Source organism: Hyperoodon ampullatus, assembly GCF_949752795.1.
Source record: "Hyperoodon ampullatus genome assembly, chromosome: 14".
Lineage (NCBI taxonomy): Eukaryota > Metazoa > Chordata > Mammalia > Artiodactyla > Ziphiidae > Hyperoodon > Hyperoodon ampullatus.
Genome location: NC_136927.1, coordinates 53,086,677 through 53,147,624, shown reverse-complemented (window position 1 = coordinate 53,147,624; position 60,948 = coordinate 53,086,677). Strand labels below are relative to the sequence as shown.

General features: G+C 53.7%; 4 protein-coding genes and 1 pseudogene across 8 annotated transcripts; 3 read left to right on the top strand and 2 right to left on the bottom strand.

Moving 5' to 3' along the window:
* Positions 1 to 232: 232 nt before the first annotated feature.
* Positions 233 to 12,360, bottom strand: ACTL6B (actin like 6B; the record flags this gene model as incomplete). 2 transcript variants are annotated; one of them, XM_079718555.1, is made up of 14 exons in its annotated part: positions 233 to 313; positions 3,384 to 3,470; positions 3,680 to 3,775; positions 3,871 to 3,951; positions 4,049 to 4,163; positions 4,282 to 4,343; positions 4,496 to 4,585; positions 5,275 to 5,381; positions 5,447 to 5,541; positions 6,205 to 6,302; positions 11,048 to 11,148; positions 11,453 to 11,618; positions 11,812 to 11,888; positions 12,336 to 12,360. In XM_079718555.1, the coding sequence occupies 14 exons, from the start codon at positions 12,358 to 12,360 to the stop codon at positions 233 to 235; spliced, it is 1,281 nt and encodes a 426-aa protein (XP_079574681.1). The 2 variants fall into 2 exon arrangements, with proteins under 2 accessions (XP_079574681.1, XP_079574680.1); XM_079718554.1 differs by lacking the exon at positions 12,336 to 12,360 and having other exon boundaries at positions 11,453 to 11,650.
* A 7,941-nt stretch (positions 12,361 to 20,301) lies between these two features.
* On the top strand, positions 20,302 to 25,519 carry GNB2 (G protein subunit beta 2). Of its 2 annotated transcripts, XM_079718390.1 has the most exons (10): positions 20,302 to 20,439; positions 22,699 to 22,844; positions 23,059 to 23,097; positions 23,214 to 23,320; positions 23,631 to 23,694; positions 23,778 to 23,940; positions 24,035 to 24,101; positions 24,442 to 24,643; positions 24,746 to 24,962; positions 25,041 to 25,519. In XM_079718390.1, the coding sequence occupies exons 2-10, from the start codon at positions 22,788 to 22,790 to the stop codon at positions 25,145 to 25,147; spliced, it is 1,023 nt and encodes a 340-aa protein (XP_079574516.1). In that variant the 5' UTR covers positions 20,302 to 20,439; positions 22,699 to 22,787; the 3' UTR covers positions 25,148 to 25,519. The 2 variants fall into 2 exon arrangements, with proteins under 2 accessions (XP_079574516.1, XP_079574517.1); XM_079718391.1 differs by lacking the exon at positions 20,302 to 20,439 and having other exon boundaries at positions 22,688 to 22,844.
* Positions 25,520 to 28,117: 2,598 nt separating this feature from the next.
* Positions 28,118 to 34,729, bottom strand: GIGYF1 (GRB10 interacting GYF protein 1; the record flags this gene model as incomplete). Of its 2 annotated transcripts, none has more annotated exons than XM_079719636.1 (24): positions 28,118 to 28,170; positions 28,260 to 28,389; positions 28,477 to 28,640; positions 28,726 to 28,886; positions 28,983 to 29,167; positions 29,410 to 29,637; positions 29,717 to 29,869; positions 29,963 to 30,045; positions 30,176 to 30,276; positions 30,410 to 30,526; positions 30,611 to 30,711; positions 30,830 to 30,996; positions 31,115 to 31,286; positions 31,502 to 31,602; positions 31,687 to 31,824; positions 32,291 to 32,399; positions 32,529 to 32,782; positions 33,016 to 33,186; positions 33,404 to 33,444; positions 33,802 to 33,910; positions 34,023 to 34,134; positions 34,276 to 34,371; positions 34,472 to 34,601; positions 34,695 to 34,729. In XM_079719636.1, 24 exons carry the CDS (start codon positions 34,727 to 34,729, stop codon positions 28,118 to 28,120), a joined length of 3,111 nt encoding a protein of 1,036 aa, XP_079575762.1. The 2 variants fall into 2 exon arrangements, with proteins under 2 accessions (XP_079575762.1, XP_079575763.1); XM_079719637.1 differs by having other exon boundaries at positions 28,983 to 29,164.
* A 6,384-nt stretch (positions 34,730 to 41,113) lies between these two features.
* On the top strand, positions 41,114 to 46,860 carry LOC307063693 (small ribosomal subunit protein uS2-like; annotated as a pseudogene). The gene is made up of 2 exons (XR_013811546.1): positions 41,114 to 41,650; positions 45,918 to 46,860. The product of XR_013811546.1 is annotated as a small ribosomal subunit protein uS2-like (transcript).
* A 3,653-nt stretch (positions 46,861 to 50,513) lies between these two features.
* Positions 50,514 to 51,555, top strand: POP7 (POP7 homolog, ribonuclease P/MRP subunit). Its single transcript, XM_079719398.1, has 2 exons — positions 50,514 to 50,649; positions 50,904 to 51,555. Exon 2 carries the CDS (start codon positions 50,914 to 50,916, stop codon positions 51,334 to 51,336), a length of 423 nt encoding a protein of 140 aa, XP_079575524.1. The 5' UTR covers positions 50,514 to 50,649; positions 50,904 to 50,913; the 3' UTR covers positions 51,337 to 51,555.
* Positions 51,556 to 60,948: the final 9,393 nt, after the last annotated feature.

Sequence of the window (60,948 nt, the reverse complement as noted above, 5' to 3'; positions counted from 1 at the left end):
CCCACTGCCCACCCCCAAAGAGGCCAACTTTTTTTTTTTTTCTTAAAACATTTTTACTCCTTTCAACCCAGAAACATCGAGGACGAGTGGGGGAGGGAAGAAAAGCGGGCGCTGGGAGCGTTGGGGGCTTCGATCTGCGCTGGCGGAGCAGAGGTGGGGGAAACCATCTCCTTGCTTTCGCGTTCCCTCCCCCACCGCTGCAGGCGGGCCTGTGGACGGGGAGCGGGCGCCCTCAGGGGCACTTCCGCTCCACACACTGCTTCCCGCCCTCCTCATATTCCTGCTTGGAGATCCACATTTGCTGGAAAGTGCCCTGGGTCGGGGTGGGGCGACATCGGCGGTCAGGGAGGCCCTGGAGAGAGGAAGAAGCGCCTCCCCACACGCCTCCCGCGCAGGCTCGACCCCTCGGAACCTCCTCCTCTCAAGCCCACAGCCCTCCCGCAGCCACCAACTTGCCCCATCTTCCTGTCCCCTCCTTCGTATTCAGAGGGCGAATACCCGCTTCATATCGTTCAATCCACGATTCATTCATTCAACAAGTATTTATTGAGCACCAGTCTGCCCGGGGCCCAGCGCTGTTCTCGAGCTGGGAGGTGGAGCTTACAGCCCCAGGCCAGCCAACCGGCGCCCCAACACTCCACATCCCTTCTCCACCAGATACCCTATCACTCCGTCAGGCCTTCCAAACACGCCAAGTCGCCCTCCTTCCCCCCCAAAATCTTTCCTCCTCCCTCCCCACCATTCCGACACCACCTAACATCAGGATATTAGGATGTCGTCACTTTGGCGCCCCACCTCCACCCTCCCGCTGAAACAAGCGCCTTGAGGGTCTCCAGCCCTGGCATTTCAGACTGCACCCTCTCTGTAGTTGTCCTGCCTCTGCCTGAAAGTTAGTATGTGTGTCCCTGCTTCTGTCCCTTGGCGTGTCCAGGAAGAACACACCTTCCTGGACCAGGTCATTCCCCTCCCTTCTGCTCACGTGCCAAAGCCCCACCCTTCCCACCATCTCTGGTTTCCAGTGCAGATCTCCGCGCTGAGTTCCAGACCCAAATACAGTAAGCCCCCTACATACCAACGAGTTTCCTTCTGAGAGCATGTTCTTAAGTCCAATTTGTTCCTAAGTCTAACAAAGTTAGCCTAGGTACCCAACTAACACAATCGGCTATGTAGTACTGTACTTTAATAGGTTTATAATACTTTTCCCACAAGTATATTATGTCTGCTGAAATAAATATAGGTACTAGGGATCCAAAGAAATCATAAAGACCACACACAATACTGAACGCAGTTTTAACAAATGTGGTCACAGTGAGGTAACTGGATTAAAAAAGATGATATCTGATTTTTATCTATCATTCTAATATCTATAATATCTAATGTACATTCCCATTCAAAATTCTTCAGAGTGAAATTATTTTATGGGCTTGAAATATAATTTTTAAATAAATGTTTTATTCTAAGGTTGCATATTCTAAGAAGTTCTGCACTGGTACCAATGAAATGAACACTTCTATTTTTTACTAGTACTGTACTACTGTACTCTATACAGTACTGTAAACTGCACAAAAGCAAATCACTTGTGGAGGATGCACGCATGTGACAATGTACGCCAGACACGTGAACTAACTATGTGATTGGACATGCGAACATTCGCATCTTTGAAAGTTCGAAACCCGAAGGTTCGTAAGTAGGGGACTTACTGTACTCAGCTGTCTTTGGACACCTCCTCCTCAGTGTCCCCTGGGACCTCACCCTCAACATGTCCACAACTGTGTTCACTATCTTCGCCCACACCTGCCCCAAACTTGCTTCTCTGGTCTTTCTCACCTTCTACAGTTGCCCTGTCCAAATCCAGTGGCCATTCGCTACATGGAACACTTGAAATGGAGCTATTGAGCACTTGAAATGTGGCTAGCCCGAAATAAGATATGCTCCACATGTCGAATATATACCGGATACTGAAGACTAAATCCAGAGAAAAGAATGTAAAACATCTTAACTTTTATATTGATGACATATGAAATGATAATACTTTGGATATATTGGATTAAATACGATATATTCTTAAAACTTAATTTCACGTGTTTCTTTGGACTCTTTTTAAATATGGCTACTAAAAATTTTTAAATGACATATGTGGCTCACATTACATTCCTCTTGGACAGCACTGCCAGGAGCTAGCATCCTGGGCCTCGTCCTTGAACCGGTTCCCTCTTACCTTGCGTATCCAAACAGTGTCCACATTCTGTCAGTCAGACCTCTGATAAGCTTTCAATTCCACCCCCTGATATCTGCTCCGCCATCAAACGCAGGTCACAGTGGAGACCACAGCAGCCCTCTCCAATCCACTCTCTGCTCTGCAGCCCAAGTGAGCTCACTCAACTCAGATCTCACAGCATCTGCCCACTGCCTTTGGCCTTGCCTGGCTCCCCCCAGGAGCCAAGCACCCTCTCTCCCACTTTGCCTCATATGTCCTTACTCACTCTTTCATCTCAGCTTGAGTGCCCCTTAGAGGCCCTTCATGACCCCTGAACGAGATCAAGTCTTCCTTTGAAGGAACACCCCACACTTTGTGATGACCTCCTGTTTAATCGTCTCGGCTTCCGCACTGTTCCCATGCACAGAGGCGGGGTCTAGGTCAGGCTGTCTGTCCACTTCAGATGCACTGGAGGGCCTCAACAACTGTGTGACTGACACACTCTCAGCCCTGAGCTAACTTCAGGGGTTCAGTCTCCTGTCACTCTGACCATTGTTTCTGTCTCCTTGGGGGCACCCACTCTAGTGGATATCCTCCTTGTCCTGTCATGGCCCTGCTGTCCCCCTCTGTGTGGCTGACACCTGCCCCCCCCCCAGATGCAGTTTGCGTCTTCACCTCTCGCTCAGCGTCTTGCCTCTACCCCAGCAGCTGGTCCAGACTGAACTCCCCACCTACCGCCCCAGAACCAACCTGCCAGCCTCCTTCTGTTTGCCCCTTGCTCACCACCCCATCCCCACCGCTACCCATTCCACGACTCCAGGACAATAGGAAGAACCTCCTGGCAAGGTCCCCTCACATCCAGCTCATACCCTGATCCCCAAAGACTCATGTCTGACATAACCTTCCCAAGCGTGCCTGTGGCCATCACATCACCTTGCCCCAAACCTTCAGGGTCTCACCCTGGCACACAGGACCACCACAATCTCATCCCAGCCAACCTCTCCGGCTTCCTGTCCTCCGCTCCCTGATTTGTGTCCTGATGTAGGATCCACCTTTCTGGGAGCACTGACTGCCGTTTCATAAATGTTTGTTGAATGAATGAATGAGGAGGCAGGCAAGGCGATGGGGGCTGTCTGGATCTGCCCTTCCCCACATTCAGCGCTAGGCCAGGCCCCTCCCCTCTCACCAGTGAGGCCAGGATGGAGCCCCCGATCCAGGGGCTGAACTTGCGCTCCATGGTGCTGTTGCTGGCGATGAGCTTCAGTCTCATGCTCTGGGGAGAAAGAGGGGCTGCGGGAAGCAGACACCTGGCTTCTGGGAAGGGGCAGGGCTGGGGGTAGGGAAGACTGGGAAGCCACAGCAGGAAGGGGCCACTCTGGCGGCCAGAATGTTTGCTTGATGTGTGGGAAGGAGGAAGGACTTGGTCCTGAAGGGCTGAGCCAGGACTGGAGTCCAGGGCCCTGGCCAGGGGTGGGTTCCTACCGGTGGAGTCTTCTGGGAAAGCTCTCGATTGAGCCTGTCAGTGAAGCCCTGGAGCAGCGTGTTCCCACCAGTGACAATGACACTGCCGTACAGGCCCTGAGAGCAGGGAGGAGGCGTGAGCAGTCACGGGACAGTGCCCCCCCACCAGCTTCTCCTGGGCCCCTCTGCCAAGACTCAGGCTTGGGCCTCACCGGGCGAATGTCAATGTCGCACATGCCGATGCTGGTGGTCACCACGTGGCCCACACCTAACATGGTGTTCCCCGAAAGGCCCTGCAGAGAAAGGTGACTGGTCCCCTCTCCCAGACCTTTGTGATCCTTCCCAGCTTCTCCCACACCCCAGGATCCAGGGCCCTCCACCCAGCCCCACCTTGACATTGGAAGGATCAAACAGGCCCTCAGGGATGCGGAGTCGCTCCGCACCATAGTCTGTGTTGTAGCCATTGGGCATCTCGTAGTGCACTGTGGGCATCTGCGCAGCCACCCTGCCCAGGAAGGAGCAAGACTCTGCTTGGGGGTGCTCCCAAAAGACCAGAGGTCCCCCCTGAGCTCCAGGCCTGCCCCCTTTCCCCACCCCCACCCCCAGCCATGAGCTGCACTTACTGCTCATCGTAGGGAGAGTCTGAGACCTGCAGCACGGAGGCCTGGAAGTCCTGGATCACCTCCTGAGAACCCAGGGAGGTGGTGAGGGCTGGGTTCCCACCTCAGGCCCCACCCCACCCTGCCTGCAGGGCCTCTGTCCCTCCCCGCGGCTCATGGCAGGGGACTAGGAGGTGGGGGGGTGCGGGGGTTTTGCGGGATTTCTCCAGCGCCTCACATTGCACATGTAGTTATGCCAGGACTTGGAAACCTGGGGTAACTTCTCCTTCTTCTTCCAGTTTGGGGGGGCGCCCTCCCGTACGGGCTCCTGTGGAGACACAGCCTGTGAGCACCCTACCCCATCCCACACTGGCCCAGCCCACCCTGACCACACCTGCCAGCTCTGCAGCTAATGGGGCACTGGGTTCTCTGCTCTGTTGCCCAGAAAAGGTGTTTCTCCCCCTTCCCTGTTAGAGGAGAGAGAACGGGGAGAGCCCATCCCCACAGATGCCATGTGTGCAGCGGGTACAGCTGATCTGAAAGGCTTTGGTCAGAGAACATTGAGGGCCCGGGGAATCCAGTAGGCGGCCAGACCTTAAGGAAACAGCCTTTTACGGATCCATGTTCCACGTGGGGGTCCCTTGCATGCAGTGTCTCATTTAACACTCACGGCAGCCCTACGTGCTGTTATTCCATTTTACAGGGGAGGAAACTGAGGCTTGGGAGCTTCAGTCTCATGCTCTAGGTCACACAGCTCTTCTGTGGCAGAAGCAGACCTTGAACCTGGGTCTACTGGACACCAGAACCCACCACACTGACCCTCACATACACATTCTGCTGGCAGTTGGCTGTGGGACCTCGGCCATATCCCTCAGCCTGTTCAGATCTCTGATGCCTCAATTGCAAACTGAGGGCTGAGGGTCTTTCTGGGGCCTGGCTGCTCCCCATCCTGATATCTGATGGGTCAGTGGGTCGACAGTCATAGGGTCAGTGCCCAGGACATCCCAGAGGCTCCACCTTGGCTGCGATCATGTAAGGCGGGATGATGTCAATTGCCATTTCCTGGAAGAGCTCTCGGCACTGCATGGAGATGAAGTCCCCTGCCAGGGGCGACTTGACAATGCCTGGAAAGGAGGGGGTGTCAGGGCCTGGTCCCTCAAGGCACCCCCGACCCCTGCCGAGGCCCCACCTTGCTGCAGGACGTAGCCATCGTGCACTGGAATGGCCGTGGTGTGGGTGGCCCCACTGTCCAGCACCAGACCTGTGGAGCGTCCATTTGCAAAGCTGGTGTGGGATGGGTAGGTCAAAGAGACAGCAGCAGCAAGAGGGGGCTAGGACCCGAGTCTGGCCTAGTCACTCTATTCTTTCCTGGATCCAGCCCATTCCCAGTCTGCAAATCTCTCCTTCTAGTTTGTGACCCATCTGCTAGAGAAAGGCAGCTGAGACCCTTGTCACTTTTTTCTTGTCTGAATCACACTCTCTTCCTCTATTCCTTCGTTTTGAGCTCCCAGCCTCTCTTTAGGTCTAGTTCTATGTCCCATGGGCTCTCTGAAATTAGGGGCTATATCGCCCCACTGCCTAGCATAGGGTTCAATGCAAGGCAGATCCTTAAATAAAATAAATGCTGATTGGCTGCTTGGGAAGGGAATAAACACCTCAGTGTCATATACCCTTCCCTCCTCCCTCCAGCCCCAGCCCCTGCTGTCTACTTGTCCCTACTCTCAATGCTCAGCCTGATCCAAGGAATGGGAAAGGGCCGCTGAGCTGGCCACCCCAAGGTCCAAGGCACTTAGCCCCCAGGGGCCCTCTGCACTAATGGGGCTCAGGGGGCTGTCTGCCCATCCAGGATATTACTCTCCATAGAATTAGGCCCAGCCTCCAGCTCAGAACGCCACACACCCCACCCTGACCCTCCACTCTGGCAGAGTAGCTTAACCCAGTGGATACGCAGTAAGCACAGCTGTCTTGCACAAGAAGAAGGCAGGAATGTTGTACTGCTCGAACATCAGCTCTGTCAGCTTCTCCCGCTTGGCCCGTGTGTTCCACTGAGGAGAAAGTGCAAGAGGGGAAGATTCAGGAAGGGAAAAGCACCGATCCATGTACATACCCGCCACCCCAACACGTATCTTGCGCTGAGGACAGAGGTCAGGTCCCCTGACCCTCATAGGTCTTCAGAATGTGAGAACTATAAAGAACTTTAAAGATCACAATTCAAACTCAACTGAAGAAAACAAAACTCAGAGAGGGAAACTGGCCAAGATCACACAGAAAGCTCTTGGTAGAGCTGGGTCTAGAGTCACAGTCTCTTGACTCGTAGCCCAGTGCTCTTCATTGTGCAATACACACTTCAGCACCCCCACCCCCAGCCGCCAGTACATCCCTCTTCCTCACTCTAATCATCTCAGAGGCAAGAAAGCTGAGGAAGAAGATTTCTGGGTAAAAATGTTGGATTGAATACAAACATCTGCTTTTATTCCCTCCCAAGATCCCAGCAAAACTATAATAGAGGGGGAATTAATTTAAAAAACAGCAACAAAAAACCCCCAAACTCACAAAAGCCAACAGGCACATAAAAAGATGCTCAGGGCTTCCCTGGTGGCGCAGTGGTTGAGAGTCCGCCTGCCGATGCAGGGGACACGGGTTTGTGCCCCGGTTCGGGAAGATCCCACATGCCGCGGAGCGGCTAGGCCCGTGAGCCATGGACACTAAGCCTGCACATCTGGAGCCTGTGCTCCGCAACAGGAGAGGCCACAACAGTGAGAGGCCCGCGTACCGCAAAAAAAAAATAATAATAAAAATTTAAAAGATGGTCAATATTTTTGGCCATTAGGGAAATGCAAATCAAAAGTACAATGAGATTCCACTTCACACCCACTAGGGTGGTGATAATAATTTAAAAACAAGACAAAACTACAAAACAGAAAATAACAAGTGTTGGAAAGGATGTGGAGAAATCAGAACCCTTGTCCATTGCTGTTGGGAAGGTTATATGGCTCAGCTGTAGAAAATGATTGGCAGTTCCTCAAAAAATTAACACAGAATTATCACATGCCCCAGCAATTTCACTCCTAGTTATATACCCAATGGAATTGCAAACAGGTACTCAAACAAATCCCTGTACACAGCTGCCCACAGCAGCACTATTCACAACAGCCAAGGTGGAAATAACTCAAATGTCCATCAGCAGATGAACGGAAAAACAAATTGTGGTATATCCATACAATGGATTATCACTCAGTCAGCTACAACATAAATTAACCTCGAAAGCATTATGCTAAGTGAAATAATACAGACATAAAAAGTCACATACTGTATGATTCCATTTATATGAATGATCCAGAATAGATCTATCCATAGAGACAGAAAGCCAACTGATGGTTGCCAAGGGCTGGTGGCAGGGGGAGTGGAGAGAAACTGCTAAATGAAAATGGGTTTTCTTTGGGGGTGATGAAAATGTTTTGAAACTAGATAGAGGTGATGGTTGCAGAATATTGTGAATGTATTAAATGCCACTGAATTTTTAACTTAAAAAAGGTTAATTTTATGTCATGTGAATTTTACCTGAGAGAGAGACAGAGAGGCATAAACCCTTAAAGCTTGAGAAGAATAAGAAATGAGAAAACAGCAACAAATTTTTGAAGGTTGGAAATCAGTTAGGTGAGCAGTAACTGACTTAACAGATTCAAGAATGCTGACTCCTAAACTGGTAGTGGAAAAAGCCAACAACAGCCTGTGTTAAATGGCAGAATCCTCACAGGGATTGGGAATTGGTAGTTTCAGGTACCTCTGGAAGTGGAAGGAAAGGGGAAATAAAATAAGATTGCTTAAAGCTATTCAAGTAACAGATCCCTAAACTCTCATCCTAATTCCATGTCACTAGGCTATTGCCCACTCCAACCTCAGCAGAAGAGTGGAAGTTTATTCTCTGGAGAGAGTAGAACTGAGGGTCTCTGAACTGGTGGGACACTTGTCACTGTTGGGAGTGAGGACACTATACTTAAAAGAGGGGAATTAAGTGATGTCATGCATATTGAATGCTGATAACATCAGCCCTATTTGCTCACTTGGCTTCCAAAAAGGGGTTGGGCAGTCCTGTCTTCAGGTTGGAAGTCTTCCCTGTGAGTTACATCAAAGATCTAAAGATGCAACATCCCAGTCAGACCATCCTATAATAAAGACGGCAGTCAGCAAGTCCCCCTGCCCAATCAGCTTTTTAGTCCCCCATTCCTAAACATATGCAGACAAGCAAGGATTTGTGGAAATCTGAGAAAAACCTAGGAAATGAGATAAAGACTCCCAAGAAAGGGCAGGGAAAAAAAGCAACTTGGAAGAATAAGTATACAAGGAGATGAAAACTTCCAAAGACAAAACTAATAATATCCCTATGAGATAACAAGTAATATTGTACCCATGAAATAAGAATAGGATGCTCTAAAAAGTAACATTCATGGAATAATAAAGACCTCCCGGGAAATAAAAATACAGGAGCAGGAATGAATTAAAAACTGAACAGAAGAGGTGAAAAACAAATGAGGGAATATCTTGGAAATTACAGGAAAAAGATAAAGAGATGGGAAATATAACAGAAAAGATGAGAACATTAGGAGACCAGTTCAGGAGGCACAAAATCCAAATAACAGGATTTCTCAAAAGAGAGAACAGAGAAAATTGAAAGAAATAAATCATCAAATAAGTAATTAAAATTTTTTCACTGAGTTGAAAGACATAGGTTTCCAAAATGAAGCGACACATTGGGTGTCCAGAGCCACAGACAAAAATAAACCCATATAATATTGTGAAATTGTAAAACACTGAGGACAAAGTGAAAATTTTATAAACTCTAAGAAACAAAAATAAGTTATACCAAAGGATCAGGAAATAAATGTTTTTGGCCTTCTTGATGGTAACAGTAGATGCTAGAAGACACTGGAGAAGTGCCTTCAAGATTACAAAGAAAAATGATTTCCAACCTGGAGTGTTATACCTAGCTAAACTATCAATCCAAGGTTAGACATGCAAGGTCTCAAAAATGTTACTTCTTATGACCTTTCTAAGGCAGTTAGTGGAAGATGTACCCCATGAAAACAAGGAAGAAAATCAAGAAAAGGAGTCATGTGATACAGGAAACAGGACTTCTAATACAGGAGAGGGGCAAAGTGTTTCCTTAAGATGATGGTGAAGGGAGATGTCAGGATGATAGCTACATCTTAGGATGATAGCTACATCTTCTGCGTAGAAGGTAACTAGTCCAAAGCAGAGCAGGTCAGTGGGCTCCTGAAGAGATTTCTTGATGATGAAATTGATAGAACACCTTAAGGAATTAATGTCTTGAGAAAAGATACAAATAACTGATGAATAATCTAGGGCCACATTATTAAGTAGATAGAAAAACTAAGGAAAACAGAACCAAGACAATTTTCAGTGCTAGAGAAAACAAAAAGTTGCACAGGAAAGGAAAATAAACCACAGTTTATTGCCTGGTTCAGGTCTGATTAGCATACATAATAATAAGAGTGTAAATACTGAATATTGATCTTTTAAAAAACCCCAAACCCTAAACTACAACTGTACTTTAGGTAAGAAATAAGAAATGTGTGTGGTGTGGGCTGGGGAGGAAAGAGAGCCAAATGCTCATTTTCTATAGTGGGAAATCCACAGATAGTGTTTAAAGCTTAAAAATTCACAATCAGCCATTTAAGTGTGATATTTAGAGATATGAAAGGTAATGGTGGGACTTCCTGGTGGTCCAGTGGTAAAGAATCTGCCTTACAATGCAGGGCACATGGGGTCGATCCCTGGTCTTGGAACGAAGATCCCACATGCTGCAGGGCAACCAAGCACACGCACCTCAACTAGAGAGCCCATGCGCCCTGGAGCCTGCATGCCACAACGAAAGAGAAAAAATACGCACACCACAACTAGAGAGAACCTGTGGGCCACAACGAAGAGCCCGTGCCGCAATGAAAGATCCAGCATGCCGCAACTAAGATCTGACGCAGCCAAAAAAATAAATAAATAAAATAAACAGGGGCTTCCCTGATGGCACAGTGGTTAAGAATCCGCCTGCCAATGCAGGGGACACAGGTTCAAGCCCTGGTCCGGGAAGATCCCACATGCCACGGAGCAACTAAGCCCGTGCGCCACAGCTACTGAGCCTGCACTCTAGAGCCCACGAGCCACAACTACTGAGCCCACGCACCTAGAGCCTACACTCTGCAACAAGAAAAGTCACCGCCAGAAGCCTGAGCACAGCAACAGAGAGTAGCCCTCATTCACTGCAACTAGAGAAAGCCTGCGTGCAGCAACAAAGACCCAACGCAGCCATAAATAAATAAGTAAATAAATTTATTAAGAAATAATAATAAATAAATATTTTTTAAAAAGGTAATAGCAAAAAAAAAAAAAAAAGCTAAAAGAGAGAAGAGCAATTGCCTCTGGAAAAGGGGCAATAGAAGGAGGAGGTTATGAATGGCATTTTTTTCTTAACATACTTTATAAAACAAATTGATTCTTTACATGTATGTATAATATTGACAAAGAATGTAAGTAAAAGGTCATAAAAGGACTTGGGGTGGTGGGGCAGTGTATAAGGTTGACTGGGGGAAGGGCAAGTGGATAGAGCTGGAGGAAAGAGGGAGGCATGGAGACTAAACCAGGGAGGAAGGAAAGTGGTTGAAGATGATGGAGTTGGAAGGAAAGTTTGAAAAGCAAAGTGGAGTGAGTGATGGCTTGAGGAGAGAGGTGAATGGTGGGCCCCAGGGCTTGACTAGCAGCTGGATGAGGCACTTACCGGGGCCTCGGACATGAGCACTGGGTGCAGATTTGGCTCAGACTTGACGTGTTTGCTGTAGGTGTGATCCAGGATCGCACGGAAGCACTCCCAGTCCTCGACTGGGGCCAGGAGACCAGTGGAGAGATGAGGGTGGGCAGGCAGGAGTCCAGGGACAGGAAGGAAGGGAAGGAGGGAAGGAAAATCCGGGGGAGGGGAAATAAGACAAGCTCCAGCGGAAGTCCCCCCTTCCCAGGAATCTGGTGGCCCCTGGTTAGGAACCAGGCAGCTGTGGGAAGAAGTGAGGGCATCCCTGGGACTTGGGCCGCTGCAAGGAAGACTCTATGGATGTGGGGTGCTGTGCCCCAGGTTGTTGGGTGTGGGCTCTGAGTCTGTGTCAGGAGGCAGTGGGTGGGGGCCCCGTACTCATGCCATTCTTGAGGGGTGACATGACCTCCGCTCCATCCCGAGGCACGTGGAGGGCATTGGTGTCGATGTGAAAGATCTTCCCTTTCTTCTCCTTCTCCCCCTCCAACTCCAGCCCGCCCCCCTCCTCCGCGGCCAGCAGCCCCACTGTGGTGGGGAAGTCAGCCTGGAGGGGGGCATGGGTGGAGAGAAATCAATCTCTTGCCCCGTTCCAGGCCCATGACAGGGCCCTCAGCCCACCCCTGGGTTTACTCCCTCATTCCCACTCAGCAAAGCTTCTCTCTGGGCTCCGAGAGCCCTGGGTCACTGAGAACCCTGGAGGGGAGCCCTAGGTTTTGGGGAGGGGCTGGAAGGCTCACCTTGGGGCAGTCCTCCCCAGCGTACCCAGCGCGGACTGAGAAGGAGCCAATGTCAAAGACCAGCGCCCCCACCTCATCTGTGCGGGGAGACAGACTTGTGAGGGGATCTCTCCCAAACTCTCTCCTCTTGGATTGTTCCGAAAGGAGGTCAGGGCAGAGCCACCTTCAACGCCGGATGGTGCGGGTGGGAGCTCGGCCAACAGTTTAGGGTCCTGGGAGTGGGGGTCGAGACTCCAAAGTCCCTTTCTGCTCAGTGGCCGTTTTCAGGCCACTCTCCTTGCTGGGCTGGGGGCCGGGCGGTGGTGGGTTGAATGGTAGAGAGGTTGGGCCCGGTGCGCGCGAACGTCCGGGGGCGGGGATCGAAGGTGGGAGTGGCGCAGGACACAAACCAGGGGCTAGACCTGCTCGAGCGCCGAGGTGCCAGGCCCCAGGGTGCCCAGAGCTTGGGTCTCGCGGGTTCGGGGCGCTGGGATTCGGGCGAGGCCGCGCCAGGCTGGAGAGCCCGAAGCCCGAGGCTCGCTCACCTCCGCCGTAGACGCCCCCGCTCATAGTGCCCTCTCAGCTGTGCTCGCGGCCCGTGGGCGGCGGCGGGATCAGCACCGAGGCTGCCGGACAGCTCCCGGGACCCCGGGAGGGGCGGGCCGCGGGGCGGCCAATCGGGAGGCCAGGTTCCCCGCCCCCAACGGCGCCGCCGATAGGCTGAGAAGCCAGACAATAACCCGTCAGGGGGCCGCTGCTTTAAAGGGGCAGACACCTCAACCTTAGGCGCCGGGGAGGGGATTAGCAAGGACCTCGAGGCCGGCCCTAAGGGATAGGCTGGCAGAGAGCAGGAGTACGCAAGAGATGGAGACCTTGTCCATTCGGAGACTGTAGGGTGACTGACGGGGCCCCTGCTCCCTTACTTTTTAAAATGGGGTCTAGAAAAGGGCGCCATCGTCTCCGAGACGCGTCCATTCTCAGGCTCCTGAGCAAGGTTCTGCCATACCCAGGACTGCATGAAATCACTGGGAGAGGAAGGGAAGGGAAGGAGAGGGAGAGGTATGGGAAGGGGTTGTCTCCATTTTCTCCCTGTTTCTTGCCACCCTTGTCTTTCTGATGGTCCCTCTTTTCCTCACTGGTCCTCTGGTGCCTGGGCCTTATACATACACACGTTTATGCACATGTACACACGTTCACACATGGCACTCAGCTAACCCAGCTTTAGTTTCCTTTCCCTCTCCCTCTCTTTTCATCTGTTCTTCTCAGGAGTTATTTATCAAGCAAGTAGATTTTCCCCTCATAGGCTCCTAGGTCCTTCTTGGCTCCTGGCATGAGGCCATCTCCACAGCAGTTTTGAAAGAGAAGGTGAAGGAGTGCCTCTGACAGCCTGGCTCAGCTGAGAGACTCTTATGTGAGCATATGGGTAGGTGTGTGCCTGTACGTATGTGAGTGTGTCAGCATTCGTGTGCATATGCTTATGTGCATGTGTTGGGGGCACTCCCACCTACTTGTTTAGGGGTGGGGGGCAATAAGACCAGAGATAGCATTGGAAGAGGGTTCTGTGTGATGGCGGGCCGAATGTCCCTGAAGGTTCTCAGCTCATCAGATACTCATTCTGTAAGGGACTCCACCCTTCCTTAGCCAAAGGACAGATGGTTTGAACTGGCTCATCCGTTACCCACTGGCGACAGTGGCATTTCACATGCCCAGGGTTGGTTCTGAGCCCAGGCCTGGCTCCCCAGACTGGAGGCTTCAGTGGGAGGGGTGAGCTGATTCAGGAGTTGGGAAACAGAAGTATCCCAGAGTGAGCCTAGGTCAGTCATTGTCCTCTATAAATTGAGGCCTGGATGAATTGGAACAGCCCCTTAACCTCTCAGCGCCTCATTTCTTCATCTTTCAAAATGCTGAGGTGAGAATTAAAGGAGAACACTGGAGGGGAAAGTGATTCTGTTCACGGTCTGCACCTCTCCTTTTTGTTGACATTGAATAATGTTGCTTCACTTCCCTTGTAAATTCACCTCGCCAATTCCCACTATCCCCTCCCCCATCCCAGTCAGGATCTCAGATTCAGAAACTACCCCAGTCAGGGGAAACCTTACTGATCACAGACACAACTCCTAGATTTTATAGGGGTTTCCCCAGATAGAGGCAGGGCCCTGTCTTGGGTCACACAGCCCACTGGGGCAGAGCCAGGACTAGAACTCACATCTCTCATCAGCCAGTTGACAGATGACCTTGTTTCATAACACCTCTGTGTCCCTCTGCAAGCTTCACTGTCCCCATTTGTAGGACAGCTGGTGGTGAGGACTCAATCTGATGCCAGAATCAAGTTCCTGGCTAAGAGCTGGGCACACAGGGCTATTCAGCAAACACTGGGTCTTAAGAAAATCCCTAGGGCATTTTTGAGGCTTTAATATTATTATCCATTTATTCATAGAAATCTGTAGTCTATCTGATAAAATGACTTTTCCACTCATGGTTGGTAGAAAAGCTAAAGTCAGCGAACTACCAACTAGACCTGATTTACCGCCCAGTCAACTGTGGCCAATTTCCATTTGTCATAGGATCTGACATGATATTCTATTGCATGATGGAAGTGGTTAAGGTAAAGTTTATTAATATATTTCATTCATCCATTCATTGATTCAACAAACATCTTTTATGCCTACGGTGTGCCAGGCATTGTACAAGGTATGGGAATACTAAGGTGCATAAGATATATCCCTGCTCTCAAGGAGTCTTGGTGCAGTGGGGAGCTCAGACATGCATGAAAGTGGGGTGAAATGGAGGCCCAGAGGAGGAAGGGGCTACCTGTCTCTGAGAGTCCAGGGAGGCTTCTAAAAGTGAAGTTTGAATTGTGAAGGATAAATAGGGGTCACTGGTGAACAAGGTGGGAAAGGTCTTCCACCCAGGGAACAGTGTGAGCAAAGGTCCATACGTGGAAATAGGAGAGTTGGAGATGAGCTGGTGGCAGAGACCAGCGTCAGAGGAAGATGAAACTAGAAAAATAGTCAAAGACTGACTTGTTGGGCTTCCCTGGTGGTGCAGTGGTTGAGAGTCTGCCTGCCGATGCAGGGGACACAGGTTGGTGCCCCCGTCCGGGAAGATCCCACATGCCGCGGAGCGGCTGGGCCCGTGAGCCATGGCCGCTGAGCCTGCGCGTCCGGAGCCTGTGCTCCGCAATGGGAGAGGCCACAACAGTGAGAGGCCCGCGTACCGCAAAAAAAAAAAAAAAAAAAGACTGACTCATTTATGCCTGAACGCTGTTTTTACTTAGCAAACATTTGCTATGTGCCAGGCACTGTATAAATGCTTTACAAATATTAAGTAATTTAGTCCTCATAATGACCTGATCATCATCCCCATTTTGCAAGGGAAACAGAAGCATGGAGAGGTAAATGACTGGCCCAAGTTCACTCAGCTGGTAAGGGACAGCTGAGATTTGAACTGTGGCATGTGAAGAGTATTGGTCCTGGGGAAAATGTTGCCATACTTCTATGCATTTCATAGATGTTCTCCAGGTGCCTGATAGGCATTGGGAATAAAATGGCTCATATAATTTGATGTGACTCTCACTGAGTTTAATGTCTATTTTAGAAGATGGATGATTAAACAATTAGCTCAATAAAGTCATCTGGAGGTTCTCACACTGGCCAAACCTGAGCACCTGGTAATGACATTGAAGGTGGTAAGACCATGACCCCCAGACCCCACACCTTGGATAGGATTTGGCATCTTGTTTGGGTCTATTCATTGCTTGGTGAGCTCTCACCCAGACCTCTTCCAGACAAGCCAAGTGCCCTGGCTTCCCAGGGAGCCCCTAGTGCAGGTGGCAAGTGCCCAGAAAGAAAGTCCAGTAAAGACTGCAACAGGCACGGAGCCAGCACTGCAGTGGGGCACAAACAGTGATGTAGTTAGGGAAGCAATATTTAAACTAAGACTGAGAAAATGAAAAATTTCCCAGCTGACAGGAAGTAGAATTGGAATGTGGGGGTGGAAGGCATTCTTAATAGAGGGGAAAAGACCCAGCCTCTGTGTCTTGCAAAGAAGTTTGGCCCTTCTCATGGAGTCAGTGGGGAACTCCTGCATGGTTTTGAACAGCAAAGTTATACGATCCAACTTGCATTTTTAGAAAGATACCTTCTGGCAGCTATTTGGTAGGTTGATTAGAGAGGGACTATCCTGAAAGGCCAGGAAATAGGCAAGAACCAAGGTAATAGCAGCTGGCGTACAGTAGAACGGATAGATTTAAGCAATATTGGAGAGGTAGCACTGACAAGATGTATTCACTGATGACGTAGACTGCTAGCCTTACATCAATAGCCATCTCCCTCCTTTCTTTTCTTTTTTTTAAAAATAAGTTTATTTTATTTATTTTTGGCTGCATTGGGTTTTTGTTGCTGCGCGCGGGCTTTCTCTAGTTGTGGCGAGTGGGGGCTACTCTTCATTGTGGTGCGCGGACTTCTCATTGCAGTGGCTTCTCTTACTGTGGAGCACGGGCCCTAGGCGCGTAGGCTTCAGTAGTTGTGGCTCGCAGGCTCTACAGCACAGGCTCAGTAGTTGCAGCGCACAGGCTTAGTTGCTCCGTGGCATGTGGGATCTTCCCAGACCAGGGACTGAACCTACGTCCCCTGCATTGGCAGCAGATTCTTAACCACTGTACCACCAGGGAAGTCCCCCTTCTTTCTTTATGAGCAATGTTTTAACTGGGTATATGGCTACAGACTACATTTCCCAGCCTTCCTTGCATCTGGCCAACTTCTGAATAGAAGTTAGTGGTGTCCTTAAACAGGAAAGAACTTGTGCTTCCATGCCACACCCCCTCCCAAGTGATGGATTCAGATGCAATAGTGGGAAATACCTGGGCCACACTGGACACAGAGATGGAAGCCACAGGTTGAGGATGGCTGAGATGCCCCACAGTCCTGGAGGATCTATTCTGGGGTTGTCACTTAAGCCACTGAATTTTGGGGACTCTTTGTTCTAGCAGCTTGGACTATAGCCTAACTAACTGACCATCTTTTGGATATGGGGAATGAGGGGGTGAGAAGCTCCTGGGCAGATCGTGGTGCTGTTAACTGGGCCAAAAGATTCAGAGGAGAAGTAGGGTTGGGTAGGATGGGGTGGGGTGGAAGAGGATTACTTTAATTTTGAATATGTTGAATGTGAGACATCTGTAAACAGTGATGTGCAGTCACTGTTTTAACAATCAACTCTTCGGGGAAGGGGAATTTCGATCTGAAGCATTTGCTGACTTCCATGGTGTAAATACTCTCACCACAACGATTACAAGTTACTACTATCAACATGACATCATTGAACAAGGAGTTGGGAAGAGAGGTATACAGTGGCCTCTTGTGAGCTGGTCCAAGCTAGCACGAGCTGACTCCAGTGCACCACTGTCCATGAACATCCAGGTGGAGATGTTCAGTCTGAAGTTGGACAGACACCAAGTCTGCACATGGAGACAGAGATCTGAGAGTGATGAGCAATTAAGGGGTAATGAAAGTCCCAGTAGTGATTGGAGTCACCAGTGAATAACATGGAGAGTGAGAGGAGGAGGCTAAAGCTGGGATCCTGAGAAAATCAATGTTTACAGAGTGTCCTGAAGAGGAGGAGAAGGCTGAGGAGAAGCCTGAGAAAGAACAGTCAGAGGGAGGAGGAAGTGTCCCATGACCCACCAGGGCCAGGTTTTCCACATGTGCTCCAGGGCTTCTGCCTTTTCAGAGAGATTGTTCATCCTCTGGTCATCCCCTCCCTGTCTCTATCTTCACCTCTCTCTCCTCTCTGTCCTTCTCATTATTATCTTTTTTTTTTAATAAACAAGGTTTTAATTTTTTAAAATAAATTTATTTATTTATTTTTGGCTGCATTGGGTCTTTGTTGCTGCACACGGGCTTTTTCTAGTTGTGGCGAGTGGGGGCTACTCTTAGTTGTGGTGTGTGGGCTTCTCATTGCAGTGGCTTCTCTTGTTGCGGAGCACGGGCTCTAGGCACAGGGTCTCAGCAGTTGTGGCTCACGGGCTCTAGAGCACAGGCTCAGTAGTTGTGCCGCGTGGGTTTAGTTGCTCCACGGCATGTGGGATCTTCCCGGACCAGGGCTTGAACCCGTGTCCCCTGCATTGGCAGGCAGATTCTTAACCACTGTGCCACCAGGGAAGCCCTTCTCATTGTTATCTAAACAAGCTCCAGGAGCTCCCATCAAAACACAAATTTCTTTACTCCACAGTCTCCTCCCATTGCCTCCCCACCTTTCTATACCCCCTCCCAGCCAAGATTCCCAAAGCCTTGACCACCTTGGTCGTCTCCACCACCTCATTTCTCACTTGCCCTCAGCCCACTGCAAGCAAAGCATCCATTGCAAATGCTCCAGACCAAGCCAGCAGCAGCCTCCACGGTAGTCAATCCTATGCCCTCTTTCCAGTCCAGCCTTGTTTCACCTCTCTGCAGCATTCAGCACAGTGTACCATTCCTTTTTTGGAACAGAATTTTCCAAAAATTCTGTTGGGTTCCAGAATTCCACGTTCTCCTGATTTTCTTCTTAGCTCTCTGGCTTCTCCTTTGGCAGCCTGTTCTCCTCTGCCTGACCTTTAAATGTTGGAGTTCCTCAGGGCTTGGTCTTAGGCCATCTTGTCTTTTCCCTGAACCTCTTTATGATTTCATCTGCTCTAAAATGCCACTCATTCTCAAGGCTCTATTCCAACCCAGACTCGTGCTGAACCCCAGACCTGCTTCGACAGCCACTACTGAGCATTCTGCCTTGAACCTCTCCTAGGCACCTCAAGCTTAACACGTCCCAACTTAAAACTCTTGATCTTCTTCCCCAAATATATCCCCTTCCAACTGCTCTGCTCTCAGTAAATGGCACTTCCAAGCTTCCAGTACTAATAGTTATTTCCATGGTTGTCTACCATCTGTCTCCTCTGTAGATTGTAAGCTCCCTGCAGCCAGAGGAGGGTGCACAAATTCGAGGTTGTATCACCAGGGCCTACGACAGTGCCTGATACATCTTTGGGACTCAATAAATATTTGCTGATTGAGTTAAAACAAGGAAGCATATTAGCACAGAACCCAAGTGAGAGGAAGCAGTGTCAGATGCCCTATAGAGATTAACAAAATTGGGTTCTAGTCATCGGCTGCTAGTTTTCTAAATGACTTTAGGGAAGTCACTTCGTCTATCTGTAGATTGAAACTGAAGTAAATATAAGGTCCCTTCCAAATTCTAATTGACATCTCTTATCTACTGCTAATATATCACTGAATTGGTGAGTGCACATACATGGAATTTGTGCTTAAGTAAGAATGACTTTTTTTCTTATTTTCTTTAAAAATTGGTGCTTTGACGGGAATTCCCTGGCGGTCCAGTGGGTTAGGACTCAGCGCTTTCACTGCTGGGGCTCGGGTTTAATCCCTGGTTGGGGAACTAAGATCTGCACCACCCCCCCAAAAAAATTGGTGCTTTGAAAACTATTTGTAATTCCTTCAACAGAGGTTACATGAAAAGTGTCTGTTTTGATACTTTTACTTTTAAATTTCATGAGGACTCAAAGGCTATTCATTGACTTGAACTTACCAAAACATTTTCACAATCTGTGGGGATCTCATAACAATCCAAGGTGACTTGCAGGGCAGTTAGCTATCAACAGTCTCATTTTGTAAATGTGGAAGCTGAGGCTTATACTTACATCCTCATCCCTTTAGAGGGACGGTCCAGGGGTTCATCAAGATGCTAGCACTGCACACAGTAAAGTCGATAAAGCTGCCCTGGTTCATATCTTAACTCTGCAGTCCTAGGAATCTGTTTCCACTACTATAAAATGGGAACAGTGCCAGTACTTAACTTCATAATATTGTCGTGAGCACTAAATAAGTATGGAAATCAATAAATATGAATTGTTATTACGGTGTCATGCAGCCCTGTAAAGAGTTCTACAAAAGCCCACTGAGCAACGTGGGGGCACTGACTGGGCAGGACTTTTCTCACAGCACACCTGAGTTCCCAGGGGTCGGAGCTGCCCCCACTCCTTCCTGCTCGTGTACCTTCGGAATCGCTGCCCTTTCCTCTACAGCGCTGAGGCCCGCGGGCTAGCCCTGCGCGGGTCAGGATCTCTCTAACTCCGCCCCCTAAGTCGGGGCGTGGCCTCACATGCAGGGGGCGGAGCCAGGACGAGAACTGGGGCGTCGAACCCCCCTTCCCAGTCTGGAGCCGCCCAATCCGGGAGGGTAGGTCACGTGATCATCCAGCGGTTTCACCCTCCCCTATGCCGGTACCATCTCTGCCAGTCCCGGGGGAGATGTCTTGCGCCTTTTGGGGAAGCAAAGCATCTGTTTTGGTCCGTTTTGCGTGGAAATATTGTGGAGTAATATCTTTGATGTGACAGGGTCAATATTTGCCCCTTAGGTGGTATTTTCCCTTCCGGGATCCCCCCACTAAGTAGTTGGTATCGCCCAGCCGGGCCCTGGGCGCGGCGGCGACGGCCGCGTCACTGGCGGGCGGGATCCCTCCGCTCTAGGGAGAGCAGAGCTGGACGGTGAGTTGCGGTGACTGAGGAAATCCATCCGCGTCGCCGCCGCTGCCGCCTCCGCCGCGGAGGAAGACAGGACATCCCGCGCTCCTCTAGCGACCCTTCGCAGAGTCCCACCGCCACAGGTACCTCCGCTGATAAAAGGAGTCCTCATCCCCCCCAGCCCCAAATTCCCATGGGGGAACCTCTCTTCTGTCTGTCTCCCCGGTCTGGCCTCTCGGGAGCGGACGTAACTCTCCAGACCTCCCCTCCCTTTTTCTGGCCCCGTCGCTCCCAAACCCGGAAGGGAAACTGGGGGACCCTCGCCTCCAATAACGCACGCTCTCGCTGCACCATCGGGGTTATTTTGCCTGACCCCAGATCCCAGGCCAGCCCCACCTACCTCTTGTTCCCTGAGAAGTTGGGGGTCTAAATTCGGGGATTCCTCTAGGCCCCGTCCCGCCCCCTTTCCCCACCTCTACCACCCCCTTGCCTGCCCCTGGGTAGCACCCCTCGTGTCCTCCCATTTCGCACCCCCGCCGGCATTCGCCTTGCAAAACTCCAGAATCCTCAGAGAGGCAGGCAGGGCCGCGAGGCTACCTTTCTCCTCGTGTCCACCTCGATTTGGGGTCTGCCCGTGTTTTCTGGCCCCATTACCCTAGACCGGAGACCTCGGCACCCTATTCCCTTTAGTACTCCTCTAACCCCACGCTTAGCTCCCATGCGCCCCCCCCCCCCCGCCTAGCTTTCATTTGGGCAAAATGGAGGTCGTGGGGGCCGGAGGACCAGGCCCACTGCGCTTCGCAGCGCGGCACCGGCCCGCGCCATCCAGCTGCCAGATCCGGGGACCCTCCCTTGTCCCTTCCCCTTCTCCCCGCTAGACCCGCGGAGGTGGTTGCACCCTCATTTCTCCGTGATACCCCCGGCTGCTGTATGCCCAGAACCCGGGGCCGCCTAGGGGGCCGTGGAGAGTGATCGGGATTGAGGTCTGGGAGCGTCGCCCCCGCCCCCAGCGGCTTCCTCCCGGCCTGCTTCCTTCTGCCCCGGGCGTCTGGCGTTGCCGCCCCGCCTGGGCTGCCGGCAGCTGGAGGGAAGGGGCTTTGTCCGGAGCTGGGGAAGTGGGGTGGGGGGCTTTGCCCCCTCCCTTTTTTGGAGGGGCGTCCTCTGGCACTGGCGTAGAAAAGCTGAACAGGGGGGAAATGTCAGTGGGGAAAAGGAACGCCCAGGGTACGGGGGAAGTGGGAGCAGGATGGGGGACGCCTGGGTGGGCAGAGTGCAGTGTGCATGGCCAGATCACACAGGTGTCTAAAGGGGAGGGGGGGCAGGACTCCGGGCCCTGGAGCGGAGCCAGCCAGGCCCCTGGGGCCCCGGCGCGGAGCCCGCGGGCTGAGCTCTTGGGGAGCCGGGCCGCCTGGGGCCGCCCGCTCGCCCGCCCGCCGGCACCTGGGAGAGAGCAGCTCCGCGCCTCGGGGCCCGGGACCTCTCTTTGGAGCCCTAATTACTCGAGAGCGGCTCCCACGGGCTTCCTGCGGGCGCGCCGGAGCGGGCGGCCTAGCCGCTGGAGGGAGCAGCGGCTTGGGACTGGCTACCTTGCCACCCTCGCCTCCACCCGCCGCGGGCGGCTAATGGGGCGCAGCCGTCCCAGGGATAATCCGGGGTGAGCCGTCCCGAACCTATTAGTGCCCAATCGGCTTTTCCCAAATCCTGTAAACAGCCACCCTGGCTGGTTCTGGGGAGGGGCGGGAGGCTGGGTTGGGCGGGGGCGATGGGGCCGGGGGTGGGGTCATCCACCCTACAGGTCTCAGCCGTGGATGCGGTTGCCTCGGCAACCGGGCTAGGGTGGGGGCACTTCACCAATGAGGTGCTCTCAGTCCGGGTGACGGTTGCCTAGGCAACCCCACGAACAGCCCAGCTTTCCCCTCTGGTCTCCCCCACCCCCACTCGAAGCTGGGGATGTGTGTGTGGAGGGTGTGCGGTGTATGGGGGTGAATTTAAAGAGGCACCGTCCCTTTTAAAATTAGGTGCTAGGAGGGCGGTGTCTCTGCGGGCCGGGGAGGACGCCCGGTCTGTTTTCGAAGGGACTCTCCCCGCCCCTTCCCGCACCCCAGTTCCTGCCGCGGGTGTCCCGCCCGGGCTGCTGTCCGAGGGAGGAGTTTCCCCTGCGCTTCCTCTTGAGCTTCCCGCTCCGTTTCCGGGGGGCGGGAGGAAGATTGGGGAAGTCAGCTGTTCCCCGGCTACGTCTCTCCCGTGCCAGAGGCCCGTGCTCTGTCCGGGGGACCGCGGCCACCGCTGGCGCCCCCTCCCCCTCCGACCGGTACTTACCCCTTCCGGGCCGCGCGTCAACCCCGCCTTTCCCCCTTCTTCCCCGGCGGCCTTGGGCCTGACGTCAGCCCTGCATCCCCCAGGCCTCGGGCCAGCGGCGAGGAGCTGCCTCCCCCAGCCCCCGTCCCGCGGCCCCCAGCCGCCCCCAACCCCGCCCCACGGGCCCGGCGCCATGAGTGAGCTGGAGCAACTGAGACAGGAGGCTGAGCAGCTCCGGAACCAGATCCGGGTGAGGGCCTGGCTGCCGGGCTGGGGCGGCGGAGCGGGCAGGGCCGGGTGGCTTGTGTGCACCGGGCCAGGGGAGGGGTTTGTGTGTGGGTGGTGGTGGGGTACCCTAATATCCTCCTGTCTCATCCTCTCCATTCCCCTGTTTCCTGTTCTCTTTCTTCTCCTCCTGTCTTCTCTTCGTGTTTCTCTCTGAATGGCTCTGCCGTCTCTTATAGGATGCCCGAAAAGCATGTGGGGATTCAACACTGACCCAGGTGAGATGAATCCAGGGCTGGACTTGGGTTTAGGGAAGGAGCACGGGTTGGAAGCATACTTCTCAGAGGGCCCTGCCGCCTGAACCTTCCTGAGCCCATTCTGCCTCCACCTCCAGATCACAGCTGGGCTGGACCCAGTGGGGAGAATCCAAATGAGGACACGGAGGACCCTCCGTGGGCACCTGGCAAAAATCTACGCCATGCACTGGGGGACAGACTCAAGGTGGGTGCGGCTGGGGCTGTGTGCTGAGCTGTCGTGTTTGCTTTGGGCTGAGTTTATGGCAGGTAGGGTGGGCAGGGGTAGCCTTGCACATCTGGTGCCAGAAACAGGATGCCCCTGTTGCCAAGTCTGTTTGGGAAGCCCATGACTCCCAGACATCCCCAGGGGATGGGAAACAGGGCCATACTGACAGGAGCTTCTCAGCTGCTGCCGGGAGTTGTCTCCCACCAGATGGGAGAGGGGGAAGGGTGTCCTGCCTCCAGAGGGGGCTTCCCACCCTGACCCCTCTGCGTCTCCATCCACTCTCCGACAGGCTGCTGGTCAGTGCCTCCCAGGACGGGAAGCTCATCATCTGGGACAGCTACACCACCAACAAGGTAGAGGTGGCACCTGAGGCCGGACGGGGCTAGGCTGCAGGCCCTGGCTGGCTCTGACCCTGGGCACTGCCCCTCATCCATAGGTCCATGCCATCCCGCTGCGCTCCTCCTGGGTCATGACCTGTGCCTACGCGCCCTCAGGAAACTTTGTGGCCTGTGGGGGATTGGACAACATCTGCTCCATCTACAGCCTCAAGACCCGTGAGGGCAATGTCAGGGTCAGCCGGGAGCTGCCTGGCCACACTGGTGAGAGGCGCCTGGCAAGGCACAGGCACTGTTGCGGGGTGAGGGGCTGCACTGCCTTCCCTTAAAGACCCGGCTGACCAGCCCCTTTCCCCAGGGTACCTGTCATGCTGCCGCTTCCTGGATGACAACCAAATCATCACCAGCTCTGGGGACACCACCTGGTGAGGCCCTGCCAGGGCTAGGCAGTTGGGACTCACCTACACTTCCTGCCGGGGGAGGGAGCACCGCCTCAGTGCTCAGGGGGTAGTCCCCACCCTGCACAAGCACCGGCAGAGCCCCTGTTCTGAACACTCAGCCTTTTGCTCTGGTGGCAGGAAGGAGGGGGGAGTGGGGGACCCCTCCTCACCTGGGACAGGAACAGGCTTCTGTCACCCAGCGGCTCCCGGTGCCCCTTGTGTGGAGGCTTCACTGGGCCTGGGCTCACAGGGTGGAGGGGGAGGGGAGAGGGAGTCTGTCCTGCACCCGTCTCTGATCCATTCCTTCTTCCTGTCACCCCTCCAGTGCCCTGTGGGACATTGAGACAGGCCAGCAGACAGTGGGTTTTGCTGGACACAGTGGGGATGTGATGTCCCTGTCACTGGCCCCCGATGGCCGCACCTTTGTGTCAGGTGCCTGTGACGCCTCCATCAAGTTGTGGGACGTGCGGGATTCTATGTGCCGACAGACCTTCATCGGCCACGAATCCGACATCAATGCCGTGGCTGTAAGTTCTGGGGCGAGCTGGGCTGGCCCATCTTCGCCAGGCTCCCGGCCCGGCCCTGCCCCGCCCCGCCCCCTCATCCCACTCTGGTCTTGTGTCCTGCAGTTCTTCCCCAACGGCTATGCCTTCACCACGGGCTCTGACGATGCCACGTGCCGCCTCTTTGACCTGCGGGCCGACCAGGAGCTCCTCATGTATTCCCATGACAACATCATCTGCGGCATCACCTCTGTTGCCTTCTCGCGCAGCGGCAGGCTGTTGCTCGCTGGCTACGACGACTTCAATTGCAACATCTGGGATGCCATGAAGGGCGACCGTGCAGGTGAGAGCTGGGAGCTGAGCAGGGGGTGGGCGGGGACAGGGAAACGAGGCTGGAGTCTGACGTCCCCCTCCGTCCCAGGTGTCCTCGCAGGCCACGACAACCGAGTGAGCTGCCTTGGGGTCACTGACGATGGCATGGCTGTGGCCACAGGCTCCTGGGACTCCTTCCTCAAGATCTGGAACTAACAGCCCCGACCCCAGCTGGGCCCAGGCTAGGAGGGGCCCTGCCCATGCCCACACTACAGGTCGGGAGCTCGGGGGCTGGGTGCACACCGAGCCTCCCTCCTCGGGCCGCGGGGCCTCGGGTCCCTGCTCCCCTACCCAGGTTTGGTTCCTCCCGGGGCCCCCACTGTGGAGATTAAGATGGGAATAGAATGGGGGAAGAGGAGGGGCAGAAAGCCCCCATCCTTTGGCTGCCCTGGGGTCAGGGCCTCATCCCTCTGGAGGGCCAGAGGCAGGAGGTGGAAACTCCAGGGGCTGGCTTTTTTAAAACTGGTTTTATTTTAATTTTTATTATATTTTCAGTTTTTCCATAAAGGAACCAATTCCAACTCTGTACCTGGTCTCTACCCTTGCTTGTGTCTTCCTCGCTCTGGATATCTGTCCCCAGCGGCAGACCGGCTGGGGGGACGTGGGGCTCCAAGTAGTGGGGTGGGGACTACCACTCCTCCTCGGCCGGAAGCGGAGTCACAGGTGGGAGGACCTTCTCTGGCCCGCAGGTCGCAGGTGTTCCACACACACAGCCCTCCCATTTCTAGCCTGGCCTGGTTAGGCTGGCTGACCACAGCCACCCCCTGCCTGTGGCTCTTTCAGTTCCCAACATCCCTTCCCCAAGAAACAACTCGGACGCAGAAGGGGAGAACACACACCAAGTTTTATTGGGGGGAAGCGGAGTATTTACAGAGGCAGGTAGACGAGAAGGGAGTCACACAGGTTGGGGAGATGGTGGGTACAAGGCAGACAAGGATACAGAATGACCCCTGCACCCACCCTAACCCCAGGAAGGGCGGGGGAGCAGCCGGGGCCCAGGAAGACGGGCTGGGAAAGGACAGCAAGGGGCCTGAGTCCCTGGGCTGGGGGGCTCAGGGGCTTGTAAACATTGACCACTCTCAGAAGGGGATGGGGGTGGGAGAGGGCTCCCCCTACACTTCCTCACAGGGTTAAGGCCTCTCCAGGCTCAAGGGCCCCCTAAATTCAAAGTCTCTTTAGCTGGGGGGGTAGGGGAAGGAAGAGACGGGGAAGAGTGTCATGCCCCTCCCCCTGCATTGGCTGCGGCAGGGGTGGGGGCAGTTACATTCAGTCACAACAGTACTCCCCCAACACCTCTAATGCCGCCAAATACTGGCTCGAGGAAAGGGGGAGCTGGGGGGCCAGCAGCAGCAAGACATTTCCCCCTGGCCCATCACCCCCTTATTGCTTTAGAGAGAATATTGTCTTTTCACGGACGCTAACACTGTTGAAACCAGGGAGAAGCAGGTGGAGGGAGCCCCTCCACCCCCGAGGCCAGCTTTATCCCCCAACACTGACCCAGTTGCCACTTTGGTGCAAAAAAAAAAAAAAAAAAAAAAAGTTAAAAAAATCATCTCTCTGGGGATAGATGGGGAAAGAAAACTGGGGCCACTCCCCATTTCCCCAGGGCAGGAAGGATAAATACATTCATGGAGGGGAGGCAGTGGCAGAATCTTGCCCTAATACTGCACTCTGAGCAATGAGGTCCACGGGAGAAGTTAAATGAGAAATCCAAAAGATACAACTTAAAAAAAAAAAAAAAAAAAAAAACCCAAATGGAGACAAACCCAGGTAGGTGATTGGGAATAAGTTGGTGAAGGGCAGCCTACCCCCGACCCAGGAGAGACAGACACTCCCATTCTTGACACCCCACCCTACCCAACATTTAAAAACATGAAGGGAGCAGGGAGGGGAGAGGCCGCTTGCTCCTCTCCCATTTGGTCAATGGAGGGGTCAGGGCCGAGCTGGGTGGTCCATATCCCACACAGCTGGCTGCAGGTGGGGGGCTCCCTTCTAACAGCCCCGCACTGCAACCAGAAGCCCCAAGCGGCCCACTCCCGTGGCCCCCTCGGCCCCTCGCCTACCCCCTTCACAGGAGGAACAACAGTCATTAAGTGGCGCCTCTCTCCAGCTCCTGGAGGAACTGCTCCGCCCCCACCTCTCTCTCTGGTTGAGGCAGCGGGCGCAGCAGGGGCTCGTGGCCCAGAGAATACATTCATGTGGCAAGGCAGGGAGCTGGGACTTTCAGCTTCACACCCAGGCCGGCCCCGCGAATGGCAGCGGAGGGAGAAGCCCCTCACCAGGGCCAGAGTGGAAGTTCTGCCGGCCTGACAGCCAGATGAGGTTGGCACTGCCGGCCCTCTCCCATCCACCCTGTCAGCTGGCGCAGGGTGGCAGCCTGGGGCACTAAGGCGGCCTGGCCCATTTGTGCAACTTTCCCCAGAAGCAGCAAAGCCAAGGGGCTACTTTGGCCCCCACCTCAGACGCCTCTGCCACAGTCACAGCAACAAGGGAGCCGTTCACAGCGGGTCCGGCCGGCGGGGCTGAGGGGGCCTCGCTGTGCAAACTGCTGGCACCCCAGCTTCCAGTTACCCCAGTGGCCCACCGTGTGGGGCAGGGAGGGTAAGTGCAGCCTCGGGGGCCAGGCAGGACAGGTCCGTGGGGCCTGTGTCCCCACTGCCCCAAAATAACAGTGTGTTTTTTCTTTCAGTCTCCTAACCATTTTTTTTTTTGTTGTTTTTCTTTTTTCTTAAAAAAAAAAAAAGAAAAAAAAAAGGAAAAAAAAAAAACGAAACAAAAACCTCTGTGGATCTTCCACTGTCGCTCCCCCTATCCCCAAAAGGGAAAGGGAGTGCTTAGAGTCTACTTCTTAACAATTTTTTTTTGTCTCTCCTAATGTTTTCTTCAATGTTGTTTAAAATTAAAAACAAAAACAAAACAAAACAAAAAAACCCTTCCCCCCAATCTGTAAAGTGCCTCGTGGTGGGTGAGTTAAGGTGCATCGTGTGGTTTGTAACAAGTGCTGGGGACCCTGCCCCTGCTTCCTCCTATGCTCCTCGTGGGGAGCCTGCAGGCCGGGGACCCAGGGGTCCAAGCCACTGCTGCTGCCCCTGGCCTATAGCCCAGGGTGCTGGTGGGACGGGCTGGTCAGTAGTCATCCACGCTCTCGATCTCACCAGAAGGTCCATGCAGGGAGTACCCTGAAGCCAGGGGAAGCTGGGTTTGAGCTCACCCACCCAGGCTCCTGCCCAGTGCTGAGCAAGAAGCCTCCTCCCCACTCCAAACTCACCCAAGATGCTGGGGTCCGAGTGCAGCATCAGTGCCCGCCTCTTGGCCTTGCTGCCCTCCCCAGAGCCGAGTTTGGTGCTGTGGTTGGTCTGAAAGGCTGTCTGCAGGGAGCCACTGCTCAGCCAAGCCTCCTGCAAAGCAGTGGAGAGGGAGGGGCGGCGGTCAGGGGAGCACTGGGCACCCTCACTGCCTCTGGCCAGGGCTCTGTGAAACCTCACCTGCTGCTGCTGCCGCTGCTGGCTGGCCTTCTGCTTGGCCCTCCGCTCCAGGAATTGTTTGGCAAATTCTTTGGCTTCCAGCGTGTCCCCCAGGCAGGAACGGATATAGTCATGGACGTCGTAGGGGGATTCCACCTCCTTGAGGATCGCTACAGCCATGGGCACTGAGGGGCAGGATGGGGCTGTCAGAGCCCACCTGATGTGGGTCTGGAACCCCCAGCCCGGCCTCCCGGGGAAAGCCGCCTGTACCGTCCAGGCTGCCCGTGGTGCTCAGCGTGTGTAGCATCTGCTCACACCACTGGGTGAAGCCATCCTGGGGCCGAGGGATGCCCTGGAGCAGCTTCAGCAGCTTCTCTTCCTCCTCCGTCTTTTTGCGCACAGGCCGACCTGACAGGTGGCTGTACGAGTCACTGAGCAGGACGGAGGTGAATCAGAGACAAAGACAGCAATGGGCTCAGGGGTCCCGCATCCTTCCACCCCCCAGGCCCGCAGGCCCCAGCACCCACCTGAGAGAGGGGCTGCTGCGGCTGTTCTTCAGGCCCAGGCTGCGGGCCAGGCTCCCGCTGCTCTTGAGGGTGTCCTCCCAGAGCCCCAGGCCGCTGCTGCCCCCACTCTTGTCGGGCCCGCCCCACAGCGGCCCAGCCTCAGATACCCACTGGTTCAGGGGGGTGGCGCCCAGGCCCCCGAGCTGCTACAGAGGGCAGTAAGTCAGGGCGGCCCAGGCCGGGACACACACACTCAAGAACGCTGAGTGGGAGGTTCGTTCAGGTGGCGGGGGGGCGGGTGAGGTGAGGGCCTCACAGAAGAGAGCGCCTCCAGGGTCACATGGGGACCGGTGTGCCCCCCACCCCGGGTCACCCCGGGAGCTGACCGGACGGGGTTCCCGAGGGCCCCAAGGTGCCAGCCAGCAGGGGCCAGGGGCAGCCTGCTCACCACACGGTGGTTGGGAGCCTGGGCCCGCGAAGACTCCCGAGGCGGGGGCTGCTTATGCATCTGCCGCTCGCCCTCCAGCTGCAGCTCCAGCAGCGTCTTCATGGACAGGCCCTGCTTGGCCAGGCCGGCCCACAGCGGGGGCGGGGAACTGGGCGCAGGAGGCACGGGGACGGCAGCCACTGCCTGCTGCTGCTGGAGCAGCTTCAGCAGGAGCTCCTGCTGCCGCACCTGAGGCAGAGACGCGGTGAGGGCCGGCGGGCACCCCCGCGTGGCCCGGGCAGGACGCGCGCTCGGCCGGGCCCCCCACCTGCTTGCGCCGAAACAGCTCTTCTTCTTCCTGCCGCCGCTTCTGCTCCTCCTGCTGCTGCTGCTGCTGCTGCTGGCGGCGCTTCTCCTCTCGGCGCTTGCGCTCCTCCTCCTCCCGCTTCGCCCTGAGCTCCACTTCTCTGCGCTCCTGGAACTGCAGCGGTCGACATCGGACCTGACGTCAGGCCTTCCCTGCCGTGGCCCGGTCCCCGACACCCGAGGATTCCAGCCCCAGATGCCCACTCACTTTATGCTGCAGCTGGAGATGTTCTAGAATTGGACCCTGAGTCGAAGAGTTAATTGGTATGTCCCAAAGACTGGCCTCACCGCCTGCAGGGAGCAAAGGCAGCTGTAGGAGGGAGCTCAGGCCTCAGGGTACCCACCCGCCTGCGACTGTTGGGGACAGGGAGGGGACTTCAGGACTCAGGACGGGCTGGGTGGGCAGTGGCTGGCCACACACCTGACTGTGATGAGGCTGAGGTATGTATGTCCCAGAGGGGGCCCGAGTCTGGCACTGACAGGGACCGGTTCATCGTCGGGAGCAAGTTCTGGTCCCCACCCCTGGGGAGCAAAGCACCAACACTCAGCACCCTACAGCCATCTCCAGCCCGCACACACCCCGCCCCCCGCCACGACCCGAGGGCTGTGCGCGCAGCCACGGGAAGACAGAGCGAGGACGGAGCATCCCACACACCTGGGGGGCTTGAGAGCTTGGAGCTGCTGCAGAAATGCGGTGAGCTGCTGCTGCGGCGGCGGCGGCAGGTCCCCCAGAGCCGCCTTTTCCCGGAGCGCACACTGCGGGAGCTGGCGGCTGCCGAGAAGTGGGCGGGCATGAGGTGGGCCGGCCACAGGGCCAGCACGGCCCTACTGACAAGCCCTGCTAGGCCCCCCATACCTGCCGACCAGCTGCAGAAACTGCTGGTGCTGCAGCTGCTGGTACAAGGCGGCTGCCGCCAGCTCCTGCTGCTTCTTCAGCCGCTCCTGGTCCATGTTTCCCTGAGTGAGGGCCAGAGAGTTCCGGCGGCTCTGACCTTGGCTTGCTCTGCAGCACCCGCTGCCATCCGCCAGGCTCCCACCTCCCGTCCCTGCTCTGTGCAAAGGGGGGTATGCTCACCAGCAGTGGGGGTGGTGAGGGCCCAGGGGCAAAGGGCACACGACCCCACATCTTGATCACCTCACCCAACGGCTGGAAGCCCTCATCACAGCCCCGCTTCACAAGCAGGGCCATGGAGAAATAGCCCGCCTGGAACCACTCCGCCATCTCCTGTGTCGTGAAGGGGCCTGGGCCAAGGGAAGGGGGGCTGCGGTCAGAAAGGTGCGCCAGAGGAGCCCTCGATGAGAATGGTGCTGTCCCCACGCCCCAGCAGCCCCTCCTGCATGCCCTACTTCCCACGGACACCTTGGATCTCCCCCTGCGGGTCCTTGTAGAACCACTTCCGGGCCGCGCCATGGCTGAGGGGGAGGGCGGTGGCAGCTGCAGAGTGGCGCAGGCCCTGGGCCTGGATGGCCGCTGTGAACTGCTCCTCCTCCAGGGAGCTGTCCTGCAGGGAGGCCACGAGCTTCTCCGCCTCCTGGGAACCCAGGGAGAGAGGGGAAGGCTCAACCGGCCAAGCCCAGCAACATCAGACGGGGCTGGGGCTAAGGTGGGGTGGGGTCAAGAGAGCAGGTCCTAACACAGCAGGACCGATGGGGAAAAGCCTGGAACCGGGGCAACGACAGACGGAATAAAGACTCTCTGTCCCCCCAGAGGGGAGGATCCCCAGAGCCTTCTCAGGCCCCCTCACACCTGCTGCAGGTGCTTCAAGCCTTCATCATCTTCCAGATCTCCAGGTGGGCCAGGGGGTGAACCCACCCCAGGACTCAGCTGCACTGCCCTCATATCGTCTCCTAGAAGGAGCAAAGAAGGGAAGGGGAGCATCTTCCCCACCAGCCCCAGGCTCCAGGGAAAGGGTGGCCCTGCCCTCTGGCTACCTTCAGCTGCTGGCAGGTCTTTCTCCATAGCATCATCGCCTTCCCCGTTACCTCCCCAGAGTGGGCCCAAGCTGGGCAGTGGGGATGGGGAGCTGGACTTCTCCTCCTGAGGAGGCAGTGGGGTCAGTTCCTTCCCACCTGAAAAGGAAGGGTAATTACCAGAATTCAAAACCAAAGAGCCAGAAGGCCTTAAAAATGATTTAGCACAAACCCTCCATTTGTGGCCAGAAGGGCCTCTGGGTATTGAGTCCACCCACGTATCTTTGATCAACACAACTAAGGTTCGGTGAACTGACACCACAAACCCCACTTTGCACACTTCCTCTTTTGCCCCTTCGGTAATGGACACGCATCCATATCACCGTCCAGGGCTGTACACACAATACCACTGGTTTAATACTGTGTTCAACAAGATTCAAGGGACTGTTGAAGGTCATTTTGATTCTGCTTTGATTTTTATCTGACCCTCGGCCTTTTGGACACAGCCCTGCTGTTTCCAGGCTCCTCCCCACACTGTGTCGGCACCTGCCTCCCTCCGTGCTGCCCGCAGACCCCGCTCGCTCGAGGCTGCAGGCGTCCTCCTTGCCCCACCGCGCAGGCTCACCCGCCTCAGGCCCCTCCTCGTCCAGCCCTTCGGAAGGTTCTTCCTCCTCTTCCTCCAGACCCTGGAAGTCGAGCTCCTGCTCCTCAGGAATGGGCTCCTTGGGGCCCTTCTGCACAGGTTAGGGGATATGACAGGGAGGTGAACGGCAGATGAAAAAAGGGTGGAGTGAGAGGACCCCCTCGGGGCAGGTTCCCACCAACCTCTAAGAAAAGTCTCCCCCTCGCCGCCTCGCAGATACCTTGAGAGGCAAGAAGGCCCCGGAGGCATCGAAGGTGCCCATTTCTTCATCCTCATCGTCCAGACACCACTCCGGGAGCCCATCCTTGTCGTCATCAAAGCCGTCAGGCCCTCGGCACCTCCGGAGGTGAGAGCTGCCCCCACCACCCCTCCCCTCCTCTTCACCACACCCTCCTCGATCCCCTCGCAAATCAAATTCAAACTTGCGACGCCGGTCCCCATGTTCCCGCCAGCCAGCAGAGCGGGGGCCGCCATCTGGGCAGGAAAAGTCAGAGAAGGAGAATCGGTATCCCAGTCAAGCCAGAGTCCCCACTCTTCTGCCGCCCACCGGGACCCCCGGCCCGGAACAACTGGCACTTCCGGGACTGCAATCCCACCCGCCCCGCTCCAGAACTCTCTGCTCCCTCTGCCTGGCCACAGGTGCCCACCCTCACAGGAAGTTCTCGCCGCCCGCCGCCCCCACAGCGCCCACCTGGCCCCAATCTCACCAGGGCTGGCAGAGCGCCAGCGGTCGCCATCTCGCCGGGGTCCTGCCCCAAGTCTCCAGCTGCCTTCCTCCTCTTCCTCTTGTTCCTCTCGGAGAGAACGCCAGTTCTCGCTATCTGAGCGGGCATGCTCCTTCCTCGGGCCAGCCCCTCCCTCATCAAACCCGGATCGCGCTTGGGAGCAGGGGAAGACACAGTCAGCGGGCGGCGGCCATGGACCCTGCAAGACTCTTACTATACACCTTGCTGGGAAAGAGGAGCCCAGCTCCGGGCCCTCCTGCCCCTACCACCTCCCCCAGGAAACATCCCCCAACCGGGGCCACCCAATTCAGTCCTCCCCCACCTCTTAACGACCTCAGGGCCTGGCCACCACCCTCGCCACTCTCCATACCTCCATCCCTCCTAGCCGACTTCTCAAACCGCCTCTCGCTTCTGTGGGAGGGACAGGTGTGGGTCAGAGGACAGTTCCGGGTCAGAGGACAGTTCCATCCCCAACCTGCAGGATCTCTGCTCACCTTGTCCATTCTGCCCTGAGAGGTGCAGGAGGTGGGGGGGGACGGGGGGGGGCTTGGAAGGAAGCCCAAGGGCGTGCCCAGAGAATCGGAAGGAAAAGGGCAGGGTCATAGGGGGTCATAGGGCACAGAGAGAGCTCTCTGACCAGGGCTGATCTGGTGGGTCTCCTGGTGCCCTCTGATGACAAAGACCCAAGCCTCCCTCCATGAGACCCTGGGCCCTAACCACGGGGCCCCTCTCTGCTCTGCCTCTATGCCACCTTCTCCCAGCCTGCACCTGTCATCCCAACTCTGGCTACGCTGGATCTCCCGGGGGTTTCGGCCAAAGGCCCCATCGCCTTCTTCAATGCTTCTTTGGTAAAAGCAACTGTCACCGCGGCCGCGGCCTGGAGAAGGAATGAGGTGCGCATGGGAAACCTGCCGGCTCACCCCTCCAAGTCCTCAAGACCGCAAATCCCACCGCTGCCCGCCCCAGAACACGCCATCACCCCCCTCTACCTCGGCTCCGCGTGCTGCCCCTGCCACGGGAGGCGCCACCTAGGGGGGGACCAGCCCCTTTCCCCATCAGCCTCAGCACAGCCACACTGTTCACTGACAGGGAGAAGTTTCTCTGAGGAGGGAGCCAGGGGTGGGAGTGAGGACCCAGGCACCTGACCGCTCCCACCCCATCCACAACCACAACTCCACCACCTGCCTTCCCAACTCCAGCCCCTCCATGGTGGAGACGCGGCACCCGCCGGCAGGGCCCCACCTGCTCCTCCTCAGTCAGAGGCTCCAGCGCCAGGGGCTGCAGCGGCTCCTCCTGCAGCACCGCAGCAAACTCCTTGTCTTGCAGCTCATCGGGGACCTGTCAACCGGGGCAGGAGGTATCACATGCTCCTGGGCCCTCTCCACTGCCCAAGGCCAAGCGGGCAACTGGGCCACACCCCACCCCCGCCCACCCCTACCTTGCTCTCCTTGACATAGAGGGCCAGCATCTCCTCTCGCCCGTAGCGATAGTCAGCCAGCTTGTATTTGGGCATGGCGGGGGATGGGGGTGGGGAGGCCACACTGCCGCCACTAGAAAGGGCCCTCAGCCTGCAGAAAGGGCACGAGAAGGAGAGAGACAGAAATCTGAACAGCCCTGTCCTTCCCGGCTTCTCTGCGCCACCCAAAGCACACCTGACTCACCACTCAGGCCCGAAGTTGAGGGTCTCTGCTGCCATTGTGGAGCTGGGCGTGTCCTAGAGGTCGAGGGGATGAGCAGGGGAGGGGGTACCTGGTGTTCACTCTCCAAACACCTGTGGAGACGTGGGGGACACTGGGCCTTGGAGACAGCACACCCGGAGAGCCCGAGAGGATGAGGACTAGGTGGGTACAGTAATGGGCGCTATAAGGACTCGCCTAAGCCAGCCACGTGCCACTCACACCATGAGTTAACCAAAGAGTCAAGGTGGAGGAAGGCCTGGGGGAGGGAAGGAAAACAGGCAGCCAGAACCCCTTCCAGCTTCTGCAGGGGGATGCCCTCCCTCTGGCCCAGACTCACCTGGCAGCCTTGCCCAGGGAAGCAGGTAGGGCAGGAGTCGGGCTCTCTCCAGGCAAGGGCCTGTGCTGGAGTGAACCAGGGTCCCCAGGCAACTGGATGTTGGTCTGACCAGAGCAGTGCCCAGGGAGGGACCTTCACATCTGGGAAAGATCCTTATTGAGGGGCGAAGAGAAGAAAGTGGGGTTAAATTAATGGTCAGACAGACCTCCCTGCCTCCAGCCCTCCTTCGTCTTGCATAATGAGAAGGCCCACAGCTGCCTGGAGGCCGCTGGTTACGGAGCACAGGGGACCCCAGGCCCTGCTCCTCCTCATCGCTGCCCTCGACTCATCAGGCCTCTCGAGCAGTCAGTTCACTCGGCAGAGCCCGGCGGAGGTGCTGGGGGGTGGCAGGGAATGCCAGGCACCTCCCGACAGCTCAGCACTCTCGCCAAGTGGCCCAGCATTCAGTAAAGGGGTGCCTGAGGTACACGTGGATGTTTAGGACAAAGATAACACACACACACAAACAAGCAAAAAACCCACTGGAGTCCCAAATGTTTTAAAGAGAGAAAAGGCCAGTTATTAAGAGGGTTAGAAGTTTATCTGGCAGCAAAATTACCTCTCCCCTGAAAACACTCAGGTCTGGCCGCTTGGCAGCTAGAATCCAGAGACTCAGTTTGGGGAGAGACCCGGTACAAGGGGAGCAGGGGCTATTCCAGAGCCCGAGGTGGGGCGCGCTGAAGGCCGCGGCCGGCCACTCCAGCCAGCGTGCCCAGGGCTCACTCACCAGGCCGGAGTCTACACCGAGGCCCGGTCCCTGGGATCGGAAGAGCCCGATCGCAAGGACAGAGGTCTAAGGAGGGAACGACGTTACCGTGATACAAGCTAGGAAGAAGGCTCCCTCACCACAAAGCAGGAATAAGGTCAGAGTTACTGAGGCTGACAGAAGCGGTTGTGGTGGCGGCAGCGACCCGTCCCTCTAAGCAACAGCGGAGGCGGCTCTCAGGAGGTGGCACATCCCTGGTGGTGCCAAGCAGAGGGGGGGAGGGCAGGGTCTCAGGGAGCCGTGCAAGGGCTTCCCTCACTGGCTGGGGCGGAGGCGGGACCGGAGCACCTCCACCGTTCCCATCGACTCCAAGACTCCACAACTCTGGGAAGGAAGGAAGAAGAAGGGTTTCCACCAAAGGGGCCAGGGGAAAGCGGCTCTCCTCCACAGCTGCAGCCCAGAACACGGAGCAAACTCCACGACAGACACGGGACCCACTCCCAGAATCCCAGCAACCTAGGGTGAAATGCAGCTTGAGAGACCATCCAGAGCAGGGCTGACCTCCCCCGGCACAGATGTCTCTTCTACAACAGCCTCAGCTGGCCATTTCTGGAGCTGGAGCACGCCACAGCCCACACGGCCGTCAGAGAAGACAGGCCTGTTGAAAAGCTCTTTCTGTCACTGAATTCGAGTAGGCCTCCCAGAACAGCAGAGTCCGGTTAGTTCTGTCTATCCTACAACCCTTATGTAATTTGGCCAACGAATGACTCTTGAAAACATTAGCTAAATAAAACATACCAGTCACGGAAGAACAAATATTGGATGATTCCTCTCACGTGAGATTACCAGGGGAGTCAAATTCAGAGAAACAGAGTAGAACAGCGGGTGCCAGGGCTGGGGGGGCAAGGAGAGTGGGGAGTTGTTTAACGGGGACAGTTTCAGCTGAAATTGGGCAGATGAAAAAGTTCTGGGGATGAGGTGGATGGCTGCACAACAACGTGATGAATGTATTTAACGCTGCAGAATTGTATCCTTAAAAATAACTAGGGTGGGGGCTTCCCTGGTGGCCCAGTGGTTAAGAATCCACCTGCTAATGCAGGGGACACGGGTTCAAGCCCTGGTCTGGGAAGATCCCACATGCTGCGGAGCAACTAAGCCCGTGAGCCACAACTACTGAGCCTGCGCTCTAGAGCCCGCGAGCCACAACTACTGAGCCCACATGCCGCAACTACTGAAGCCCACGTGCTTAGAGCCCGTGCTCCACAACAAGAGAAGCCACCGCAATAAGAAGCCCGCACGCCACAATGAAGAGTAGCCCCCGCTTGCTGCAACTAGAGAAAGCCCGCGCGCAGCAACAAAGACCCAATGCAGCCAAAAACAAATAAATAAAAATAATTTTTAAAAAACAGCTAAAATGGTATATGTTATATTTGACCATTTTTAAAAGGCTTGTGGGGGGACTTCCCTGGCAGTCCAGTGGTTAGGACTCCATGCTTCCAATGCAGGGGGCGCAGGTTTGATCCCTAGTCTGGGAACTAGGATCCCACATGCCGCGTGGTGCGGCCCAAAAATAAAAATAATAAAATAAACATGACTGGTAAAAAAAAAAAAAAAAAAAGGCTTAGGGGGAAAAGAAGACATTTGAGGATAGCTATCACATACTAAGTCTTCATCACTCCAAGAAAAACACCCCACTTCCTTCAAACAAACTCAGGAGAGGCTGTTCTGAGCCTCTTCCAGGCCACCCCAGAAGAGTCCCATCCTAGACGGATGGGACAAAGAGTCCTGCGAGCATGGAAAGCTGCTGCGGGGTGAGAGGACAGAAAGGGGACAACTCACCCTCCCACCCCTCCAGGGAGTGGCAAAGGCGGCTGGCCGCCGGGCGCTTCCCACTTCAGCCGTCGCCCTTCTGTCCTGGTTGCAAGGAGTGAACTGAGAAAAAGCGCTGGCTCCCGGCGTGAGAAGCAGGGAAACTGCGGAGGCGAGAGAGACAGGCAATCAGGCGAGAGGAAGTGGAGGAGCGGCCGGTGAGAAAGGTCAAGCGTCCGGGCGGGCCCAGCCAGGGGAGGCCTGGCTCCCAGAAGCCGGTGGCTGCCTGGCCCTCCAACTGCGGGCAGCACACACGCGCCCCACCGTTTCTAGCTCCAAACAGGCGTGCGTCTTTCCCACGTGCTTCGTCAAAGCCACCGCTTCTCAACTGGGGGCAACTCTGCTCCCCAGGCCACATCCGGCAATATCGGAGGACATTTGTGGAAGGTGTGACTGGGAAACGCTACTGGCATCCAGTGAGCAGAGGCCAGGGTTGCTGCTAAACATCCTACGCTGCACAGGACAGCCCTCACCGCAAAGAGTTATCTGGGCCCAGATTACCAACAGGGGCACAGTTAAGAAACCCGCCTGTGCGCCGCAGGCAGAAGGTAACCATGCCTATTGTCTGTTTATGGGGAAGAATGTAAGACAAGAGAAACCAAATTTACTCCAGCTCATTCCTGCCTCTGAAGAGCAAGGAAATCATTCCCTAATTACACTGTCCCATGAGAGAAATCTGCAATCCTGCCAGGAGGGAAATCCTCGGGAAAAGAATAGATTAAACAAAATTGTCCTAAGTCTGTCACAAACTTTGAAAGCCCAGCATTTGGATCCCCTTCCAGTGAAGGAAACAGCAGGAGGTGGCAGGCAGCGGACGGAGACAGCATCCATCCCTGGCTACCTGACCTAAGGGTGGTGTGCTTAGCCCCCACCTCTCAGCATCTGTCTGCCTCATCTATCCACACCCTGCCCCCTTCTCCTTCTCAAGCCTCAGCATACCCTCACTCCCCGAGCACCTGAATTACTGCTCTTAAAAGACTGCCCCCTGCCGGAGTCCAAGGGAGAGGACACACACTGGTCCTGGGTGCTCACAACAGGCTTGAGGGAACACGAGGGGAGCCTGTTCTCTGGGGTTCAGAACTCGCAGAAGGAAAAAATCCAGAGAATAGGCAGTCCCAGTACACACTAAGTTAAGAACGTTATTTCCTCATTCCATCACCGCGAAAATTAGCCCCAATCCAGAGCAACGTGCTTTGGCACAGGAAGGTACCACTATTAACAGAAGTAGGATACCAAATTCCCCAACATTTGAGCAACCACCCAGCCCCAAGCCTGTTGGAGGTGACTCTGCCTTTTCTCAGGATGGAAAGATTCTCCATGCGGGGTAGGAGAACTCTTGAGACTTAAAAAGAGGTGCAAGCCCATGTTCTTCCCAGCTGGTCAGTTTTCCCAGCTCTGCCCTCTGAGCCATCATAACAAAGCCCCGCGGCATGTCTAGTTAACAGTTTTCAAAACACTTTCACACTTTACCTCATTTGATCCCTTCTTGCCCACTTGCCCAGTCTTGGGCTCCACGCAGAGAAAACAAGGAAGGGAGGCTGCAGCTGCCCTGACAGGAGAGGCTGACGTCTCTGACACCCTACCTGAGACTGGAAAAGGGGCACATGTGCGGCAAGAACCATCCCAAACTCACAAGCACACTTTGTGAGTTTTAAACCATTTTTAATTTCTCGTTAGAATTTTTAAAATCCTTCCCATAGGGACTTCCCTGGCTGTCCCGTGGTTAAGACTTCACCTTCCAATGCAGGGGCTGTGGGTTCGATCCCTGGTTGGGGAGCTAAGATCCCACATACCTCGCGGCCAAAAAACCAAAACATAAAAACAAAACAAAACAAAAAACACAGAAGCAATACTGTAACAAATTCAATAAAGACTTGAAAAATGGCCCACATAAAAACAAAAAAAAACCAAAAAAACCCAAAAAAAAGATCCTTCCTGTAGCCACTTCTTCTCACCTCCTCTGCTCTAAAGTGGGTCTTTTTTTTTTTTTTTTCCCTATCCCAAACTCCAACTACAGATGTAAAAGCCAGGGCAAACTGGGGTCCTTTAATCCATCAAACCACAGACAACACTGACACATCTGCTGTCTGAGAAAGACAGGCCAGGAGTCTAAGAACAGAACTCGCTTGACTGTAATCACCATGTGGGACCCCTCGAGGTCCCTGGTCCCCGCCATGGCAGCCACACAAAGCCCAGATCTGTTCCAGCCCTGCCCAATGACACACTAGACCTACCATCTAGGAAATAAAACTGAGGCTGGGGTGAGGGTTGGTGGCCTGGGACTGCACAGGGAACGGTACCGATGAAGGACCAGAGAGCAAACTCCCACACTGTGAGAAGCTAAGGGGACCAGCCTGTTGGTACCCAAGGTGTTTCAGATACAAAGCCAAGGGGCGGGGGCTAAATTGCAACCGCGTGTCAGCTCTTGGGCAGCAGAAAGGCTGTGGAGGCTGATTTCTGGAAAAGCAGCAATGAGAAGCAAGAGGGGAGTGAGACTGGGGTGGGTGGATGAAAGAGCTGGCCAACAAGTACTGGTTGAGCGTCTATCCCCGGGGCTAGGCCCGGCCCTATGATGGACCAGACCTGTACGCTCACTGGGAATTCTAGTAATGGCTGGGAAAGACATGCGAGATGAGGGTCTTTTTAAAGTTAACTTGGAAAAAAAAAAAAAAGGCCAAGTGTGAGGGGCCATGACTGGGGAGCTGCTGCATCAGGGGAGATGGGCTGGGAAGGGCCCAGCCTGGCGACAGGACAGACTAAGGTGTATCACACGGCCGGGCAACCGAGAGGAAGAAGACCCCAATGACCAAGCACTAATGTCGCTCGCTGAAAAGAAATTTAGGCGAAGACCCAGGCGAAGTGCTGTGGTTAAGAGGAGAGGCTTCCACGTTAGCCAAAAGTCTCGGAAAGCTTGGACTTTAAGACCCGCCGGGCCCAGCTCAGGCCGATAAGAAACCAGAGGCGCGTTGGTGGATATCTCCGGGGAGAACCGGGCATTAGGGTCCCGGGCCCCCGGGCGGAGGATGCGGGCAGGAGTAGGTGGGGGGCCTGGGCCGGGCTTCCGAGGGCCAGAGAGCTACCGTTAGGAGCGCGGGGGTGGGAAGGAGGCGGGCCGGCCCGGGAGGACGGCGTGCCCTTCAGGGAGGGGGCGCCAGGTGCGGGGGCGCGGGCGGCCGCCCCCGGGAGGGAGCCGGCCTCTCTCCGGGCGGCGCGGGGGCCCGGCCCGCGCCGGGGGAGGGTCAAGCGGGGAGGGCCGGAGGGCGGGCACACCGGGCGTCGGGGGCGGCGGCCTCGGGAGGAGACGGGGGAGGGTCCGTGCCGGCGGCCCGCGCTCCCGCTTTGGCTCTGCAGGCTCCGCGCGGCCGCCTCGGCGTCGGGGGCGGGCCTGGCCCGGGGCCGGGCGCGGGCCGGGGTCCGCGGGGCCGCCGGGCGCTTACCGCGGCGGGCGGGCGGCGCGAGGCTCCGGTCCCGGGGCGTTGGCGACGCGCGGAGGGCCGGGGGGCGGCGGCGGCGGGGGAGGGGGCGCTGGCGCTCCCGCGGCGGCCGCTCCTCTCTGTTTGTGTTTGTAGCAAGATGGCTGCCCGCCTCGCACCACGTGACGCGGACGCGGGGCCGCGGGGCCGCCCCCTCCGCCCCCGCCGCGGCCGCCGCCACCGCCACTGCCCCCCTTTGCTACTTCGGCCCGCTCCGACCCGCACGGCCAAGCGCGCTCCTAGCGTGCCCGGCGGGCGCGGCCCGGATGCCCGCCGCCCCCGACCCCCCCCGCCCGGCACGTGACCCGGGAGCCCGGTGCCTCACGTGACACAGCCTGCTGCGGGCCGGGGGTGGTGGTGAGGGTGTCCCCGGGGTGCTCCCTGGCTGCCTCCCCGCACGTGATGCGCGACCATCGCGACGAAGGCCGCCGCTAGCGGCATCGCCCGCCTCCCGGACGGTCGGCTTCCTCCGGGAAGCCCGCCTGGATTGAAGGAGACCACGTACAACCCAGAGGTGTGTTCGTCAGACATCCCCGGGGTATATGAAATAAACGAGGAACCTAATGGTTTAGAAACAGTCCGAGGCAGCACTGGCTGGTGAGACCTGGAGTTTCTCTCTGGCTCCGCCACCGACTAGACCCCTAGACCTCGGGGGTGAAGGAGTCGACGCTGTCGGGCCTCAGTTTCTGTTTTATAGTAAGGTATTGATGCTCTGCTCCGCCCCATCCCCGGCCCCCATTCCACTCCCTTCCGGAGTGCTGAAAGAATTAAAATAGGTGAGTGTGAAAGGCTTCGGAAAGAGAGAAACTACTATGCAAATGTGAGAAGTAGATTGACACCGCCTTTGTTTAAAAAGGGGGTTTTCAAGAATGACTTTTCCGATTCCCTGAACTTTTTAGGATGAAAAAGTCTTGTGTGTGTTTTCACCGTTTTCTTTGGAAGTTATGCCAGAATGTATACTCTATTTCCCAGCTTCCTAAAACAGCCGTTACCAAAAACAATATAATCCTCAGGACAGGGAAGGGTAAATTCAGACTTGGAACTTGAGTCCTCTGTGTTTCGCCAAAACGGAGCGCCGACCTCCGGAGCTACCAGGAAGGCCCTTTGTTCTTGCACGGAGCACACCCCAGGTTTCTATGCACTTATAGTTTTCGTGTCTGCTTTTTTAAAAACAGTTCCCTTATCTTTCTTGCAGTCAGGATTCCTGCCTCAGTGTAGTCAGTGAAGCTGCTTGTTCACAGGCTGGAAAATGCAATTGTTTAAAGCGAGGGCTTATGTGCTGGTTCCATCCCATACTGACCGTGGCCTTGGGCAACTTTAGTCATCTCTGAGTCTCTGGATTGTATGGTAAAGCACTTAACACAGTGCTTGGTATAGGGCAGGCACTCCACAAATGTTAGCTAGTGGGGCCTTCTGGGTCCACAATATTCACATTGTTAACTGTATGAAAATGTATCAACAGAATCCAATCTCCAATCAAGTTCTTCTCCTAGAACAAAGTTCTCAAGTTTATGACAGCTGGTTTTTCTAACTCCAAAGCTTTTGTTGTTGCTTTTCCTCCCCGCCCCCCCCACTTTCCTAGATTGTGTCCTACCCTCTGAATAAGGTCTTAGCCTTTTGGCCTGTTTTAATGATTAATTAGCAAATGTGAGATTGTAAATTATGGTGGAGAAATGGGACAGGGGAAAAGGGGGAAATCCCTGTGAAGGGGAAGCAGTCAGGGACAGTGGTGGCCTGTGCTGAGCAGGAAGGAAGGGCAGGATTTGGGTAGATTTAAGAAAAGTGAGCATCAGCTTTAGAATAGTGACAAGCCAGGCTGATGCGAGAAGAGGACCTGGATTGCTAGTTGGATGAGAAGTGAAGTGAAACTTAAGTTGAGGGCTTCGAATGCTATCATGAAAATGTTTTTGATTGGACAGTAGTACCTACCTACCTACCAGATGCTTTGTGTCAGGAAGAGCACGCTGGACTCCAAGGTAGAAGATTGGAGTGATTGATGGATCACCCTGGGTTTCCTGTATACCGTCTTGTGATCCTGGCCAAGTAATCTGCCCCAGCCGTAAAGTGAGAATGCGTTTGCTGCTGATGACACTGTGGAAATTGAATTGTATAAGCACCCTCTTTGAGAAAGGAAACAAATCAGAACTGTGACTCTCCCGTACAAAATTAAAGAAAAAATTTGAATGAAGAAAATCACTTGGACCTAAGGTATTTTTGTTTATTCAGGTTTATTCAAGACTATGCTGTAAAATATCTTGGTCTGTGTTATTTTCAATGTGGAAGCTTTTGAACTAAACAAAGAGATGTAGTTAGATGATTTATCGAGATGAAAGGGAAGTCTCAAGTAAGAGTAAACAGCCAAACTCTCTGCCTTTTTTTCTAATGGCAGATTCCCCTGCAGAGTTTTCCTTCAATGAAATGCAAAATGGTAAGGACCATCTTAGTGTCAAATCAGGGTATTACAATGCTTGGCTTCACCCACCTAAATTGCGAACCTTTTTCTGTATGTTAAAGTTTGGAAAACATTTTAAATATCGTGAAAAGACACACAGCCTGAGTAATGGAGTGATAGCTCATAAACTGTGCTTATTGTTAATTATCAGACAGAATGGGCCTTACAATTAATTTATTGCATTCAGATTTACTTTCCTCCATGAGCTAAGTTCTTTGGTCAATCAGTGTAAATGCTCGTCAAGTCACCAATGCAAAATCACCACATTGCTAAATCCACTGGTTTGTTATCTTATGTGGCCTATCAGCAGCATATGATACAGCTGGTCACTACCTCCTCCAAGAAATGCTTTCTTCACCTGGCCTCCAGATCACCCTATCCCTTTGTTTTCCTCCTACCTCATCAGCTGCTCCTTCTGCATTCTTTGCTGGTTCCCTCCTACTTCCCTATCTCCCAGGGCTCAGACCTTCCAGACCTCTCCATTGTAACAGGAGGGACTGCACAGGATCTGAGCCCAACTGCTAGACATTACTGCCTCACCTTAGCCATTGCGTCCTTTGGAAAACCTTGGATCCCCCCAAGGTCATTGGCTGTACCTCCTTGAGGATCCACTGAACCCTATACATGCTCCATGCTGAGCAGTGGTCACACTGTCTTGCTCATCTTGTTTGCCTTCCACAAGAAACTCTGAGCTGCTCAGCACAGTATTGTTCTAGGATGTATCTAGTCTTCCAGCAGCCTAATGGGTCTCCTTGATCCAACTTTTATTGCTGGTATGGATGTACCACACTTTAACCAGTCACCCATTGAAAGACACATGGGTTGTTTCCTGTCTGGTGCTTTTACAAACACTGCTATTACAAAAACTGCTATGGACATTTGTGTACGAGTTTGTAAATTCCCATGTGTGCTCTTGCTGGGTCATATGGTGAGTGTATGTTTAATTTTAGAAGAAACTGCCAAACTATTTTCCAGAGTGGCTGGACCATTGAAAATTTCCACAAACAGTGTATGAGAGATCCAATTTCTCTGCATTCTCCTAAACACTTAGTATTGTCAAAATTTTTAATTTTAGACATTCTAATAGGTGGGTAGTGGCATCTCATCATGGTTTTAATTGCATTTCCGTAATAGCTGTGTTGAACATCTTCTGGGCTTATTTGTCATCCTTATACCCTCTTTGCTAAAGAACCCTCTGTTCAAGACTTTTGCCCATTTTCTAATTGTTTTTGTTTGTTTGGTTTTGGGTTTTTTTGGCTGCGCTGGGTCTTAGTTGCAGCACTCGGGATCTTCGTTGTGGCATGCAGGATCTTTCAGTTGGAGCATGCGAACTCTTAGTTGCAGCATGTGGGATCTAGTTCCCTGACCAGGGATGGAACCCGGCCCACTGCATTGGGAGCACAGAGTCTTAGCCTCTGGACCACCAGGGAAGTCTGTAATTGAGTTTAGAGAGTTCTTTATCTATTCTGGATACAAGTCCATTGTTGGATATGTGGTTTGCAGGTATTTTTTCCCAGTCTGTGGCTGGGTGGTTTTTCACAGAGTAAAAGTTTTTAATTTTGATGAAGTACAATTTATCAATTTTTTTCTTTCTTTTTTTAAAGCATATATTACTTTTCACATATTTATTTATTTATTTTTGGCTGCGTTGGGTCTTCGTTGCTGTGCATGGGCTTTCTCCAGTTGTGGCGAACGGGGGCCACTCTTCGCTGCAGTGCGTGGACCTCTCATTGCAACGGCCTCTCATGCTGTGGAGCACGGGCTCCAGGCACGCCGGGCCCCAGTAGTTGTGGCACGTGGGCTCAGCAGCTGTGGCTCACAGGCTCTAGAGCGCAGGCTCAGCGGCCATGGCACACGGGCTCAGCTGCTCCACGGCATGCGGGATCCTCCCGGACCAGGGCTCGAACCCATGTCCCCTGCACTAGCAGGTAGACTCCCAACCACTGTGCCACCAGGGAAGTCCCCAACTTTTTCTTTAATGGATCGTGCCTTTGGAGTTGTATCTAAGAACTCTTTACCTGACCCTATGTCATGAAGACTTTTTTTCCTATATTTCTTCTAAAAGTTTTATAATTTTCCATTTTATGTTTAGATCTACCATCCATTTTGTGTTAATTTTTTGCATAGGGCTGAGGTTCAGTTCTTTGCCTATTTATTCAGTTGTTTTAGCACCACTTGCTGAAAAGACTCATTCTTTCCCCGTTCAGCTGCTTTTGCACCTTTGCCAAAAATCAGCTGGCTGGCTTTTCCGCGCCAGCCAGACAGGGGTCCGTACGGCGTTGTTCTGGATTCCCATCGTAACTTAAAGGGAAACTTTCACAATTTCCAGAGCCCTTGATGTCCTGCAAATGAAGGAGGAGGATGTCCTCAAATTCCTTGCAGCAGGAACCCACTTAGGTGGCACCAACCTTGACTTCCAAATGGAACAGTACACCTACAAAAGGCAAAGTGATGACATCTACATAATAAACCTGAAGAGAACCTGGGAGAAGCTTCTGCTGGCAGCTAATGCCACTGTTGCCATTGAAAACCCAGCTGATGTCAGTGTCATATCCTCCAGGAATACTGGCCAGCGAGCTGGGCTGAAGTTTGCTGCTGCCGCTGGAGCCACTCCTATTGCTGGCCGCTTCACTCCTGGAACCTTCACTAACCAGATCCAGGCAGCCTTCCGGGAGCCAAGACTTCCTGTGGTTACTGATCCCAGGGCTGACCACCTGCCTCTCCCAGAGGCCTCTTACGTTAACCTGCCTACCATTGCTCAGTGTAACGCAGACTCTCCTCTGCGATAATGTGGACATTGCCATCCCATGCAACAACAAGGGAGCTCGCTCAGTGGGTCTGATGTGGTGGATGCTTGCCCTGGGAAGTTCTGTGCATGCGTGGCACCATCTCCCGTGAACACCCATGGGAGGTCATGCCTGATCTCTACTTCTACAGAGATCCTGAAGAAATTGAAAAGGACGAGCAGGCAGCAGCTGAGAAGGCTGTGACCAAGGAGGAATTTCAGGATGAATGGATTGCTCCAGCTCCTGAGTTCCCTGCTACTCAGCAGGAGGTGGTGGACTGGTCTGAAGGTGTGCAGGTGCCCTCTCTGCCTCTTCAGCAGTTCCTCACTGGAGACTGGAGTGCTCAGCCTGCCACTGAACACTGGTCTGCAGCTCCCACTGCTCAGGCCGCTGAGTGGGTAGGAACAAGCACTGAGTGGTCTTAATCAGTTCTTCCACAAACTCTTAAAATGGAAATAGGTTGACGGAAAATAAACAGTTTCTTAAAAAAAAAAATCAGCTGGCTGTACTTGTGTGAATCTATTTCTAGGTTCTCTGTTCCATTTTATTGATTTTTGTATCTGTCCCTTGGCAGATGTCACACTGTCTTGATATTGTGTTTACACAGTAAGTCTTAAAATCAGGTGGTGTGATTCCAACTTTTTGTTTTTCAAAATTGCTTTAACTTCTCTTGCCTTGCCGTATAAATTTTACAATAAACTTATTTACATCTATAAAACTTCTTGCTGGGATTTTCACAGGAATTGCATTAAATTTGGAGAGAATTGACATCTATACTATGTTGACTATTTCAATATGTGGACACGGTATATCTCTCCATTAATTTAGATCTTTGATTAGCATTTTGTAGTTTTAAGCAGAGTTTGTACATGTTTTGTTACATTTATACTTAAATATTTTTCGCTCCCCCTCCTTTCCTCCTCCCCCTTCCCCTCTCTCTCTGGAGTGATTGTAAATGATTTTAAATTTTGGATTCCAGTTGTTTATTGGCAGTATATAGAAATACAATTCATTTTTTTTAACTTTTTTTTTTTTTTTTTGGCTGCCTTGGGTCTTTGTTGCTGCTCACGGGCTTTCTCTAGTTGCGGCGCTCGGGAGCTACTCTTCGTTGCAGTGCGCGGGCTTCTCATTGCAGTGGCTTCTTCTGTTGCGGAGCACGGGCTCTAGGCCCGCAAGCTTCAGTAGTTGTGGCCCGCGGGCTCTAGAGCGCAGGCTCAATAGTTGTGGTGCACGGCCTTAGTTGCTCCGTGGCATGTGGGATCTTTCCGGACCAGGGCTCGAACCCGTGTCCCCTGCATTGGCAGGAGGATTCTCAACCATTGCGCCACCAGGGAAGCCCTACAATTGATTTTTGTATGTTAATCTTGTATCCTGCAAACTTACTAATAAGCTAATTTATTAATTATATGTTTTTTTGTAGATTCCTTGGGACTTTTTATGTATATACAACCATGTCATCTGCAAATAGAGACAGTTTTTTTTCTTCCTTTACAATCTTTTCTTTGCCTTATTGCACTGGCTGGGACTTCCAACAATGAGAGTGGTGACAGACGACATCCTTCCCTTGTTCTTGATTTTAAGAGAAAGGTGTCCAGTCTTACACCATTAAGTATGATGGGAAGCTGTAGTTTTTTTTGTAGATGCTCTTTACCAGGTTGAGGAAGTTCCTTCCATTCTCTTTTTGCTAAGAGCTCTTATCATAAATGGGTACTAAATTATGTTAAGTGGTTTTTCTGTATCAATTGACATGATCATATGTGTTTTTTTCTTTAACTTGTTAATACGGTAGATAATACTGATTGGTTTTCTTATACTGAACCAGTCCTGCATCTTTGGAATAAACTCTACTTGGTTGTGGTATATCATTCTTTTTATATACTGCTGGATTCAGTTGCTAACATTTTGTTGAAAATTTTTGCGTTGTTCATGAGAGGTATCCATCTGTAATTTTTCTTCTTTTGTATTATCTTTGTCTGGTTTTGGCCTCATAAAATTAATTAGGAAATGTACCTTCCTCTTCTGTTTTCTGGAAGAGATTGTGTAGAATTTGTGTTACTTCCTTTTTTTTTTTTTTGGTAGAATTCACCAGTAAAACCGTGTGGACCTAGATATTTCTTGTTCTAAAGTTTTTTTTTTTTTAACTATGAATTTAATTACCTTAATAGTTACAGAGTTATTCAGATGATCTATTTCACCTTGGGTTAGTTTGGTAGTTTGTTTTCTAGGGGCTGGTCCATTTTATCTAAGTTGTGGAATTTATGTCTGTAGAGTTGTTTGTGTTGTTCTCCAAGTATAATTTAATGTTTATGGGATCTTTAGTGCTATCCCCTCTTTCATTTCTTATAATCATAATTTGAGTCTTCTTTTTCTTGTTCTCTCTTTTTTGTCAGTCTCGCTAGAGGTCAATTTTATTGACTTTTTCAAAGAACCAGCTTCTGGTTTGAGTTTTTTTATTGTTTTTCTGTGTTCAGTTTCATTGATATTTGCTCTTTATTATTTTCTCCCACCTTCTCCCTTTGGCTTTACTTTTTCTAGTTCCTTGAGGTGGAAGCTTAGGTTATGCTTCCATTCTTTTAAAAATACTGTTCAGTGTTTTCCAGAATACTCCTTGCTTCCCTGAAGAATTCCTGTTTGTCCATCAAAACTCTGTTCAGATGTCACTTCTGAGATGGAGTAAGGTTGTAGCCAGCATTTCCTCTTCAACCCCAAATAAACCCCCAAACTTGTAAGAATCTGAAGCTAAAAGAACCACAGGATTTAAGTGGTGCTGGGAGAGAAGTTCTCAGGAGCCTGGCCTCTTTCCAACCTCCAGTCAAATGGTGTCAGACTCTACCCCAGGCAACTAGAGAGAGGTGGGGGGGGCGGGGGGCGGTGTGCATAAAAATGCCAGCTCAGGGACTTCCCTGGTGGTCCAGTGGTTAAGACTCCTCGCTCCCAATGCAGGGCACCCGGGTTCCATACCCGGTCAGGGAACTAGAAACCACATGCTGCAACTAAGAGCCCGCATGCCACAACTAAGACGCAGCACGGCCAAATAAATAAATTTTTTTAATTAAAAAAGGCTAACTCACGTGTAGGCTTACAGTTTGTAAGGTTATATTGGGTTTTGCAACTCAGCAGCAAGACAGGAATTCTCATCCCTATTTGAGTGATGAGGGAACTGAGGTCCTCACTGCAGGTCTAACTCACTTTCAAATGGAACTCTACAGAAGCTAAACCAATCTGGGCAGAAAACCTCTTCCCACTGGCCTTGGGGAGCCACCAATCCCTAGGTGTTGCCCTGCACTTTCCCGCCAGGGGGCGCACGTCCGTACTCCCAGGTGGCGGGCAGTGACCGAAGAGCTGGTGGCGGGTGGGGGTGGTGGAGGGGTCCGAGTGGGTCAGGGGACCCCAGGGGAGCTGTGAAGGCTGGACCTGCAGCTCATAGCTCGCGTCCCCAGGCGCTGGCCTGGGAGGTCAGCCCTGCCAGACGCAGGGAAGAAGGACGGGTCCCCGTGAACTGCAGAGGAGTCCCGGAGAGCTGTCCTCCGCCAAGGGCCGGGCCTCACCACTCGTTACCCGCCCTCGGTCTTTGGGCAACAGGAACCTTGGGCGGGAGGTCAGTTCTGCCAACTCTGCCGCACCTCCTCTGACCCGAGGAACTGCGATGGACGCGAGAGTGCAGACTTGACTTCAGACCCCTTCGCGATCACGTTCTATGGAACTCGCCGCCCTCCCTGCTATCTTTGGAAGACCCTTACCCCCAAATCCTCTACGTCCCTACAATAGCCTCCACTCCTCCCTTCTCCCCTTCAGGACACCTCCGCGAACCGGGGACTCGGATTGGCCCAGGAAAGCTGACCTCCCCTTCCCAGATCCTCCCCAGCTCCGACTTGGTACCCGCCTCCCGCCTCTGCGCCCCGCCTGGGAGGAGTACACGTGGTAGATCCCATCACCCCCGGAAGCCTCGCGTTACTCAAACACATCGCGCGGTTTTGCGAGCTCTCCGGAAAGGGGGGAGGGAGAACGGAGGCCAGGAAGGCGATTCGTGGATCCCGCGGGCTTGGCTGCAGGGGACGAGCGCGCGTGCGCACTCGGCACCCTTTTTCAGGAGCCAGGCGCCGGCTGGGTTCTATCGCTCGAGCGTTCCGGCGGCGTTCACCTTTCCTTCTCTTCCCTTCTTGGGGCCTGGGGGTCGCGGGCAGCGCCCTATATTCCGGCCGGTCGGCGCAACGCTTGAGTGCCCTGGCAGGGGAGCGGGCCGCGGCGCGTGGAGAGCACTGTGGACCGGAGAGAGTAGGCGCGGAAGAGCTGGGGAAAGGGGGCGGTGGAGGGGCCTGGAGGTTGGGGGCGATGTGATGAATGAGTAGGAACTGGGGGTGGGCTAGATGCGGGAGGTTGAGGTGAGTGGAAGGGGACTGAGGGTGGAAGGGAATAGAGGCGTCGAGTGCGCCTTCTCCCGGCTTCACCCTTTGGGCAGGAAACGGGATGGGAAAGGAAGCGTTGGTCGCTAGTCACCCCTGGCTGATCTCGTCTTTTCCTCGTGCCAGGGCACACAGCATGGCCGAAAACCGAGAGTCCCGCGGAGCCGTTGAGGCTGAGCTGGACCCGGTGGAGTACACCCTGCGGAAGCGGCTCCCCCACCGCCTGCCCCGGAGGCCCAATGACATTTATGTCAACATGAAGACTGACTTTAAGGCCCAGCTGGCCCGCTGCCAGAAACTGCTGGATGGAGGGGCTCGGGGTCAGAACGCATGCAGTGAGATCTACATCCACGGCTTGGGCCTGGCCATCAACCGCGCCATCAACATTGCCCTACAGCTGCAGGCTGGCAGCTTCGGGTCCTTGCAGGTGGCTGCCAATACCTCCACCGTGGAGCTTGTCGATGAACTGGAACCAGAGATTGATACGCGAGAGCCGCTGACCCGGATCCGCAACAACTCGGCCATCCACATCCGTGTCTTCAGGGTCACACCCAAGTGATTGAGATGAGGCTGGCCCACCTTATCCACCCACCCCCGTACAGCTAGGCTCAGATGTGGCTCTTCTTGTACTGAGTACTGTTATGGACCTTCTTCCAGAGCCATGTAGGAAAAAGCCTGTCCCCTTGCAGCCCAGAGGACTCTGAATTGAGAGGGCAAATACTGTCTTTTGTTGGGCCCAAGCAGTGGGGCCTCCTGAATCTTTGTGGTCTGTAACCATTGTCGTATACAATAAAAAGTATCAAATTGTGTTGGTGCCCGGCCACCCCGCTGCACTGCCTCTCCCCTGTGTAAATTCTGGAAAGGAGAGTAGGAAAGACCTTTCAAGGATTTAGGTACAGTAGGGGAACCCCAGTGTTTCCTGCCTTCACAGAAAGAGCATAAATTGTACTACGGACACTGCAACCTAAAACAAACTTTAGCACAGTGCAGAAGCCTGACAATTCCAATGTTTGCTTTAAAATATTTCATCCTCACAGAAGAAAGCAGGACAGATAAAGTATATACTCTCACCTGCTGGAGTGCAGCCGGGGTGTAGTTGTATGCTAGGAAAGCATCAGGTTCTCTCCTGGCGGTTCCCAGGCACAGGAAGGGTGAGGGTTTAAGGGTGAAGAAGGCAAAGATGGGGGCCTCCTTTGTATCAGTCTGTGGTAGGGACTGAGACACTGCTTCATTTGATTCCTGGTCCTGTGGGGCCCAAATTGTTCTAAACAGCTATGGTCCAGAGCCCTTCAGACCCTTGTGGCTGGGCTGTTCTAAGCAGGAAAGGATAGCCTTCCCTTTGAATTACTGGGCACACAGGTCATAAGTACTTTTTTGTTTGGATATTTGTAGGAGGATCTGGTTTTTCATGTTTATCAAGTCACCTAAAGCAATTTTTATCAAAGTGGGTGGTGACCCATATGTTGGTCTTGAAATCAATTTACTGGGTCAAAGCTTTTTAAAAAGCAAGTAAAAAAAAAAGTACAACTTCAGTGATAACATTTTGTTGACACTTTCAGTTACAGATGTGTATATAGACACGTGCTAGTTATGACATCAGTTTTACGGTTGGGCGTTAATTTTACTGTTGGGCGAGGTCACAGGAGTTTGAAAACCTTTGATCTAAAGGTTAGTAATAGAATTTGAAGGCAGTTTGGTTTGGGGTTCTGAAAATTAGCCTTCTTGTTTAACAAAACCTCTCCCTGTGGCTTGAGTTCCTGTTGACGAGGGATTCATGCTGCGGAAGTGACTGCCAGCCACTCAGGAAAGTGAACTCCTTACAGAAGGACTAGTGCTTCATTCTAACAACTAAATACATGCTGAGTGCCTACTGTGAGCCGAGGCCTGGGCTGGGCCCTGGGGATACAGAGATGGGTATGAAATGGCCCCTGCCTTCAAGGAGTTCACCACTTACTTGGGAAGGTGGCTATACTAATTTTTTGTGAAATGAGTAAGATGTGTTATGTAAGAAGTAAGAATAGCCACGATACAGAAGTGTGGAGAAGGAAATGGCTAACTTCCTGGTGAGGTCTCAGATGGTTCCACCTTTTGACCTGGGTTTTGAAGGATGAATAGGAGCTTGCCAGGCAGAAGAGAGGGGAGAGGGCATATCAGACAGGGCTCAGCATGCACAAAGGGGATTCATGAACAAGCAGGGTGTGTTCTGGGACTGGAGGGTCACTTGGGCAGCTAGAACGTAGGAAGCACTGGGGAGATTTGAGGGAGACAAGGCTGGAGGCGTTTCTATCAGGTACCCCTTATTCCCCCCACCCCAATTTCCCTATCAGCCTTTTTTTTTCTTCTAATTAATTTATTTTTGGCCCACCGTGCGCAGGCTTTCTCTAGTTGCGGCGAGTGGGGACTACTCTTCGTTGCGGTGTGCCGGCTTCTCATTGTGGTGGCTTCTCTTGTGGAGCATAGGCTCTAGGTGCGCGGGCTTCAGTAGTTGTGGCTCGCGGGCTCAGTAGTTGTGGGGTGCCGGTTTTAGAGCACAGGCTCAGTAGTTGTGGTGCACGGGCTTAGTTGCTCTGCAGCATGTGGGATCTTCCCAGAACAGGGCTCAAACCCGTGTCCTCTGCATTGGCAGCCGGATTCTTAACCACTGCGCCGCCAGCGAAGTCCCTCCCTATCAGGCTTGACTGCAAGACTCCCTTGTCCAGGAGCCCCCAGTAACGGAGTGGGGAGCCGGCAGGGAGCTGGAGGGAACTGTGTGTGTCCCTGCACGTATGTGCTCCGCTCTCTGCTCCTGGCCTGGGCCCAGCCGAGGTGGTGGCAGCCGCCCTTTTGCATTTGGTTTGTTTTGGCAGCTACAACTCCCAGCTTATTTATTTGTTGTTTCTACTCTTGAGTTCTCTCACTGCTTGCCAGTGGGGCTTCCCTCAGTGGCAGGTCTGCAGAAACAGCCCCTAATCATTGCCACCGAAGGAAGAAGGGGTGTGAGGGCAGGTAGGGGTTGTGGGGAAAGCTCCTGCATCTGGAGTCCATGCGTGGTGGACGGGGCAGGGAGCTCTGCATTCCTTCTGCAGGGAGGCCAGTGCCGGCCTCTGCTTCCCTCCCTCTTTGGTTCTCTGAAGTGTCTTCCATCACAGCTTGGGAGGTGATGGGGGTAGAAGGCGTGTGCCTTCTACCAGGTGCAGTTTCCCTCCCTTCCTTTTGCTCAACCACTATGGAGCCCACAAAGAGTGCGAAATGACCTCCTACTTCAAAAACAGATCCCCAGAGGCCAGATTGGAAATGCTTGTCTTGGAGGTGAGTGTAGACCTTTTCTCATCATCTGTAGTATTATTGAGCATCCACTGGTTGTATGGAATCTGTGTTAGGCGCCAGGTCTGCCTGGAGAGGTATAAACTCCTGGTTCTCTAAAAACTAATAGGAAAAAGGACAGATAGATGTAAAAAGACAAATCATTTACATAGTGCTTGGAGTTGTCCTAGCATTAGTAAGGGCTCAAAAAATAGTAAGGGCTACTATTGTTAGCTTGAGCCATTTTGCTAAGGAATGGTTTGAGCCTCTTCATGGGGATGGGGAGAGGGGAAGGAAGGTGATTTGTGTGTGTTTGGTTTACAAGGTTGGGTTATTAGTCCTGTCGGCTTTTACTTTGGTGGCACGCGTGGCAGGGAAGAAGGGAGGCCCTCAGAGCACATGAACTGGTTTGGATGGGCGGATGATCCTTCTAGGTGAGTTCCCAGTGCTTGGTCAGGAGTTGGGGGAACAAACCCTGGAGCCTATAGGGAAGTTGGACTAGAGGCATGTGTCAAATGTAGTTCCTTAGGGAATGGATATCCCGCTACACAAATCTGGGGGTGAGGCAAATGTTATCCCACCAAGAGAGAAGTCTGTGAAAATGACCACTTATGACTCCATCTTCCTAATGACATTATGGGTGCTTTTTAATCGATGTGTTTTGGTTTAGACATATTTTCTAGTTGGTCAATGATCCTGTATTGTTTTTGTAATAAGAAAACGTTATTTATTTTACAAAGCCTGTTCCTTTGGTCTGTTCCCTAGGTGGGGTGATCTGGGGAGTTCCTTATCAAACTGCTGAGATAACTTCAAGGAGAAGAAGCGATTCCATTGCTCAATCCAGTAACTAATAAATATCTGACAGATGAATGGATGCATGCATGCATGCACAGGAGGACAGCTTGTTATTGGCTACCCTATAACAAGTCTCTGCTCCCTTAGAAACACCAAATGTCTTTCACTGGAAGTGTGCAAGCAGAGGGTGGAAGTTCACCTTCATGGGATATCCTAGGTCCCTTCCAGCTCAGAGTCTATGAATCTTGTTTGCTGCAAGAAAAATATGCTTTCCTGAAAGTACTAAAATTATTTGCTGGTTGATAAAATAAGACATGAACAGAAGGTCTTGCTTATATACAGATCAGAGGATGCCTCTGTCAAGCAATCAGTTCTCGTAACTCATTGGTTATCAGTGAACCATGAACAATTTGGGAAAATATTTGCTAAACTTGGAGGTTTAAGAGTATGTCTAAGGCTTCTATAAACTACCTTGAGTAGATCTTGGCCTATGTTCCTCCAAGTAGGAAGAGCCTAAAGAGTTCATGCAGGGCTTCCCTGGTGGCACAGTGGTTAAGAACCCGCCTGCCAATGCAGGGGACGTGGGTTTGAGACCTGGTCTGGGAAGATCCCACATGCCGCGGAGCAGCTAAGCCTGTGTGCCACAACTACTGAGCCTGCGCTCTAGAGCCCGCAAGCCACAACTACTGAAGCCCGTGTGCCTGGAGCCCATACTCCTCAACAAGAGAAGCCACCGCAATGAGAAGCCCGTGCACAGCAACGAAGAGCAGCCCCCACTCACCTCAACCAGAGAAAAGCCCACGCGCAGCAACGAAGACCCAATGCAGCCAAAAATAAAATAAATTTAAAAAAAAAGAGTTCATGCAAAATCCTTAAGCCCCATGTTAACAAAATGAAACTTTTGTGTTCACGACTGCACCCCTGCAAAGACCTTACATGGGAGAAAAACATTACTCTCGTTGATATTGCCAGTAGTGTTTTAAGTTAGGATTTTCTAGTTTTATTTTTGCATGGAGAGGAAAGCTGCTCTGACCAACTTAGCAGCTCTGTCTTCTGATAAAGGATGGGTGCCATGGGAAGAAGCTTGGGAATATTCAGCCATACTTGTGAGCAAGAGATCCTAAGATGGGGTTGACACTTCATAGAAACCTAATCTGGGGAAGTGTTTCTGGATCCCAAGGTGGAGGTCTTGGTGCTTTGGGCGCCCTCCTTCAAGGACTCAAGCACTGGAGGAGAGGCAAGAGACAAGTAACCAAGGAAGCTGGCCTGGTAATGCTTCAGGCCTCATTCAGTCCAAGGTCCTTGGGACTTCTCCGGGCCTCCCTTGGGAGGAGACCCATGTTAATGGGATAAGAAACCCCTGTTTGGCCCCAGGCTTTGAATAAACTAAGTGTGAGACTTGTCTTGATATCTGTGTCTTTTTTTTTTTTTTTTTTTTTTTTTTTTTTCTGTACGTGGGCCTCTCACTGCTGTGGCCTCTCCCGTTGCGGAGCACAGGCTCCGGACACACACAGGCTCCGCGGCCATGGCTCGCGGGCCCAGCCGCTCCGCGGCATGTGGGATCTTCCGGGATCGGGGCACGAACCCGTGTCCCCTGCATCGGCAGGCGGACTCTCAACCACTGCGCCACCAGGGAAGCCCGATATCTGTGTCTTAACCCCTGCCACCCCCCAGCTCCCACAGTGATGCCATTTCACTCAGTTTTGTTCAGTGGCAAGTTTCTCCAAAGAGCAGTGGATGTGTACACCCGGCGGTACCCCCATCCACCCCCCACTATCCCCATGACCTTTACCAGTGAGTTGCTTGGTAAAGGTACAACACCAGAGATAAGGTATCATGAACCCATGCCCAGCTCCCCAGAGGGAACAGTGGAGGACTCTGGAGGAGGGCTGACGAATATGCTGGAGATTTGGTCTCCAGGCCTCCCAAGCGAGGACAAATAGCAGCCACAGTAAAGCAGAGGGCGCCGTGATAATAGCTAGCATTTATTGATTACCCCGTGCCGGGCATTACATAATCACACTACAACCCTGGCAAGCGATTACTATAGTTTTTTACCATCCCCAGGCTCAGACATAAAGTCACTTGTCCACGTCAGGTGCTAGTGGCAGAGCTCAGGCCACCAATCTGGGCTCCCTTGTTTGCCAGACAAGCCCCATTAGCCTGCTGAAGCCACAGAGCTGCTCGCTGAGAACAGAAACCCAGATGTCTGGTTCTACTGGCTACTTTGTGGCCAAGTAAGCAGAACTTCCCTCAGTTTCTCCAAAGTGACCTTCGCACAGGACTTCCTTTTGCCGTCTGGCAGGAATCCCTTCTCCAAGTCCTCACTCCCTTCCCAGTTCCCCAAGCGCCAGGAAGCCCTCCCCCACCGCACCCTCCAAGGTCCCGGCCACCTCACTTCCCAGCACAGAAGGTCTTTTGGGCTGCTGGCTGAACTCCCGAGCCCAGCTGAGAAGCCACTGCTTGGAAAGGAGGAGGGAGGAGAAGTCCAGAGGCCCCCCTCGTCCCCAACACGACTCCAGGCAGCTGGGACTTCGTGCTGCCTGGGGGTCTGCGACAGCTCAGGGGGCTGTAAATTTGCTTCTTGGATTTTCAGTCTGAATTGGCTGCCAGGAAGACTCCATGGAACAGAGCCTGCCTCCACCCCCGCCATCCTCTGGTTCAGAGCCCTGCCTCGGGGGGCTGCCTGCTCAGGAAGTAGATGGAGGCCTCTCAGGCCCCCACGAACCCAGAGCTAGGTTGTCCAGGCATGGCTCCAGCAAGCATTCAGAGGATGAGTAGCTCACTTCCTCCCTCTAGGTCTCCATTCTCTGGCTGAGGTGCCTGGAGTGGAGTGACCACACAATGCAAACCACACTTGAGGGATGACCATAAACAGGCAATATGCTGGGTGCCCAGTGTCACCAAGGTGCACAAGACCTGCCTACACTGTCCTTTGCCCTCTCCTCCAGTTAACAGAGCACCTGTGCTGCGTGACTCCAGAGAGTACTGTTCTCACTGGGGTCGATATGAATGGCGCCCCCTGGAGTTGTGCAGTGCTCAACCTTGACAGCTGTACATGGTGGCCCGGCCAGGAAAGGCCTAAGACGTGTACATAAAGGATGGCAGCCCAGAGCAGGGAGGCAGCTTCCTGCTGGGGTATCAGGGAAGGCTTCATAGAGGAGCTAATGCTTGGGTTTGGGCTTTGAGAGCCATATTGGGAGGGGGAGGGTGATCCAGGTGGAAGGCACATAGTGAGCGAAGGGCAGGAAGCAGCAAACCATCTAACTGAGCTCATGTGATGCAGGAGAGTGGAAGTGAGCAAAGTGGGGGAACAAGCTGGAAAGGTAGGTGGATGGCAGAGCACAGAGGGTCTTAGTTCAGAGGCAACCGGGAGCCACTGCAGGCTCCTGCTCTGGGGAATGCCACGAACGAGCTATTCAGTGGGAAAGTTACTCTAGTGGCAGGGTTGGGGATAACTGGAGGGGATGGTGCGGAGACCCTCCACGGTGGTCCTGGCACTGGTCCAGCCCCGTGCCAGAGAAATACAAACAGGCAGATGGAGGGGGCACTGGCAGGGGGGTGGTGGGCATCGGAGGGAGAGCCCTGGGTAGCTTCCTGCTCCTCAGGGACCCCTGCTGTCAAGGCTGGATGGATGGACCCTGCTGGGCAGTATCCACAAGCACCTGGGCTGAAGTTGGCTCCTAAACCAGGCTCTGCCCTCTTGGTAGGATTACTACAGCTTAGGGATTGGATGTAGGGTGAGCTGAGATCCTCTCCTCTGCCCTCTCTCCCAGACTGCAATCGCAGCTCTCTCTCCCAAAGCCCCAGCGGAGGAGCCAGCGTCACCCCTGTCCAGCAGGCCCCAGCAGCTAGGGGCTGGTGCTCAGGGCCCATCTCCCTTTCTCAAAGGCAGGGGCCTGGGGACCTCTGACAAGCTGGTGTGAGGGGAGAAGCAGGTCCCACAGCCCGAATGGCTCCTCCTCTCCTCCGGCTGTGTCTACTGCCCCCCCACCCCATCTGTCCCCGGCTCCCTCTCCATGGTCAGGTCAGGGCAGTGACGCAGGAGTCAGGGGACCCAGAGAGCAGAGGCTGGGGTGTGTGTGGTGGGTCGGGACAGAATGCATGTGCGGACGTGTGTGGACGTGAGTGTGCGTGTGCTTGTCCCACAGCTGGGATCTTGTCCCAGAGCTGGGCTCTGAGGCCCAAGTGGGGCTGGGAGGCTGCCTGGGTGCTGAGGAGGAAACGGGGACCAGAGGACGTAGTGAGGTGTGCAGAGCCACAGCAGCCAGCACACCAGGTTCGGGGAGGACCCCGAGAGCAGGGAGCGGAGGGCAGGGGAGCAAGTTGGGCCCTCATTAGTTCCCGCAAGCCTCTGCCTCCCCACCCCTTGCATTCATCTTTCTGAACCCCTCTTTGATCAGGCTCTTCCCCCGACCCCTTATCTCCTTCCCTCACCTCTGTCACCTTCTCAGCAGGCATCCCTGCCTGCTTCATCAAAAATCACCAGGGCTTCCCTCGTGGCGCAGCGGTTGAGAGTCCGCCTGCCGATGCAGGGGACACAGGTTCGTGCTCTGGTCCGGGAAGATCCCACATGCCGCGGAGTGGCTGGGCTCGTGAGCCATTGCCACTGAGCCTGCGCGTCCGGAGCCTGTGTCCGGAGGCCACAACAGTGAGAGGCCCACGTACTGCAAAAAAAAAAAAAAAAGAAAAAAAGAAAATTGCCACCTCCTCCAACACTCCTGGGCCTTTTTAGTTCTTTTAGCCATTGGAGCGCCTCTATCTTTTATTGATTTTCTGTGTTTATCATCCATCTCTCCACTCCACCAGGGCAGGCATTCTTGTCTGTTTCATTCACTGCTCTATCCCCAGGTCCCTGGCCAAGAGTAGGTACTCTTATATGTATATTTCTTGAATGAATGAATGAATGAATGAATGAATACTTCCCACTTTTTCCAAACAAAATCCAAATTCTTCAGAGGGGCATTCAAGGCCCTTCACAACCTGACCTCTCCCTAACCGGCACCCTAGTCTGATCTCCACCTCTCCCCACCTTCACCCCAACACACCTGACCCACCAAGCACTTGGCTGGACCGGCCTCTGCACCCACCTCACATCTTTTCCCATTGAAATCTTACCCACCCTTCAAGGCTGAGCTTGTTGTCACCTCCTGCATCAAATCTTCCTTGATTTCCCAGCTAGAGGTGAGCTCCCCCTCTTCCAAACTCTCACAGCTCGGATCTGCTCACTCCAGTCCTCATGCACAGTTCCGTGTCCCCACCTTATCTCTATTGTAAACTACAAACTCCAGGAGGCAGGACTTAGGGCTCAAGACATCTTTTTGTCCTGAAAAGTTCTTAGTCAATTGTCTTGCACAAAGAAGGCACTGAACGCATGAATAAAGTATCTCTAATATCATGGGACTGGGGAGGGAGTGAATGAACGTATAAATAACCGCCGGTATTTGTAGGACTTCCCTGTCTTTTATGAAAGCTGCATGAGCTGGGACTGGTGCTTTCATGAGGCCCATTTGACAGGTGAGAGCACTGAGGCTCAGGGACTCGGGCCACTTTCCAAGGTTTGATAGGCCAGCTAGCCTTGGACTCCTGCTCCCGGGATCTTCCCCCCCACCCCCCCACCCCCCGCCTCAAGGCTTCCTAGAAGCCACAAAGGCTTAGCTGCAAATCCCAAGTGCCATCACTCTGGGGGGTCACTCTATTTCAGAGTTCTTAAGAATTTTACCATGCAGACTAACCTAAAAGTTCAATTTCTGGGTTTTCAGGGTCCTCAAAAGTGAGGAGTGGGGGTGAAGACCCCCTCGGATTTCTTGCTTTGTGCGCCCCCATTAAATTTCTCAACAAGAACACTGGTTTCTAGAACAAGAACTAGGATCGTAAGAAGGAGACCACTGACTTGCCCCGCCAGCACCTTCCGGGCTTCCAGCCCCAGCTGCCTCACAAGAACCCAAACAGTCCCAGCTTTGAGTCCCCGCCCAAGACTGGGACGCCCCCTTCCCTGGGGGGACGTGGGGGTCCCCAGCCTTTCCCAGAATGGCACTGCTCTCGCAGCGCAGCCTTCTGCCCGTCCCGCTGCGCGCACCCAGCCGCCCCTCCC

Excerpts from the sequence above, each read along its gene's own strand:
- GNB2 (XM_079718390.1), top strand. The coding sequence starts at position 22,788 with ATGAGTGAGCTGGAGCAACTGAGACAGGAGGCTGAGCAGCTCCGGAAC. Across the intron at positions 22,845-23,058 it reads AGCTCCGGAACCAGATCCGG|GATGCCCGAAAAGCATGTGG; the intron begins GTGAGGGCCTGG and ends CGTCTCTTATAG. Across the intron at positions 23,941-24,034 it reads GGAGCTGCCTGGCCACACTG|GGTACCTGTCATGCTGCCGC; the intron begins GTGAGAGGCGCC and ends CCCTTTCCCCAG.
- POP7 (XM_079719398.1), top strand. The coding sequence starts at position 50,914 with ATGGCCGAAAACCGAGAGTCCCGCGGAGCCGTTGAGGCTGAGCTGGAC.